Source organism: Pezoporus wallicus, unplaced genomic scaffold, assembly GCF_028554395.1.
Source record: "Pezoporus wallicus isolate ANWC-B61680 ecotype Strahan unplaced genomic scaffold, APGP_CSIRO_Pwel_v1 contig_8476, whole genome shotgun sequence".
NCBI classification, from domain to species: domain Eukaryota; kingdom Metazoa; phylum Chordata; class Aves; order Psittaciformes; family Psittacidae; genus Pezoporus; species Pezoporus wallicus.
Genome location: NW_026641139.1, coordinates 111,088 through 173,630, shown reverse-complemented (window position 1 = coordinate 173,630; position 62,543 = coordinate 111,088). Strand labels below are relative to the sequence as shown.

Below are 62,543 nucleotides of genomic sequence, written 5' to 3'. Positions count from 1 at the left end.
GGGGTACCTCTCCCAAGTGCCTTCAGTGGCAGTGTGGAAAGGTGCAGGCAGTTCTGTGGGATGGCACGGAAAAGCAGTCATTGCTGAGAGCAGTCATGGATCAACTCCACAGGATTCTGTAGGGAACCCAGGGCAGAGCTGAGCCATGCCACAGGGTCAGAGTGATTAAGCAAGGCTGAGGGATGAACCTCTACCTGCTGCTTTCCTCTTAAAAGGGATGGGAATAAAGAGCAAAAAGCCAAACCCTACTGGTAGATGGAGGAAGGATTTTCTCCCTCTACATCCTTTCACTTCCACATCTTTTCCTCTGTGCAGAATGGGATGCTCACACTGCTCCTGCAGAGATAGGAAAATGTGATACATCTAACACGATCCAGAGCAATTCCTGCTCCTACAGAGACTGGTCTTTTCCTTTCCTGAATACAGGGAAGGTGATACTTAGCATAGAGTTGTAGGGCCTTTCTTTGTTCTTACCTCCTCAGCTGTCTCTGAGATCACACAGATCCTCATTTTCTTAATTTCTAGAGGGTCCAGCCAGGCATTTGGAAATACACCCTTGAAGGTTTAAAATAAATGTATTGCAAATGAAGGTTCTGGCTGAGTATGTGCCAGTAGCTCCTTGTCATGCCTGTCATGCGGAATTATTATAAATACAGTGCTGGTAGCTAACAAAAATGATCATGAAATTAACCCTGGCACCTTCCTGGAGCTAAAGATGACACTTCTGGTTGATGCAGCATCTCTTCAAATAGCTGCAGGTTGCTGTTTTTCCCTATGGACTGCTTCTCTAGGTTCTGGAAAGAGCATCCTCCATCAAATATCCAGACAAAAGATGTCATGCTTGTCCTCTGTAAGAGCCCTTCACTGGCACAGTCTGCTTGAATGTTTAGTAAAGAACGGGAAGGGGGGGGGAGGACTTGCTGACATCATGTTGGAGAGCAGGAATGAGCCTGTGATATTAGAAAGGGAGGAACTTATGTGAATGCTTGCAGGGTGGAAAGGGAAAGGGAAGGATACATTGTGTGAAAGGCGTGAGAAAACATCTGCCGCTCTCGCTGTGAGCCAGTGCTGGATTTGCAGGCAGAGGACAAAAGCCTTGCTAACAAGGATTGAAGTCTGGTGCCTGGCTCTGGCTTAGGCTTCAAAAATTAAATGGTGAGAGAGAGCACATTTCCAAATGGAGATGAGAGCAGAGGGCACTGTCACTCTCTGTGAACAAATGACAGGAAAACAGATGCTGCAGGAGGAAGCTGATGTCTCAGCAGGATGACAGGCGACAGGCACAAGAACCATTCAGAGCCTGAAGAGGGCAGGAAAAAAATGCATTCACTGTGCGTGTGGGGGTAGGATCAAACACCATGGCAGGCTTCACCTCACCACAGCCAAGCTAAACCTGCACTCAACATCCAGGTTTCTCTCCACTTCTGGGGTGAGGCAAAGAACCATCATGTGACTGGGGTGGGAAAGGACCTCTGCAGGTCTCTGGTACAGCCTCCCACTCCAAGCAGAGTGTCGATCAGTTGCTTGGCACCTTGTCCCACCCACAGCTGATTGTTTCCCAGGATGGAGATCACTGACCTCTCTGGGACCCTTAGAGGGGACTCTTACCCCTCTCATGGGGCAATTTCTTTTCCTAACGTCTATTCAGAACTTTCTTCCTTGCCACTTGCATTTGTTGCCCTATCACTCTGGACCTCTGGGAAGTGGCTGGCTCTGTCTTATCCACACCCTCCTGTGAATTAGTTGAAGAAAACAAGAAAGTCTGCATTTAGCCCCCCCTTGAAGACTTAAACCCCAGTTTCTGTCTTCCTCTCTTGCTATGTCATGCGTTGAGCTCTCTTAACCATCTTGGTGGCTTTCACTGGACTCACTCCAGTATATCAGTGTCTTTCCTGTATTTGGGAATCTGAAACCAGGCAGTTTCAGGCCTGACACAGTGACCCACCTGTTCTAGACACCTTTCTCAAGATAGCTCTTGAGAGATAGGGCCCATGGTGAGGGATGGTAAAATAACGTGTAATTCATATGCTGGGACTTGAATTCATGTTTCCTTGAGCTGTGGGACTTTAAAGCCCTCCTCCTATCAGAAATGGAAGCAGGAGAATGCCACCTTGGGACTTCCCAACCTAGTGTCCTACCTTCCACACTTGGGCAGCCAGGTCACAGCAAAGGGTGTGAGCTGAGTGCATGCACACAGTGAGTATTCTTTTGTAGCTCAGAGACCTCTTGAACCAAAGGTAATATCTTTGTCCTGAGTAAACCTCAAGAAATTTTCCTTCCACAGATTTATTCTATGGGATTTCTTAACCCCTATTAGCACCAAGCAGCCACAGCAGTCTGTCGAAGCAGCTTAATGCCAAGATGAGGGAGGAAGTATCACCCTTTTACTGATTTTACCTCCTGCTAATTTCACTTGATGCCTCTATTCTTGTAATCCTTGACCCTCACAACTCAGTCATATGCACCTCAGGTGTTTCAGGCTGAAGAGTCCCAGCCTATGTAGTTATTCTTCCTGCAGCAGCCAGTCTGCACCTCTGCTCACCATTGCTGCCCTTCTGTGAGTTTTGGGTTTGGTTTTGTTGGGGTTTTTTTCAAGTCTACTGTATTCTGCTTGAGACAGATTGTACCCGAGTGGCACTAGTCCATGCAGAGCCCACTGCTGCCTATTGAAAATGAGTATTGTTGTTTCCTCTGTGGATCATGTTACATTCATTTTATGGAATTTCATCTGGTATTTTACTGCCTGGTGAAAGTGAGACCTTCAGGCAAGTCACTGGGACCACCTTCTTTCCCCCTAATTCCTAGGACCACAACCAAACATCTTATGAGGTCCATCTCCTTTGCATTTTCTAAGACCAAGTATCCTTCTCTGGTATCACAAATCCAGATATTTACATGCCTGATATTGTAATAACCTGCCTACAAAAAAGCAAATAAACTCCAATACCTACACCTGAGATGGCTGCTTCCAAAACACTGCTCAAATGCAAGAATATTCTGAGATTTGAGCTGAGAAAAACATTTCACTGGGGCTTGAATGGAAGAACTACGAGTCTGACCAGGCCTCTGTCGACCAACTGGAGAAATCCAGATTTGGTGTGCTTAGGATAACATCATAACTACTGTAAATACAAACCCCCAATTGTTGACCCAATATACACCGACTGTGACAGGTCTAACAGGATCCAAGAAAGTTTGTATGAAAATAAAATCCAGTTGGGGATCCTGGCTTTGGATTCAGTGGTGTCTGCATGCACTTCTCTACTAAATTGCATGGCTGCACACTTCTCAATTGCAGTGTGAGCAGACAGCTGATCTGCACCATCCGTCAATCCTGTGCTGTAGAGATGCTGTGCCTCCAACGATGTGCCCATGGCACACAATGCAACAGCCTGACAGGCAAGACAAAGGTGGCACAAGAAAAAACTCCCATTTTATTACACATTATGTTTTCACTTGGTGTTGAATCACTGCTGGTAACAGTTTGTGACATGTACCCACCTTTTATAGCCATCTTTTGTGCTGTCCTTTTCATGGAGACTGAAAAAATGACATCACGGTCCTTCTCCCAGGCAGCATGGGATAAAACCCCAGCCACCAAGGCGTGAGATGCTCCAGAGGCCAATGCAAGATGTGACTGTTGTGATTGCACAGAGTGGTGCCACTGCCCAGGGTGGGAGCCTGCTGCTTCAAGAAATCAGGCATTTTTTAGCTGGTCCAGGGATGTCTTCGAGGTGCAAGAAAACCCCAAGCTGCGGGGGGTGGGGGTGTTATTATAAATAAAATAAATAATACCGTTTCTCCTGAAAAGACAAGCTCGAGCTAGCAGCGATGGATGGAGGAAGGGGGGGGGGCAGCCCGGCGGCAGCCAGGCCTCAGCCGGGCAGGGCAGGCGGCCCCCGGCCCCTGGAGGCCGGGCTCCAGGGGCTGCGTCAGTCGCCACCGCCCCCGAGTGACAGCAGCATGTGCGGTGAGGCTATAAATGCCGGCGGGGACGGGGGGGGGGCAGTGGTCGGGTCGGGGCAGCCGCGGTCCGGCCGCTGCCATGGGATCTGCCCGTCGCGACCTCGGCGACCTCCACGGGCGGGGAATGGACGCCATAGAGGGGGCGGAGGAGGCCGAGAGCAAGGCCTGGGCCTCCCGCCCCGACCGGCGCAGCTACCTGCTGGGCATCCGGCCCCAGAACAGGTGAGGAGGCCGGGCCGGGGGGAAGAGGCTGGGGCGCGGCGGGTTTCCCTTGGCCCGGCCGCCGCCGAGGGTGCATGCTGTCACCAGGCCCGGGGCCTGCGGAAGACATGTGGAAGGCCAGGGAGCGGTGCGCGGGGACGAATTGGGCGGAGGGAGGTGGGAGGAGAGCAGGCTGGCAGCGGCCCAGCATGTAAGGCAACACCCGGCCCCGAGCAGGCCGAGACGCCGGCTGAGCTGTTGGCGGAACGGCTGTCATGGCCTTTCCCGGCCCGGAGATCTCCTCCAGGGTGGAAAAACCAAGTGAGGGCTCGAGCTGTCCGAAAGAGCTCGTTTGCTGTGGCCAGGAGAGGCCACGTTTCTGTGAGGGTGCAGGCGGGGCAGGTGCGCTGAGGCCATCACCTTGCTGTGAAATCACGGTGGACACGAGCTTGGGCCTCCCAAGTTAAACTTGGGTACAGGGTTCTGTGCTGACCTTCCTGCCTCTACTGTACTGAAACCGTGTGTGTTATCGACACCAGACACCAAGCAAGGGGCCTGCAGAGTGTGTGCCTTATCTTATTGTCAAAAAGGTATTTCTACAATGTAGATACAGGCCAAGCAGTGATGAGAACATCATTCCTAGGTCAGAAATGGCCTTAGGCACAGGGTCTGTGGTGGGAATAAGGCTTTGTTTGCACAGAAGGTATGATAAACATGTCAACTGAGACTGAGGTTAGCAAATACAAAAATGCAAGGCAATGAGCCAGGAAAGGCAAAGGTGTCAGTGATTGTGCTAGTCATTCAAAATAAATTACTTTGAATTCACTAGGAATGCTCTTCAGTCTGTAAGCTCTTGAAACAAGTGTGCCTCTTTCAACAATTTATGAATAATCCATTTCCAGTGTGTCAAGCATTGATGCCTCAAAAGAATCAGAGACTCATAAAAATAAATACAGGACCAAAAGAGATTAAAAAGTGCTATCTGGAAGTCAGATGTTAAAACTGAGGTAATGCCAAAGTTAAATTGCTTTAATTCGGTTCCCTTATGATTATATCGTAGCATGCAATCTAATTGCAGTCTGTCTGCATACCATGGCATCTTCAGTACCAGCAAATGCCCATACAGCATCCACAACCAGGCTGTGACCTTGGACCATACCAAAAGAAATCTGTAATCAAGTTTGATGGCTTCATTTTGCAGATTACAAGTAGAGAGAGTCTTCAGTAAATAAGATGTTGAGGTGTTTTGGTTGCCTGTAGCTTGATCTTCCACACCACTCCCTCTCCCCCCTTCCCCCAAGTATGTTCTAATTGCAGCTTTAATCAGTTTAATCAGGGTGATTCGTTCAAGCAATACTTCTAGTGTTCCCCACTGACTTATCACAGAGTGGTTTGGGTTGGAAGGGACCTTAAAGCTCATTGTTCCAACCCGCTGCCGCAGGCAGAGGACCCCTTCCACTAGAGCAGCTTGCTCCAAGCCCCTGGGTCCAACCTGGCCTTGAACACTGCCAGGGATGGGGCAGCCACAGCTTCTCTGGGCACCCTGACCCTAACTCTAACCCTCACCACCCTCACAGGGAAGAACTTTTGCCTAATGTATAATCTCAGTCTCCCCTCTGGCAGGTTAAAGCCATTCCTGTTTGTCCTGTCCTTGCAGGCCCTTGTCAAAAGTCCCTCTCCAGATTTCTTGTAGGCCAACTAATACCTAACTATTGGAAGACTATTACAAGGTCTCCCCTGAGCTTTCTTTTCTCTAAATCCCCAAACGGGATTTCATTAAGGCCACCGAGAAAGGCACAGAGGGATGTAGCACTTCTGTCTGGGTTGATACTGTGGTTTAGGCACAGTAAATCCAGCCTGTATCTGAAAAGCTCTGGCTCCTGAATGCCTTGAACTTGTCAGGCTAGTGCTGTGGGTGGGTGCTCCATGGGACCCCGATGCTTTTGCAGGTAAAAGGACACTGTGCTACGACACTTAGATTTCCAAATATTGTCCAGTCATTTTTTCAGCCCATTTCTGTACTTGTTCATCAAAGCCTGTAGCAAGTTAATTTCATTTTGCCTGTTAACTTAAGTGGCTGCCACTTCTGTTGTAAGAAGCACAGAGTAAATATTCACTAAATAGCAAAACTGACCCGTCCATGTGGTCACGACACCTTCCAGTTTCTCTAATGAATTAGGGAGGTGGAATTTAGAAGTCTCATTCCCTCCACAGCCCTGAGAGCACCTGAAAGACTTGAGCCAAAATGCATGGACGCTGTGTTGTTATCTATAATGCGGGGCAATGGCTTGAATGGAGTGAGGCTTTTTGTCCTGTAATGAAATAATGTATCATAACAATTCTGGAAAGCAAGCAAGTGGAATGATGTAGCAAGAAGTTTTTCAGAAAGCAATTATGAGTTTAATTAAATCCAGGAGCATCTGGAGAACTTGCCTCGGAGAACTTGAAAAGCAAGATGAGTGACATGCCTAAGAGCAGATAATATTCAGCAGTTCTCTAACACAGGACAGTATTTGAATTTGGTGGGTTTGGAGCAAACAAAAATATGGGACAAGTGATGCAGACACAGAATTGTGGTTGGAGGCTGCTATGGTGGTTAGAAAGTAAAAATGGATATTCTGATCCAAACCCAGTGTGGGGTTGTTTTTCAGTCTTCTCTGTTGCTGTCTTTATGTGTATTTGTAGAGTGTGCTTAAACAAAATATTTGCCTGCTCTCTTCACTGATTCTTAAAGCAGTGGCAAGTACAGTGTCATGATGGGGGTCCTTACAGGCATGGAAGTATCTTTATGAGAAGAAATTAAGGTTAGCAATTGCTGCTTCTGATGTGGCTCATGAATGTGTTTCATCTATGTGCTTGCATTCATGAACCACGTAGAGTAGACTGGATGATTTTACTTGGTCTCCCTAATCCTATAGGAGGAAAGGGGTGTTGTGTAAATTAAAGCATACTTATTTGGAAACCAGAACATGGTCTTTCTTGGTTTTAAGTTGTAGAATTTGTCAGAGGTGGTGCACCAGGGTCCAAAAGAATAGAGATGTTGAGAATGGCTATAGAGAGATAATCTGTTTATTACATGGAATATTCAGTATATTTACTTTTTGTACTCTTGGGAACTGGTCTTTAGGAAGAATTTTCTCTGTGAGCAGATAGTTCAGTGGCAAGAGATCACTGCCTTTCCTTCGCTGGTCTTTTAACATACCAGATAACAGACAATGTGAGGAGCAGCTTATGGTCATGGTGACTTGTCTTCTGCTTTGGCAGTTGACAAGGCTTTTTTATTTTGGGGTAGGTTTCTTTTTTTTTAAACTCTTATGTCTCAAAGCATTTGACTGTAATTACTTTACAAAGTGAAAGGAGAAGCTGTCAGTCCTCTCCAGGGTCTGCCTTGGCTGTATTCATGGGCCACAACTTCAAGCCATGTCTTCAGGTATCCTTAATGTACGAACTAGCTGAGTCTGAAATATGACTTGTGCAGAGAGATACGATTTTATGTAAAAACTTCATCTTGAGTCCTAGGCAAGCTCCTCTGTTGGAAGTGATCTGCCCCTCTTTTCTAATGCTGATGTCAGCTCCTTGGTCTCATTACAGCATTGGCTCCTTCTTAAATATCTTCCTACTGTCATAGCTTCATCGTATGCAGATATTTATAGAGTATAGTGGCTTTGCCTCTGATCTTTTCTTGGATGCTGTCTCTGGTTGTGGAAGCAGTTGAGCTCAGGAGAGTGCTGTGCCACCTGGCTTTTCTGGCTAGAAAACATCCTCAATCTTGTACCTCTTGCTTTGCACATAATATCAAATGAAGATGAAAGATATGTTACTATAATAAAGTGAGCTGAAAACTCAAGAGTGCTTATTTCCTGAAGAGCATGGAAGGAGCATAGCTTTCTTAGCTCAGAGGAGTTCCCTCTTCAGCAGTTAGGCATCTGTAACTTACTATGGGACCTTGCTATTCGTAATATCATAGAAAGATTTGGGTTGGAAAGGACCTTAAGGTCATCCAGTTCCAATCTCCCGCTGTTGCAGATTATCTTAAGTTTTACTGAATCTTTCTATATTTTGTGTTTGTGAAACAGTTATCTATAGGAACATCTTGATTTAAGAAGTTAGCTTTTATGTTAGCATGGGTTGCTGTGTTACTTGAAATCTGACGCTGTGTTGCTTGAAGTCCTTGCTCTCTGTAACGTTAGCCTTAGTCCTTACTCGCTAGACCATAACCAGAGCACCCAGGTCTGTTGTATATAGGATGAGTTATTTGACAAGCTGGCATGGTAGAAATCTAGCCATTCAACTTGGCAGCAAAACTTACTTTTAGGATGTCCTGAAGTAAACTGCCTTCATTATAATACTACAAAGCACACCCACAGATTGGGAAGACCCTCGCCCAAGTGAAGACCCTTCCCCCATGCAAGTGTTGTAGCGGAAGAGAATATTATAATTGTATGCAAATCACCATAACTGGGAGTGTTCTACCTTATTATTTTTGTGTATAAATGTAACTATGAAATTGTCATGGGGCGTGCTTGATTTGTGGAAATTCCACTCAGCACCAGCACTGCAATAAAGAAGTGCCTGCTTCTTAATGCTCCATTAGGATTAAGGAATTTATTCTCCTGACTTTCAGTGGCACTGCCATGGCAGGGATGCCTCACACTAGACCATATCACCCAAGACTCTGTCCATCCTGGCCTTTAGCACTGCGAGGGATGGAGTATTTATCACTTCTTTGGGCAGCCTGTGCCAGTTCCTCACCACCCTCACAGTAAAGAACTTCAGGACCCACAGATAGATTTCCACGGACTTGTGCACATTCAGGTGCCTAAGATGATCTCAAACCTGATTCCCTCCTGCAGAGGGCCTAAGGTCTTCATTCTCCCAGTCCCTGCATCTGTATTCCAAGACTTGGGTGGTGTGGTCAGGATACTTGCCAGTGAAGAATGAGGCAAAGAAGTCATTGAGAACTTCAGCCTTCTCCAAATCCAGGGTAGCCAGTTCTCCAGTTTTGTTCTGGAGAGGGCCCACATTATCCCTAGTCTGTCTTTTTTTGGTGACATACCTATAGAAGCCTTTCCTGTTGTCTCTGACATCCCTGGCCAGACTCACTTCTAACTGGGCCTTAGCTTTCTTGACCTGAACCCTAGCTTCCTGGACAATGTCCCTGTATTCTTCCCAGGCCTCCTGTCCCCGCTTCCACCTGAGCATGAGGTCAAGCATGGCACCTCTCCTTGTAGACTCCTCTTGTTACTTGCAAGAGGAAGTTGTCTTCCACGGAATCAAAGAACCTCCTGGATTGCTTGTGCCAGGCCATACCATCCCTCCAACAAATGCTGGGGTGGTTGAAGTCCCCCATGAGGAAAAGGGCCTGCAAGAGTGAGGCTGTTCCTATTTGTCTATAGAGAGCTTCACCCACAGAGTCCTGATCAGGTGGCCTGTAGCAGATCCCCTCAGTAATGTTTCCTTTGACCCTAACTCCCAGACTTGCTGTTGGGTATTTTGGCAACAAGTGTTCTAAATCCCTAATAAGAAACCTTTTGATGCTGTTGCATCTGGGGAAATTCAGTCCATTTATCGTGTTGAATGAAAGCGTCCCAAATTCTGAAAGGAGGGAACATCCAGTACCCACTGCAAAGGCAAAAGTAAAGGCATCAATAAATTCATCTGCAGTCTGTAGGATCTCTAGGACGGAGGCATCACTTTCCTCTCAGTGCAATTATCTGCACAGTAATGCTTGGGGCTCTTTGGCAGTTGTGCACATTGAATAATAATCCCAAACTTCACATTTTGGCCCCCATTAAAAAGCCTCCTATCCTTATCTTCTAGAAGGTCAAGCAGAACTGACTGTAGGCTGATGAGCTGATAACCTAAGCTGGAAGATGAGTGTGTGGAGCTGGACGAGCAATGGCCTTCAGGGCCAGTGTTAAAATACAGAATATATCACATGTGTAAACTTTGTTCTTCTCTGGAAACTTTGTAAATGGAGACATTTCCCAGGCCTGGATTGCCATCTGATTGCATGGACAGGAGAGCATGATTTTCTCTGAACTGGGCACCTCTTGTTCCACAGCAGAGGCCATTTCCAGGAGACAGCATGAAGACCTGCTCTATCCTCACTCTGTTTCAGCAAGAGGAGAAAGATCTTGGGTGAATGAGGGTGTTGTATGATACCAACTCAGTCTCGCACTTTACAGCGTCACCTGGTACAAGAAGAGGACGGCAGAACTGTTCTGAACAACTGTATTTTTACCTTGCTGCTTTTCTAGCCCACAGCTACAAAAATCTACGCACAATGAGTTACCAGGAAGATGTCCGCTTTCCTGGGCATCTCATTGCCTAGTATTTGCTTTGCTTTCTTTTATTCTTTCTCATTCCTTGATGTCTTTCAACTAGTTACCAGTTTAATTTGGACCATAAAGGCAGCAATAGTTCAGAATTAAAATACACAGGTCTGGGCCATCTTCAGGGTGTTACAGAGGCTGATACAGAAACACGTAACTTAATTTATTGTTTTCCACCTTCTCTGTTAATGCCATCTAGCTCTAAATTCTTACATGCAAGTCTGTGTTTATCTCTGCTCAAAGTAAATAACCTGCAGAAAAACTGCCATATTTCTCCAGCTCCAGCATCAATTCATTCCGTGACCTTGCCAAGCAAAGACTCAATACATCCGTTTTCCAGTCTGTAAAATAACAATGTGTCTTGTACAGCTCCATAGCACTCACAGCTGCTTTATCTCAGGATTGCTGGTAATTGCTGTCATGGTATATGAAACACAAACACACTTGTTCTGTGTGTGCATGAAGCACTTGATAAGAAGCGGGACACGTGGCAGGAAAGAAGCATAACCATATGTACATGAAGGCTTCATTGTTGGCTTTTTAATGTTGAAACTGTTTGCTATTGACATTGGAGAAGACATTTGGAGTGCTTTGTATTTGTCTCAAGTAGTATCAACCTTGGAGGCAGAGAAGTTCATATGAAATCTTATACTTGAAAATCTGCATGTGTAAAACATGCCCAGTGTCACTGGTGAGAATGCCAGCAAGAGGGAGAATCTGTAGGGGATTGCCAGGGCCATCCCTCTGTCCTGCTCCCAGGATGGAAGGGCTGCCAGTTCTCATTGGGCTTTTCTGAGGAGCTTTTGTGCAATGCTGATTCCATCAAAACCGAACTCACATGTCTCAGCTTTGCTGTTGTGACATGTTTTGCTGTTTACTTACTGCACTGGACAACATGTGTGGCTCAGTTTTTGTGCTGTGGAGGAACACTGAAATATATTAACGGCTGTTGCAGCTCAAGCTGCAAGTACAAGTCCCTGTACTTGTATGTGTGAGGGTGGAACCGCTGTGAAGCCTATTTCAGAGTCTCCTGAGCACTTGTCAACTTCCATATGAGAACATGAGTTGGAAGAAGAAAGATTTCTATAGGGAGAAAGAATATGGAAAGAGAAGAATTTCAAACAGTGATTGCATGACAGGGTTAGAAAAGGTGCCAGATTTAAGATCTGTGTTTTCCAAGCAGTTAACTTTTCAGTGCCAGGGGGGTGATGTACCAGCCTAGGCCATCAACCTGAGCAGTACTTTTAGTGATGAAAAAAAGTGGGTGGTGTTGATGGTTCAACCTCTTGCCAGTGCAGCAAGACTGAAATTTGGCATGTCCAACCCTAACTGTTCTATGATTCTATGTGCATGAAAAACGGGGAAGGCTGTCTTCACTTCCAAGCAAAATTCTGAGTCATTGAAGAGCTAAAACCTTTAAGAGGATGGCAAAATTCCAGAAGAGTTTGAAAGTATCTGATAAAACAAAATTTAAAGAACTGAGGCTGGTAGAAGGTACATAGTAGAAGGGTATAATTCTACGGTACAGTACTACAGTGGTTAATAACTAAACCTGTACTTTCAGGGGTAGCTGTGCTTCAGTTCATAAATGCAAGGTGCCAGAAGAGGCTTTCCTCCCACTGATGCTAGACATGCATATCTATCTGAGCTCCAGTAAAGAGAAACCAGTACCTTTAGACTTTGATTCACCCACTTTAGATATGTTCCTCAGGATAAGTGTTTGCTTTCATCCAGGAGCTAGAATGTCCCCAAGCTTGCTCAGGAGAGACATCCACTGCTGATGCTGCATTTCATGAGCAGAGTCCTGTATTGTGTGCACTACCAAGTCTCTGGGGAGCTGAGGACACAGTCCAATCCCAGAGTATCAGACTAGTCATGCTGGGACGTCTGTCATGCCTTGCATGGAAGCCCCATGTTTCCAATCATGTGGGCTTGGTTTGGAGTCTGGTGTAGTTATGCTGCTGCAGCTCTGTGTGGGTATGATGTGAATGTCATTAAAATGAAGGGAAACACCAGTTGCCTGCAAGACAGGGCTGTTCTGGCATTCAGAATTTGATCTTGCTCTCTCTGTGCTTAAATCTCTAGACTGGAAAGCAAATTTTACTTGGTTCCTTAGCATATTGAGGTTAAACTTTAGTTAATGCATGGATTTTACCTTTTTCTTTTAATAATATCAATGATCCTGAAGAGACCCTCAGACCATGTTACAGGATGTGCAGTGAATAAAACCCAGGTTGTGTGCTCAACACTGGGGATTAAAAAGAAGTATTGATGAAGCTCCCTGTTTGAGTACATTTATGAGCACGAAGGGTTCATGGCACAGGCACCCTTCATTCTGACTCTTGCTATTTGAGTGATTTTCTTTATGTCCAAGCCAAAACATCTTCCCATTTGTCTTATGCAAGAAAGCAAGATTAAACCCACTTCTGCCTACACTAGCATTCTTCAGCAGCTTTTTAGAATCTTCCCTGCTGGCTCCTCAGGCAATTCCCAAACCTTAATATTTCTGGAGGCTAGAAGGACATTTTTCTCTTGCACTCGTATGCAAAATGTTGATGGGTTCATTTACTGTTGAAAAGTGGTAGTTCAGATAATGGAAGCACGTGAGTTATGTTTCCAGCTAGACAGAGCTGCCTGGGGCATCCCAGAGCACATGGACCCAGCACATGGGTGCTGCTGGCCCAGGATCAGCTCTGATGGCTCTGCCTGAGAGGGTTGTGGGGATGACCCTAGGAGGTCAGGGCAGGCTGAGAACAGCTGGAGGTACAGTTTGAGCTCTCTAATCTGTTATGGTGTCTGGGGGTGATGAGGACAAAGTGATGTGCTGGTCAGTAAGATAATGCAAAGGCATGCCTTGCACTGTTGGAAAGGATATGGGGCTCAAAAGGATGCCCCAGATAGTGGGGTTCAGCTGGAAAGACAGAGGTCCTCTGATTTCTCCCATGGGCCAGCCCAGCTCATGCAAAATGGATCAGGTGGCTGATCCTCAGCCTGTTATGGTTAGTGTTTGATTTTTCTAGCTGGACAACACCTGATCTGTTCATCCTCTGACAGTTGTGAACAGCATTTGGCAAGTGAGAGGGATCAGGATCATGTGGCTGGGAGTGGAGAGGGTGAAGCCACTGGCAAAAGGGCAAGTGCCACCCATATTTCTTTGGTTAAAGCTGCTCCTGAGTGCTGTCTAAAACTTACTCAGTCTTTGCTCTCCTGATCTGAAGGAGAGGAGTCAGTGAGCTCTTCAGAATGCTGGTTTTTTTTTTCAATTATTTGTGTAAAGTGTCAGACCTTCAAGCTGAACTGCTTTTTTACTTATAAATCCCATTCAGGTTCTGCCTCCACAGGTGGAAGTGCCATATGGTTGGCAGGAGCACTTTTAAGAGACTATCTGTGGTAGTTATTAGGGTAAGACTTGAAGTCCTGCTGACTTCCATGCTATTGAGACAGGCACAGAACCCAGATGTGATCATTTGGGTAGGAGATCAGAAGAGGTGCACCTTTGTTGGTTCTTCATGCTGTCTTCTGTAACTTTATCATAAAGCACTAAAGTTTGGTTGTTCAGTGGTGGTCTTTAGTGCACAAGGCTGCAAGGCTCAGAAGGTTTGATCTGTCTGCATGTACCAATATAGGAGTCTGACTTCTTACATCCCAAAGGGGATGTCTATACTGCAGTCGCTTCTGAGGCTATAATGGTGAGATTGTTGCATAGGCATAACTAAGATATATCTTGGTGTGATTAAATCACTGATCTTACGTGCTGCTGACTACCTGGTAGGTAGTTTAGGCTTTTGACTGTCCCGTGGGTGACCTGAGGGTGCGTGGAACTGCCTCTGACTGCTGTGGGTCAATGCCAAGAAGTTATTTCCTACAGCCTGTAGAGGGCTGCTGACACAATGTGGCCTTTTGGCTAGGACATGAGTCCTTGAAGACACTTCTTTGGGAGAGCTGGTGGCCACTGGTAAGTAGCTCATCTGGGTGTCCCTTGTGTAGAACTTGGGTATTTGATTCCACTCACCCCCTCCCATGAGCTGGTTAATGTTATAACATGTTAGTATGTTCCTGCAAAGAAAGCAAAACCTGTAGATTCTTGTGAAGTCTACTTCTTTTATTTTAATTTTTTGCCAGACCTTAGTGACTTGGGTGGCAAGCTGGGAAGCGCTGTATAGTGACCATCGAGTTTTCAGTTTCTCCAAAGAGCTGTCCTTGGAAGCGCAGAGGGTGACCAGCTCAGGCCACCTGCTTTGCCAGCAGAGAAGTGGGCTTGCAACGGTCTGTACTCCTGCCTGCCGTTTAATCAAACATCTCCTGGGGTGGAGTTGCTGCTTTGAGCACAGTGCTACGGATGGTGCATGGAAGGCTCAGGTGCTGCTTCTTGGAAACCTACTTGTATAAATGTCTTACACTTATTCTCTGTGGTTAACGACTATTTCATTTTTACAGCCTTTGATTTCAATTGATAATGTGGCTTGCTCGTCCTGGCAGTCAGCCTGAGTGAGGCCGTTGTGCCTTCTTTTAATAGGAACTCTGACCTGTGCAAAACAACTCATCATTAATCATCTCTGTAACGGTTTGTTTATTTCAGCTCTTTTCCATGCTTCTCCTTCTAATGTTTTTTATGCTGTTTTTTGCTTAGCTTATCAAGCAGCAGATTCTCTCCCTCCAGTTTAGGAAGGTAAAACTCTACGTTGCATTAAACTGCTCTGACCAACACTGAATCTGGCTGCACATGATTAATCTATAATGCTTTGGTACCAACTAATTAGGAGAGAGCCTGAAAGTGATCTAACAGCCTTATACTGCATGATTGGATCCCTAATACTTGTTTGAACTTCAGACAGCAAAGTGAATGCTCATTGTAATTCCTGTGTTAAGGAGCAAGAAATATTTCTCTTTCTTAGTCAAAGGATGGATGCTCAGCTACTTCTTGATATTAAAGAGAGATTTCCATCCAGAGACATTAAAAATTAGATGAGCCTGCCCTGATACTTTAAAAGAAGCATTTTTCTTCTCCCCCCTGCCATCCTGTGCCTTGATGTGAAGATCCTCATTCATTTGGACTCTGCCCTGAAATGCACTTATACAGCTGTACTTTGCCTTTGGCAAAATAACACATTTGGAAATCAGTTGCTATTACTGACTTGCTGCAGAAGCAGGTAGAGGAATGACTGTGGAGGGAAAGGCCTCTCCAAAACACCCCTGTAGCTGTTTGACTGCTAACCAAAGAGTAAGGAAAATAAAATAATGATGGAAAGGAATACACTTCTTTAAATCTCCTTTTCCAGCACACTGCTTTTGTATGGAAATCCCTCTTTAATGTGAAAAGGCTACTGAATTGACAGTGTCCTCTGCTGAATTGCTGGTGTCCTCTTCCACAGGACAAAGGCTCCAGGGCTTTTCTGCAATAAAGATGCAGCTTCAGGAAGGCCTGGAGGAAGAGAGGCTGCTGCTTTGTATCAGATTTCTTGAATGCTCTGAATTACTGGTTTAGAAAGCAATATGAATTGGACAAGTCTCATTGCAGCTGGAGGGAGTCAGCTGAGAGCCCCAGAGTGCTGCAGTTTCCAAACCCCCTCTACCCTCTCCCCCTCCTGCGACTAATACAAGGGTTTCTTTGAAAGATTAAATAGACCTTCCAGGGCTTCTTGCCAAGTGTACATTGGGCAAATTTTCTCTTATTCATCTGCTCTGCCTGTGGAGCCCCCAGCTTCTTGTGATGCTGCTTTCCTAAAACATTCAGTAGCCTTTGCTGTGTTTCACCTGACTGTGAGATTTGCACTGAAGGGACGAGACTTATTCCTGGCACTGCCTGCTGATACCGATGGCATGGTACTGGGATTAAACTTGGTCACAAGTGTCACTATGTGTGTGTGCGCATCACTTTTTTTGAGATGCTGATCTGGTTGCTCTCCTGCTGGTGTATGAAATGTTCACTGATGCTTGGAAAGTTCCTTTATGTGGATCTAAAAGGCATTTACTGGCCTAGGGCTGGGGATCTGTATTGAAGGAGCCAGACCAGTAAACCCCACCAGTAACTGCTTTGGTACTGGATTGTCTGCCTTGCTCTTTGGAAATGGGAGGTTTTTTTCTCCTGGGGTTGGAGCATGGAAAAGTTTCTTTCATTTGAACAGCTGTTGGCTTAAACAGCCCTTTCTAGGCCTTGTAGCTGTGTGAAGAGTTGCTTGCCCCAGTCTCCTGGGGACCATTGATTTCCACAGGAGAGTCTGAGCTGTGGAATCTGTTTTTTACCCCATCCCACATGTGTTTGCATATAGACAGTGCTTATAACCCTCCTTCAGTAGATGATTCAAGTTTGCAACAACCCCAGCTGTCCTTGTCCTGTACCCTTGCCCAGCACAAAGTGCCTGGGAGTTTGGCAAGATTCCCGCTGCGTCCCAGCTGTTTGTTACTGAGGGATTCATCTCCCTGTGTCTCTTACAAACCTATCAGGAAGCCAGAGTGAAAATGATAGGACTGCAGCCTCCAGGTAAGTTTTTGGATGGATGAAACATGCTGTGGTTGTGGCACCTTCAGTCCCTGCTGCAGAGCCTGTCAGTGCACCTGACCTTGCAGGGTTCATGCTAAACATGGTGGGTTTTTTTTCTTCCTGAGCAAGTCTGCTTCCTCAGCAGGTAGAGCATGAGTAGCATCAGCACCAGCATTCTGCCTGCAAGCCGGGGGCTGCTTGTGAGGATGGGGTCTTCCTTATGGACCTATCACAATGCGCTATGAGCACATGCTCATGGTGAAGTTGTGTCAGGAATGATTTGGGGGTTTGTTCTATCTCTTGCATGTCTCTAGAACCTGATCAGTTGTTTAAGGAATGTCTTTCAGTGCTGAAAATGCTATAATGAGAGCTGCCAGCTACCAGTTCTCTTGCAACATTTGCTGTTTCTCCTAAGATCCTTGCACTTGAGACCTTGGGGTCCTCTCTCCTCGTGTAAACATGTAGTGTTTTAATTCCAGAGGGGAAAATGAAAGAAGCTCTTCCCTTCCAAGAGTCCCAGAGCACTATGCAAATGAAGACTCAACTTGGAATTATACAGTTTTCCTTTAAGAAAACTCAGATCTTCTGGGGCCTCTCTTGGTGATGCTCCAATGGGGTTGGCAGTGCTGTATGGTGATTTATCACAAAAATTGAATAGTGCTTAAATGACTGGAGAATATAACTTCCTTTTCTGAGCTTCATAGATTGCACTGTTTGGATAGTTACGGCTATTTGGGTGACCCAGCCTGAACTTCAAGATCAGTGCCTGAACTCATGGAGTATGTAGCGTGAGTGCCTACCTGCAGCCGAGTGAGGTTAAAGACGGAATGGATATCAGCTTCACATACAGTTCTTGGGCTCAGAAAGCTGCAAGCCAGGATCAAGGTCTCCTTCAGTGAGCTGTCCCTGAAGCAGGCAGCTTTTCTTAGTTCAGAATTTTCAAAGAGGGCTGCTGTGTTCGGGAGACATGTTCAGTTGACCCTTGGCTTGAAATTACATAGAAAGTCTTCACATATAAAGTAAAGTCCCAGTGAACAGAGTAACACTTGAAACACTGGTAGTGCAGTGCTTGGAATGTGAAGCTGACTTTGTTAGGGTCCTCCTTTGGGCCTGCTGCCTGATTCAGGAAGCGTTCAGGTGCAATGGAGACATATGGTTCTTGACATTCATCACCCTGACAGCCATAAGAGTGAAGACAAAGAGACACTTTAAATTAACAGTCATCTTAGGGGAGAAATAAAGGTCAATTACCCTGACACTGGACTGGACTTGTGAATAACCTGCTGTAGGGATGATGGGAGGAAAGGAAGGCATACATAACAAGAACATAGGCTTCTAAGATGAGTTAGAAACTGGACCCTGTGATTTTTCTAGTACTTTGATGTCTAAGAAATGCTTCTTGAATCTTCCAGGAGCACCTTCTGCGCAATCATTTCTCAGCTGACGGAGGAAACCCAGCCACTATTTGAAACCACTATCAAATCCCGTTCTGTGTCCGAGGACTCTGATGCTAAATTCACATGCATAGTGACAGGTAACAGTGTCTCCTGTGAATAACCTGGTCCATTTGCTGGACTTGCACTAGTTAAACTCTAAAACAAGGCAACACATTAAAAAGTTCACTGTTGCCAGAATGCAAGTAAAGATTCAGCAATTGCATGATGGTTTCAGCTTTAATTGAAGGGGGAGTGGGAAAACCATCTGAGATTTTAAAGAGGCAAAGGCATATCCTAACATCTCAAATGAGGCAAGTTACAGACCAGAAAATGGAATATGCTGGTTACTGCTTGAGCCAGCTACATTTTATTGTCCTAATCTCTGCTGCTTCTCTAATCCTGGACTCCATAACGCAGGAATTTTGACGCAGGCTGTCATACTGGAGCCAACTCTGGCTCTCTTCGCTGGCTGTAAGTGGTTAGAGTGCATTTGCATCAGTGGTAAACTAGTGCATCTGTCAATAGCTGAAATAAAAGCTGGTTTCTGCCCAATAAGCTAACATCTCACCTTGGGCAAGAAGGGGTTAGACCAGTAACAGGAGGAGGGGGAGGCTGAAAAAGAGGGCTGGTACTAAGGCATTATGGTGATGTGACATGGCAGACATTGGTGTAAAGGCAGGCAGCTCCTTTGCAGATGAACTTTTGTCTTTTAAATATAGAGACTCCAAACTGGTTTTTTTTTTGGTAGTCTGTACGAACTGTGTAGGATTATGACTCTGTGATCCTTCCTGATGTTGCTCAAGTCATTTTTTTCAATGGATTACTCAGTGGGAGACATTAAACAAGTCTGTAAGTTTTGGAAGGAGGAGGATGTCTCCAGTTAGCCTGTTAGCCACAAGGACCAAGATTTTCCCAAGATTTAGGAAATCTAGTTTGCCATTAAAAACATGCTCTAAATAAGCTGTGCACCAGGGAGAGCAGCCCGAGCCCCTCTGAGAGCTGCTGGCTTTGAATTCTTGGCTCTTCTGTTACAGATTCACTTGTTTTACAGGTCTGACTTTCTGTGCTTGCAGGGGTACAACTGTTATATTGTTAACCCCAGCAGACCACTTTCTGTTTCTAGAGCAAAAGTGGGCTGCAAGGGAGATGCCTCCAAACCATGCCCATTGGTGATGCATTAGAAGGGCTTTCCCAATTCAAGTTTTCTAAAAGCAAAAGCTTAACATACTGTGCTGTAACGTGGAACTCGCCATTCTGTAAGCCATGAGTGTCAGAGGTCAAAAAATGAGTGATGTTTAAATATATTAGGAAATCCTGAGTAACAGATAAAATTCTTCCATCTCCCCTTCCCTGAAGGTGTGGAAGCACTGCAGACCCAGATCATGACTGCTTACTGCAAGGACATGCAGTGGTATTGCTCTCCCTTTTAGGATTTCTTGCCTGTTTTAAAGTGTCTAGTCTTGACTTCTCTCACTGGCTTAAGCCTTCAACATCTGCACCTTGAGGGTAACAGTTCCTTTTAACAAACTTCATCTTTTCCAAAGTCCAGATAACACCATCAGCTCCACGTACGCTCTGTCAAGGTGAAGTGCATTTGTACATCTGAGCATTAGTTCACCGTGAGACTAGCTGGATGGAAATGCCCTGCGTGTGTGATGCCCATCATGTACAGATTCCTGGGGAAGAGATATTATAGTCAGCCCTACGAAGGAGGCCTTGTAGGTGCAATATCCATGTTCATTCCAGCATCTTACCTGGAAAACCTAGAGAAATTTCACTGTATATTGTGCAGGAGACATGCTGCCAAAGAATAACCTCCTCTGCTTGTACCAGAATCAAAGTATTGATGTCTAGAGACAGATCTGGTCCCTGTCCAGTCTGTAGCTCTTCCTGCAGTGCATCATTGCTCTTGGTAGGCAGGATGCTGTCTGCCAATTTTGGATGACCTGCTGGTGCTGTGTAGCACAACCTGGTGTATTATGTGAAGTTGAAAACTTTACCTGATACTAGTGTCATTTTCTACTCAAGTGAAGAAAAGTATCAGATAAGCGTCTTCAGCATATAGCCTATTGCAGTATTTTATAATCTGGTAAACTAGATTGGGGGATGTCTTTATGCACTTCAGTTAATAAATGTACAAACCTAGGAGTCTTCATGGAAATGTCCTTAAAAGCAGCCTGAATCATCTATGCCACATGGTCATCTCTTGCATGTGGCCCTGTGAACTATATCAGGAGCTCAAAATCTCTTTGGGAGTGAGAGGCAGGAGGTGCAAAGCGAACTCTGACTTCAAAGTCTGATCAGTAGGTCAGCTGTCTCCCCCTGCCATGATGTTTGCATTCAACTGGGAGACATTACTGGGGAAAAAAGAAGTGGTGGTTGCTTCCGTGACCAGTGACCAGAGTGGAACCAGCTCAGTTCCACTGCTGTGGCTGGAGTCCAGGGAAAGTTTGGTTCATAGATGAGCAAGAGGCAGACTGTCAGCTGCTCCTGTTTTGACTCTTAAGCCACAAATATGGGTACCTGACCTACAGTAACATTTTTCTTTTTCCTGCTTCTTGATCAATAATAAGAGTTACAGGGTGGTCCCACATCTGTCAATACCAGGGACTGTCCTGGGAAGGCAGCAAGGTGCAAGTATTTGAAGAGCCAGCCTCCAAAATGGACTGGGTGGTGCAGGCAAGAAAAAGAACAAGTCAGGAGAAGCAGACCTGATGCTCTTGGGTGGTTGCACAAACCCTCCTTTCCTCCACTTGTCTACTTCTGCCTGCTACTGCTGTCCCTAGTTTGTCTGATTTGATTGTTTTGGGTCAAATCTGGCATCAGTTATGACATGTTTTCTTTTTTTAGGCAAAATTAGTTCATCCTTTGTTCTCTGAGAGATGTGAAAAGGAGAATGAGAACATTTCCCTTTACTGTGCAGGTTCTTATAGAGCAGAGCATACTGTGCTTCTCTGCACCAAATATTTTCCTTGATGGGTCTGTCTGGACTTCAGGATCTCAAGGGTCATTACATATCCTTCCCACTAAGTGGATATTGGGCTCCTCTCTTCAGAGAGTGGTTCTTATTGGAGATGCTGCTACAGGGGGTTTACAACTTTTCAGTCATTTCTGTATAGCGTTGGCCAGGAAGAAGGGATATTGGCTGATGAAATCTGCAGGCTTGGATGAAGAGCCTGGGCTTATGACTGCTTGTTAGGGAATGAGGCAGGTTGAGAGAGGTGATGGCTGGATCTAGCCAAGACCTACAGCTGCCTCTCCAGCACCATTTCATAGAATCATAGAATGGTTTGGGTTGAAAGAGACCTTAAAGATCATCTAGTTCCAACCCCCTTCCTTAGGCAAGTTCAACCCCTCTGACGGGGCTACTTAAATCATCAGCTCAGGAGCATGGTCCTATTGCTGCCTTCATGGGTCACTGCTGTGCTGAAGACGTGTCCAGTCTGGTACCTTTACCATGCTATGCAGGTGCTCGGTCAGTGTGAGCGTCTGTACTGGGTTGAGTAGCACATCCCTGAGGGGATGCTAACAAAGCAACTTGACCGGAAGCAGTCTGGTTTTATTGTAGGGCTACGGAGCAGAAAGGGCTCTGCCCATGGATTGGGAAGAGAGTTGGGGTAACATGAGTAGTGAGTAGAAAGCTATGGGCTTAGTGGATGAGGATTTTAATAAGCATAAAAGTTCTCAATTTGTTGCATCTATGGTGGCCCTTATAGTGAACTATCTGAAGGATCGGAGTGAAAAGAAATGCAGGGGCTGCAAAAGAGGTGGATGGGTGGGTTTGGGGATGGGGTAGTGAGTATAAGAGCAGAGAGCAGGCTGGTGGGAGATGAGGGTGCCTGAGTTTGGGACAGCAGGGCAAGAGGGGGATGGAGAATCAGCACCATTTGCAGGCTGGTGGCATGGGGAACTACCACTCCTAGCACATATCTGTCCCTCCTGTTAGCATTACTGGAAACCTTCATGTCTTCAGGTGATGGGGAGGTTCAAATCCATAAAGCCAGAAAGGATGACATCTTACCATGACTTTTCCTCCCAAAATTGCCTGAAGCACCTCCCCCACTCCACATAGCTTGTGTAGAGCAGAAACAAAAACCCATGGAGATTATGTGTAAGTGTTCTAAACTCTTTCTACCTTCCCAAGTTTCAGAAAATGAACTCTTCCCCACCACTGCCCCCCAAAACTAAAATAAAATAAACCCCAAAGTTGCTTTAAACAGAGTTTTTGTGGGAGATTTTGGATAGCTATTGCAAGAGCTGTTTTGGATAAGGTCACCGAGGCTTTGATGACTTCTCAGACTTCAACAGCTTTGGGAGAAAGAATGTTTGATCTAAATCTGGCAGTCTTGGTGGGGAAAAAAAATCTCCCTGGGTCCTGCAGCAGCTGGAAGATACACTTCTGACAAACACTTCTGCTGGGCTCGATGTGCGGTGGACACCAACCCTGTTTACAGGCACCACTCTGTCTGCAGCTGCAGGGTACCCGCTGGTGGACACAGGAACCAGCTGCTCTCAAATCCTCCTCAGCACCAGTTGCAGAGAGTCTGTAGCAGGGACAGGTTCAGGAGGGGTGAATGTTCGATTTATGAATGGGTACTCTGTTTTGCAGAGTGCTTATGCTAAGGGTGGGCATCCAGCACCCTGCAGTGTGGCACTGCCCACCAGTGGAGCCCTCAGCTCAGCCACCCTGTCCCACTTGTGCCATCCCTGTTGTGGCACTTGGATGTGGATGTTGTGGTTGCAGGGGATGTGCTGGGAGTGATGCCTGCCCACCCTTAACCCCCAGACCAGGGGAATTTATTTGCTCAGCAGCCTGAAGATGGATGCCTGCAGTGTCGGCAGCAGCTCCCTTGTCAGTGGAGTGCAGGGCATGCAGGGGGTACCTTGTCCTTGCACAGACATCTCTCCATCCCCTGCTTGGTTCCAGCTGCAGCCTCTGGGGAGGGATGGCTGGTGTTTGAACAGGCAGCTGTGGCCACTGTTTATGTGTGGGAGGTGGAAGCCTTTCAGCATCCCTCTTCCACCCAGCACTTGCCTATAGCTCTGTTTCACCACAGACTGGAGCATGCAGCAAGAGCTAGTCCCTCCTTGCCTGCACTGGGCTGGTACGGTGGTAGCCCCCAGTAGGAAGCAGGTAGCCTCAAGTGCTGCAGGTCAAATGGAGTTTAGGCTTAACAGGAGGAAAAGCCTTTCATCGAGGCACTGTGCAGCTATAGAAACTGCAGCTCTTTCCAGCTGATGTCAGCTGCGAATGGGAATCAGCTGCAGAGGCCATGGGGGGACATCACAGAGCTTCTTGGAAATGATACGTTTCAGTTCCCAGAATGAAGTGCTGTGATTGCTCTTCGCAGGGTATTAGGAAAATCTACCTGCCAGCTGCCTGCATTACAAACCAGGGGCCTCCTGCAGGTCTTGCCTGCAGAACAGCCATTGGGAAGGGTAGAATTGCTCTGGGTAAAGTATGAGCTGTGTATGAAAATCGTTTTGTTCCTTATCCTTGAAGCAGGCAGAAACTGCCACAGGCTCATTCAGCCCAGAGTCCCGCCACCAAGTACAGTCAGTAGCTAATACTTATGGAAAATACAAGCAGCAGCGTCAATCCCTGGTGATCCCATCACTGGGGTCTGGGATACTCTCATGGCCTCTGCCAGTTAGCAGTTGAGAGCTCATCTGCTTCAGCCACAAGTACCATGTGGGTCTGCAGACCATGGTGGGACGGGGACTGAAGGGGAGGATGGAGAGCCTTGCAGGAAGGGCTTCAGGAGAAAGTTATGACTTGGCTTCCTGCAGAAGAGGAGGAACAAGGTGCTAACCAACAGAAAGCCAAAGCTGCTGATGGCAGCAGTGGAAAGGGAATGAGGCAGCAAAGGATGTGAGAGATGTGTGAACAGTGAGGATGGAGAGGGTGGATGCCAGAAGCAGCGCAGAGTAAGAGACCTCACTGAGGACAGGAAGATAATAGAGTAAAACCTAGTATGGGGGTTGTCTGGGCTATGGGGATGGTTGCTGTTCATGGAGGAGAGCAGCAAAGACTGGTCTCTAAGACTACTTTCTCAACCCTGTTTAGTTCCAGTGGGCTAAGTCCCTCAAAGGGCCAGAGGACACTGGAGAGCCCCAGCAAGTAAGGGATGGGTACAGGGAATGTATCAGAAAAGGAGATTGGGGCATGAGGAACTAAGCAATACTTGAGGAGGAGATTCTGAATCTGCCAAAACCAGGGTGGATTCCTGCTCATATGTCCTTGCTCCTGGTCTCTTGCTTCTGCTATGGGACCTTCATGGGAGCAGGTGTAAGCTGGGCTCAGGCATTGCTACAGGCTGACATCATCTCTGGCTGGTGCAGGTTCCTCACCCTGGAGATGAAAAGGATCCTCGTCAGCCCTGAAACCTGTGGGTTTTCAGCTGGGAAGTATCCAGGATAGGTAGGTATTGTCCTCTCCCTGCCTTCTCTCTCATCAAGTCGTCAAGTCTAGCTGCATTGCGTATTCCCAGAGAGTCCTTGCTGGCTCCATGCTGGGACTGTCTATGAGACCTGACCCCCTGCTGCATTTTGGGGGTATCAGGGGCTGGTGGGGACACCCTAGTGGAGGTGAGCAGTGTGGTGGACTCCTCTTTGGCAGCATGGAAAGCCAGCAGAGGCGTTTTCAGAAGATAGGTTTCAGATATCTATCTACCTTGGGGCTTTGAACAACTGTTGAGTGCATCAACTTAAGTGGAGGCATGATGTGATCATTGAAACTTTTATTCCATGCCCTTAAGGCCAGCTTGGCTGGGCTGGGAACCCCATGTAAAGTATTGGAGCCAGTGCTGGCCACTGGTTCAAGAGTTTTCCCTTGAAAACTGCTTTTACTCTGAGCTAGAGCTGCTGTCAGTGGGAAATGGGAGCTGTGGCTAGCACTGGTCCATGTGGGGCACTCATGCTGATCCACCGCTGCTGTTGGTGGCAGGGACCATGGCTGCATTCCCATCCTGCTAACCAGCCAGTCACACACCGCATGATGTCATTCTCCTCAAAAGGCAGGTGACATCTGCTGTCAAGTGACATTTGTAGGACACCAAGCTGGCTGTGATGCAATCAAGGTTGTTTCTGTTCAGTGGAAACTTTTGGATCAGCTTACAGGCTGTGACACTTAGCAAAATCCTGTGAACTCCATGGAGAGATGAATGCCTGTTTTCTGACCTTAGCCTTAGTCTCAGCAAAACAGGCCTCTTCATACAAGAGTGACAGTGTGCTTGCCTTTTCCTCCCAGCCAGGGTTACAAGAGACGATAGTGTGATCTGCTACCCTCTGTTCAGGAATGAAGTGCTGGGATTTTTTTCTCAAAAATAGACCTATTCCTAGGAGTGATAAAAGACTTGGATAAGCCCATCAGGTTTCCACTCACAATGCTTTTTCTGCTTTGTGATTTAAAGTATGCACTGAGCCTAGAATAACACATATCCTATTCCGATGGAGCGTTTAATGTTGCTGTTGATACCTTGTCCCCACGGAAGGAGGCTTGCTGGGCTACTGGGTGGAATGTTTTGCACCGACTGGTGTTCCATCCATCTCCTCCCCAGGGTACCCGCAGCCGGAGGTGACGTGGTATAAGGATGATGAAGAGATGGACCGCTATTGTGGCTTACCCAAGTATCAGATATTCCGTCATGGAAATCGCCACACCCTGCAGCTGTACAAGTGAGTAAGGAAGCTGGAGAGCGGTTGGATTTGGTGATGAGAACTCTGAGTGTGTTTTCAGTATTTGGAGGAGCAGGCTGTCAGCAGTGATCTCCCATCAGCAGCTGTTCTGGCCCCTCCTGCTCCCCATTGCGATGTTCCTGGCTGTACCTTCCCCTTCAGCTCTTCACTCTGATGACTCTCCAGTCTTATCAGTATGAGATCCATTACTGCATTCAGGGATAGCTGCCATAAGAAATTCCTCTCTATGGAGCCTTCCAGTGCTGGTAGCAGCATGCAGTATGGTTGTTCCAGACAAGAGCTGAACATTAGAGTTGAGTGAAGGGGATGCACTGTCTGCCTCCAGAATGATGGTCCAGGGGATCAGGTGGGACAAGGACAGAAACAGTTCACAGGAGTGTCCTGAGCAGTGGCAAAGAGGGGAAAAGGCTGCAGCCCTGTCCCAGGAGGGCCTTTCTTAGCTCTCACCATGAAGTCAGGGAAGGAAAGGGCTACTTTGGCACTGGACTGATGGAGCCAAGGGCCTCCTTAACTTAGCCCTGACTACCAGCTTATTTTAACTTTAAAAGAGGACTGCTTCTCTGGAAAGCCAGACACACTGTGTCCCCGGACAAGCAGAGACCGGTTGCACCGCAAGCTGGATTTGGGATGTCAGAAGTATTTTGCACTTCCAACGTCTGAAAGTGCAGAATATCAGTACTGATAGTTCTGTCATCCTCAGGCTTCTAGCCTGGGCTTTTCTGCTTCCCCAGGTGTGTTCCAGGTTTCTGTCAAAGCCTGGATCACCTCTTGTAGGATCAGGGATCTCCATGGGCCAGGCATCCCCAAGGGGTGACAGCAGGGATGGCATGCATGTGCTTGTGCTGGTGCCTGTGAAGTGGGATGGGAAGGATTTGGTAAGACAATAGGGTGGAGGAAGAACAGAAATGTCATATAGGCTGTAAATTGCTGAGAGGAGACCATCTTGCAGAAGAATGTGGGCATGAGCAGTTGGGAAGCCTGATGCTAGCTGTTCCTCCTCCATCACAGCCCTGTCTTATCAGAGTTACAGCCAGGGGGGAACTGGACACTGATTTAACATCCAACTTGCTTATCTGCCAGTGCTGAAAACAGGCAGAGCCCCAGGAGGGAGGACAGCCCCAGGCCTCCAGACCTACTGTTAGGCACCTCAAGGGCCACATCTTCATTTTCTCACCCTCCTGGAGCAAGAAGTGGGAGAACATGCATGCCTGTGTGTCTACCTGTAGTGCCTGGGGAGGGTGGGCAGGTCTCACACAGAGCTTTTGGTTTCCAGGTGCCAAGAAGAAGATGCAGGCATTTACCAGGCCTCAGCTAGAAATAACAAAGGCATTGTGTCCTGCTCTGGTGTGCTGGAAGTGGGAACCATGACGGAGTTCAAAATTCATCAGAAGTGGTTTGCCAAAATTAAGAGAAAAGCTGAAGAAAAGCTGCGAGAGATAGAACAGGGCAAGAAGCGAGGGAAGGAAAATGTGGAGGTGGAGAGGCTGCAGGGAATGAGCCCCGATCGGCTCCAGAGAAAGCGGAGGCTGGTCAGGGATATGAACCACCAGTCAGGAGCCTCTCTGTGGGAGAAAGAGGATGCAGCAAAAGTTCATGTTGCCGATTCTCAGTCCAGATTACACAAGGATATTGCTGAACCAAAGGAGCAGCCAGTGAAGGCGATGACGGGCTTTCCAAACAAACTGAGCGCACCATTGAAAGCAGAGGTGACCGCCAATGGAGATGCCTCTTTTGAAAGTGTGGAGGAGAATGGGAACAGCTTTCTTACATACGTCTATGAGACAGTGGAGGACCTCACGACTAAGCCAGTGGTGAAAGACTCTGCCGCTAAAAAGAAAAAGAAAGTGGAGGCTCCTCCAGCAACAAAGCAGGAAGTTTCCAAGCAAGAAGAAAGTGGGCGAGACAGGGCCAACCCCTCTCTAAATCCAAGGTTTGCCCCTCCTGTCCCCTTACGCAAGAACACACATTTGAGGGGGGCAAATGATCAAGAAGTGGAAAGCAGTCTAAAAATCAAAGAGCCTGGGAAAGCTGTGAGTCAGGATGCTAAAATCAATGGTGACATGCACTTCTCTTTGAAAGAGATGTATTTTGACAAGCAAGTGGAGCCGGCAGCAGGGAAGGAGGAGGCGGGAGCCAAGGAAGAGGCTGTGAGCAAGGTTGCCCTGCAGCCTGTGGCAATCATCAGACAGCCAGAGGATGCTCCATCGTCCTCACAGGTGGCAAAGGCAGGACCTGTGCTGTCCGACAGACAGAGAGGCCGGCACCAAGCACAGATGGCGGAGGGAAACAAAGCTGTCAGTCCAGAGGTAACTAGGGCAGAAAGCAGCCAACACAGAGGTTGCAACAAGACAATATTCGTGCTGCATTTTTGTTTTGTGGGAGGCTCTGTGTACCTCAAGGTCTCCATTGGCAAAAGCACCCAGAAAAAAGGGCTTCCTGGACTTCGTGTGCCCAGACAACAGGGCTTCCATCCCGTCTCTGAATAAATGTCAGATGAGGTGGTGAGGTGTACGTCAGGGCCCTGGTCTCCAGGCGGCCCGGGGCATGCTGTGAGCTCTCCTGTTTAATCGGCAGGCTGACCTCACACAAAATGTTTCCAAATCAGTTAAGCAGAGAGCACTGAATGGCTATTTATAGCTGGGGGTGGATGCCTTGTGCATATGACAAGCAGCAAGACTGATGACATCTGTTCAGTTTAGCAATTGAGTCTGAGCTTCGGCTGGTGTTTAATGAGCCCCATGCAGACGAACGTGGTGTGCCAGGCCTGCCATGTGAGCCATGCTGGGCAGGGCACTGCGTTCTGTTTATGCTGCAACACATATACAGTAGATCTGGGCTATTTTTTGGCTCTTCCCTGGTGGAAAAACTCTGTTGCAAGACTTATTGTGGTGATGCAGTTATGAGGCACAGCACCTGCTCCTGACCCTCACTGCATCTTTTAGTCAATTTCTATTTTAATCATTTAACCTGAAGCATTTTCCGTGAAAATACTAGGTTGGAAACTACCAGTCCTTTATATATATCTATCTCTAGATCCTTTTTCTATAATGACCCTTTTTGTGGTAAAAGGTTCTCCAAGTCCAATTTGCAGGTGCCATTATGGCTCAGCATTTGAGCTATGGTAGGTGCAGGCTTTCAGCACAGACCAAGGCTACCACAGGAGGCACTCCATGCGCAGCACATCTCCCTCGGTAGGTAATGCAAATACTATGGGGTATGGAAATACCCACAATACAGAAGGTGGGATTGCTGGGTGCTCTGCTAAAATAAAACCCCTTTCTTCCTCTTCTAATTTTCTTTAGCCATAGGTAGGAGCACTGCTTACTGGTAAGAAAACTACTGTGTTATACAGTGAACATCTGTGTCCCTTGCTACAAGGCAGCACCCTGAATCCATCTTTAATCTGACCCATCAGCATCACATAATGCTGCAGAAATTATTGCTGTGCATGTGAGCCCATGGCAAAACTATTTGTTTTCTCCCTCTGCTCATTTTTACACCCTTTGCTCTTAAGGAGGGATGAAAGTGTTGGTGTGTAGCAGCCAGACTTGGGCTATCATCCCTGAGCCTTTGACATGCATCAAGGTATTTTCCTCTTCAAAAAAAACACTTGCAGAGGGAAACTTATAACTTGTCAGCTGGTGTGCTTTTGAGTAGACAAAAGGGAATGCTTTTGATTTGAATTTGAATGCTTCAGCTAGTTGGTGATGCTGGGGAAAGTGTTCAAGCTTTTGTGTGACCAAATAAGCTATTTTAAAGCCCTTTAAAGCTGATTCCAGACATGTTTGAGGATAGTTTCACTCACCAGGACACCTTGCTTGTCTCTTTCTTTTTAATCTTTCCCTTAAACAAGACAGGGTCCTAACATGATCTTTTTCCTGGCCTTGTGACCTAGCTGGGCCTCATGCTCGGGACTTCTGTTTTGAACTGCAGTTGTCCATAGCCAAAGGGCTTTGCAAAATGCCAGACTGTAGCCAGGCTCTGAACAGCCTCACGCACAAGAGCAGGGAAGCTGGATTTGCACAATGACCACTCTTGCCTAACTTTTAAACTAATGATTTTATTATATTTCTTTTGTATGCCCCTGGTTTGAGTGTTTTCTGATCACTCAAGGACAGATGCTTTTCTGAAAAGCCCCCAGAAAGCTTTTCTGAATAAGCTTTAGTTCATGAGAAGCAAATATCCCCAAGTCCTCTTCAGCCAAAGAGATGTCCCCATTGCCCATCACCATTGAGCAGAACCACCTCCGTGCATCCCATCTGTGAAGCTGGTCCACCTCCAGCTCCACGGCACTGTGCTGTTCAGCCCCTTGAGCAGAGGGAACATTGCTGGCCCTGCAGTTAGATGGGCTGGGTCTGTTTCCTTCCCTTTCTGCACCCCAGAGGAGCATATACTGTGGTAAAATCCAGCAGGGTTTCACTGCATGAACCCTGTCTGTCTCTTTAAATAAAACCTTTTAAGCCTGAGCACTGGGGTGCTCTTGTGTTGTGACACTCAGCAGGATGAAGGCAAGGGACATGGCTCTAGGGGGACAGCGGGAGGGGCGTGTGGCATTTGGGAGTGCTGTGCAGCCCTGAAACCTTGGTTCTGCATTCCTTGTGTGTGGAGACAGAAACTACCTGGCCTTTGGCATTCTTTGGAGACTACCCAGGAACAGACTTGAATAATGAGTGCAGGAGTGGTCTCCCTAAAGCTGCTCCTCCCACCCCAGATGATATTCACATTGCCCTAACAGTTACTTGAGGAAGGGTTTGCTGAGACACCAGCATTAGCTTTCCTGTTTTTACCAAGCTTTCTAACGAAGCCAAAAGACCACTAAATAGAAGGGCAAGAGCTCCACAGCCTTCCTTTCCCATGGACCTAATCTTGGAGACTTAAACCTCAAGTCAGAGACCTCAGTGAGAAAATCCTTAGCAGCAGATTATCTAGGATGGATGAGAAACCTGTCATGTGCATGCCCTGATCCCATGCAATTGTCCTGATGTTGTTAGCTGAGCATCAGCTGGGCACAGCATTTATCAGTGGTATCACTGCCTCCCTGATCCTTATCCTACAAGAATAGATAGTGCCCCTTGGCTGGAGGATTTTGTCAGATTTCCTCGGGATAAAGCTCAGCTGTCACAGCTTGCTGAAACATCTACTGGTGTGAGCTGCAGTTGGAAACATTTGAGCTTCCCTACTGTCAAAGAAACAGGATGGTTGAATAGTGCAGATAACATCATGGTGTACAGTTTCGCTGTAAATCATTTGGGCAGCCTCATCTGGATAGCGTGTGATCTGCTGGTCACCCTTTCTCAGCATGGAGATTGCAGATACAGTATAGGGGGAACACTGAATCTTAAAAAAGAGCAAGGAAATTATAAAAGGTCTCTGCAACAGCTGGTGGAAACATGGCAGTTTTGCTCCTTGGGTAGGTGCTGTGTCAGAGGAGAGGGAATGATTCTCATCTAGAGAACTGTTCTATGATTCTATGATCTAAAACCCACTGAATGTTTTAGAGCTGCCAATTTCCTGCCTGTGTGTGCAAAACCAAGGCACTGAAAGGCAGAAGAGTTGTAACTGATTAAAAGACATTTTGTGCAGCATGACAGGGGACTGTGTGACCCACTACCACGAGATGATGGTAAAACCAAGAGACCCTGGATGAGTGAGTATCAGTGGTACCAGGTTAATACTTGTAATTCAAGCAGAAAGTTGGGCAGTGCCATCTGGTCCAGCTGGACCACAAGCACCACTGAGCAGACGCAGGCAGTAAAATAGTACTAATTTTCTATTTTCTTTTTTTTTTTATTAGGTTGCAGCAGGTGTGGGACAGTCTGCTTGTGATCTGAACCAACCAGTGTCTGCTCCAACCGTAGAGGCTGGTCAGCAAGCCAATAAGTTAGAGGAGCTCAGGAAAGAGATACCTTTCTGCCAGGAGACCAGGGTATTGGGGAAAAGGACAAATCCTCGGCTGAGGCCACAGGAACCACCAAAGCCACCAGCACCTTCCCCAGACCACGTGCAGCCCAGAAAGGAGCAACCTGCCTCTAGGAAACAGACAGAAGAACATTCCCATGCTCTTGAGGGCAGAGAGATCCAACCAGCACTGTTAAATCAAGAGGACAAAAGCCAAGGTGAGGAAAAGCCATTACTAAAGAAGCTGAGTCCTCCAGAGCACAAAGAAAACACTCCTCTTGAGCAAATCACATGTCAGACAGCAGTCAAGGATGGGAAGAGCAAAGAGGCAGGAGTGGAGCTATCTGGGAGCCATCACAGTGCAAAGGCAGAAGGGAGAGGTGCAGCAGAGCCATCTCCTGGGGCTGTGCACCCAGAGGCGGAAGGGGCACCTTTAGGACATCTGGAGACTGAATGTCCAGCTCCTGATTCAGTTCAACTTGCCACGGAAGAGCCACTCCCCGCTCCTGCAGCGGGAACATCGGTGGCTCAGGAGGCACTGCTTGCAGTTCACAGTGCCCCAGGGATGAAGGGCACAGCACGAGAGGTTCAGTCTGGAGCACAGCTGCTGCCTCCTGTGAACAGAGAAACAGAAATCAGAAAGGCAGATGGATCTGCCCCACAAGAGAAGTTTTCAGCCAGCATGTTAGGGGAGGATAGTGCCAAATCAGTGCCTGTAAGACCTCAGGGGAAGGAAGGAGGAGATCTAACAGCAACAGGTCCACACCAGGAGCTGGCAGCACCTGCAGGCACTTTTGACGGAGGTGCTGAGGTTCAGCCACAAGTACCACTGGTCCTGCCTCACCCTGAGACACAGCAGGAGATGTCTTTGGAGGAAAAGATGCAGCACAAAAACCTTGTTTCCTCCTTGAAGAACTATCTGCTGCTGCTTTTAAAAATGTCAGATAGCAGTAAGGATGCCAGGAAGGAAGACACTGACCTCAGTGACAAGGAGCAGCCTGATGCAGAGGAGCTCATGCTCCCAGAAATAGGCATTGCAGGCCTGAGCCCTCGCACCTCAAGGAGAGTTTTGGAAAAGGTACAAAACAATCAACTCTTCCAAACAGCAGAGAACTTGCCTCTGACCCCCAGGACATCCAGGCGGATCACGGGCATGATTAACGAGGAATTCATTACCAGCAAGGAGATGCTGGCTTGCAGGCCTGTGCCACCAAAGAGACGTACCCGGGTCGCTGCCGAGGGAGAGGGGCTGCCCCAGCTCTCTGTGCCCTCCATTGTGGTGGGCAGCATCCCAGCCCCAGGAGTAGGGCAGCCTCCTAGTGAGATTTCAAATTTGCCTGCAGCAAGCCCTGAAAAAGAGAGCGCTGGTGACCCTCTGGCAGTTCTACCTTGTGCCACGCCAGAGGAGCTGGCTTCCGGAGCCCGGCGCAAAATATACCTGCCAAAAACCAGGCAGGTTGGGCAGGAAGAGGAGTCAACCCCAGAGAGCCCAGGTCACATGAGAAGTCCAAACGTTTCACCACGGCAATCCAGGAAGAACACGGCCCTGTTGCCATCACCTGCCCTGGCTCTGTGCCCTCCTGCAGAGCAATGCTCACCAGCCCTCACAAGAAAGATGGCCACGTTGGAGGTTCCTAAGCTGTATGAGGAGCCCACAGGTGACAGCAGTAGTGACCATGAGGTCCCTGAAGATGCTAAGCCAGAAGCACAGTCAGTAGAGTCCAAGAAAGCAAACAATCCCTTTAAAGGTAAGGGAAGAGGTAATCCCCATGGAGCATGTTTTCTCCATGTTCCCTACAAAGGAAGGCTGGCCAGCTGAGCCAGTGATAGTCAGCTGTGGCCACAAGAAGTCTGAGCATTTGCAGGGTTTTCAGCATCACCCTTTGGCAAGTGAAAGCCAAATTCTTCCACAAGGCTTCTTCCCTAGTGCAGGGAGGGCAGAAGAATGCAAGAGGCTGTAGCACTGAGACGGGCTGTCTCCACAGCCTGAGCTTCCCTAGCCAAAGGAATCATATAATACTCTTGTTCTTGGTCTCTGTGTTCTCGCTATGCCTCATGCTGGTTGGGGGTCCAGTGGGCATTAGCGGGGTGTGCACTCTTTTCCACCTCCATGGTGAATGCTAATTTGATTCCTTCTGGCATTGAATTAGAAAAGTCATAATCCTGATCTTGAAGTTCTTGCAAGAGCCAGTTGATACCCTCACAGGAATCAGTACTCTTGCAAAGGTAAGGGTAACCTTGATAAGTCCCTACTTCAGTAGATAAATGTTTCCTCCAACACTGCAGTGTTTTTCTGCTTTGCCTCCAGCCATGAGACCTTCCCTGAGAAGGCGATGTTATACTAGGCTGTGCTGACATATCCGTGATATCCAACACCAAAGTCCTAGGCAGCAGCACTGGGGTAGGCTGCCCTGCCCCTGGAGCTGCAGCCAGCAGCGTGTGTCTCACCACCAATCTTTGCACCCTGTCCTTAGCTCCACAGGTGATTCGTAAGATCAGGGCAGAACAATTTTCCGATGCATCAGGAAACCTGAAACTTTGGTGCCAGTTCTTCAATATTTTGAGTGATTCTAAGCTGATGTGGTACAAGGATGAGATCCCTGTAGCAGAAGCACAAAGGAGGTAATCCACAAGCTCCGCTTCGTTGTAGTCCTTGTGCGTAGCCCTGGGTTCGTATGTTAAATCCAGCTCCTTGCATTTACTGGGGTGAAGGTGCCCCTTCTATTGAGGCTGCATAGGAAGCTCATTGCATGGTATGGTATATTGCAAACTTTATTCTCACTTCCCAGGGAGGGAGGGATTGCCCAGATGGGAAATTGCTGCCAAATTTGTCCTATTGATGCTCCATCTGGAGCCTGGTTTAAGGGCTGATGCTTTGAGTAGCAGAGCCCTGGGGAGGGCAGGGGCTGAACCTGAACCTTGGGGAGGGCAGGGAAAGTGCTGTGCCCATCTCAGAATTTGAGAGCTGGGTGTGAGCTGCAAAACTGGAACCCCATGTGATACATGTGAGGGTGGCAGCTGTGCTGGAGGGTCTGCACACTGCATCCAAGGCGCAGGGGCTTCCATGCAGCCGCCACTAACAAGCACCAACAGGGAAAAAGCAGCTCTGGCTGTGCCCCCTCTATTCCAGGGCACTGTCCTTGGACAGGGAGAACATGTTTGGGCAGCTGGGTGGCTTGGTGTATCCTGGATGCTCCTTAGGGCACATTATGGAGAGCAACTTGTTCTCAAGGCCAAGGGAGCTTGATAGAGTAGGATCAGATTTACCTGATGCCTTTGAGCATCCCTTGAGCTCCCTTTATAATAAGCAGGCAGGAAGAGGTGCTTCTGAGGCATAAACAGTCTCCTACAGCAGATATCTGAGCTGGGGCAGATGGACCTGGAGTAGCCATTGTCTTTTAGCTGACCAGAGCAGAGCCTGCTCAGCTGGCGGGTCTCAGGTCCTCCCTCTTCCCTTTGCAGCCTGTCATCCCTTTGCTGGTTCATGCTGGCCATGTGGGGCAGAAACAGACCTTTGGTTCTTTTGGAGACTCATCTGCGTAGTGTGCCACCTTGGCTAGATGAGTTGCCAGCCCAAAGCCTGGTGCTGCAGGCTGGAGAAGAACACAGAGCTCATGCTTTGCTGGTCTTGGAGAGGGGCAGACTTCAGGATGGGGAGTGGTGTCTGCCTTCACTCATGAAGAGCTGACAATGAAGCTGAACACCTCTGTAGCTGTTTGACTTCCATCCATACATCCATCCAGATGTGAGTCTCTTAGCCCAATCAGATCCCTGAGCAGCACTCAGGGGAAAGTACCTTTATCTGTCTATAGCCCAATCCTGACCAGATTTTGCAAGGCTTGCCTGGAAGACGAGCATCTCTGCAAGTATAAACTGCAGAGCAGGACTCTTGGTACCATAAGGTGCCAGGAGAGGAGCTGGGATGCCCTTGGGCTGGCTTCCTTTGTAGCCCTCTTCTAGCCCTCTAAGGGCAGCACAGTGCCCATTCTCAGTGCCTGTCACATGGCTCCCATGTGCCCACATGTGTCACACAGGGCTGAGGCCATGCTCTGGTTTCTTCTAGTGCTGGTGATGAGAGCCAGGCAGCCTTGGCTGTTGTGCAGGCATCCCAGAAGGACTGCGGGGTCTACCGATGCGTGATCAGCAACGAGTATGGCACTGACTCCACTGATTTCCTGCTCAGCGGAGAAGGTGAGGAGCCCCTAGCAGCCTGGCATCTCTCCCAGCTTCTCCAGATGTGCCATGGGGCAGTGTAGTGAACCATGCAGAGCTTGGTGCCAGATTTGCGGAGCGGGGGGAACCTTGCACACCCCATAACACCACCTCTGTGAGGTGCCTCTGCCTTCATGTGCTAATACATGAGCAATTCATATCATCTTCCTTGCTGTCCCTTGGTGTGGAAGCACATGGGGCAGGGTGGGATCCTGGTAGGACCTTAACACCTCTCTGCTTTCTGTCCCATGTAGTGCTGTCAGGATTTATCTTGCGGGAAGAGATCGAAGGTAAGAGCCTCGTGCTGACAAGCTGCAACTGCTGCCCCTTGCACAGCAGCAAGACAGCCCCTTGCCCCCAGCTCTGTGATGGGGGCAGGTTGTGTCCACGTTGTCCTCCTTCACCAGCTCTTCCCTCTGCCAGTTGGTGAGGAGATTGAGATGACGCCCATGGTGTTCGCGAAGGGTCTGGCTGATGCAGGCTACTGGGGAGATAAGCTCTTTGGGCGCGTGGTAAGCGAAGACGTGGAAGTGGGTGCCGGTTTCCTGCACAAAGCCTGCCGGGCAAGAGCTATCTACGGCCTGGAGCCCATCTTTGAGTCTGGCTGCACCTGTGTAATAAAAGTGCACAATTTCATTGTCTTTGGGACCAAGAATGAGAACAGTCTGATAGAGAAGAACTACGATATCACCATCCAGGTGGGCAACCTTGTGGGCCAGCCTCCACCTGTCTCCCCCACACCTTCCCTGTCTGTGCCACAGTCCCCAGGTCTGTGCCCACTTTCTTTATTGCCATCCCCCTTTTGAGTGCTCCGGAGGGGTTGAGCTGCATTCCAGCAGACTGGCAATGTCCTTGTTATTCTTGGCTTCAGCTCTTCTCTCTGAACAACACAGAACTGCTCAGAGCTTTCCCTGTCACTTGTCCTTTGACCACCAGGGCAGGGAAGCAGCTGGCAGTGCTCCCAGGGGATGCCTGGCCAGGCAGGGTGTCCTGGGATTTGTTGAGGCAAGACAGGACAGGTCCCTGACTCTTCTGTTTGCATCTCCAGGAATGTAAAATCCAGAACTCTAGCCGCGAGTACTGCAAGATCTTTGCCGCTGAGGCACGAGCTGTCCCTGATTTTGGAGCAGTGCCCGAGTAAGTCCTGCAGCTTCATTGGCCTCACATCCTGGCAGAGCACCCTGGGGGATGGTGAGAGGGTTACTTGTGGATGCTGGGGATATCCCAAAGGGCAGTGTGCTCTTCTCCCACCCTCAGACAGAAGGGGCATTGGGGAAGCGCAAAAGCGAAGGGTTGTAGACCAGTGTGAATCTCCACTTGCTGCAGTGAGAGTGTGTCTGATGCTAAACCTGCCTTTGTGCTCCCATGCAGGATAATTCCTCTGTACCTGATATACCGACCGGCCAACAACATCCCTTATGCCACAATGGAGGAGGACCTTGGTGCGCCCTGCGAGCAGTACTGTGTCACTGAGAGAGATGGCAGCTTGGTGGCACGAGGCACTTCAGAGATTGTACTCAAATGCTGCACCTTCCAGCACTGGGTCTATCAGTGGACAAATGGAAACATCCTTGTGACTGACATGGAAGGTAAAGGCATCTGCCATCTGATTTTTGTGACCCCTCACTACCTTCTGACCTGTGAAAGGAGGGGGAAAAGCCCTAGCCTTGCCTTCTGCCTTTTTCCCCATGTGCCATGGAGCCCAGCTCCCAGGACAGTGACCTGCTCTTGCTGCCAGTGCCTGTTCTTCTCAGGGAGACACTGGTTCTCCTCCCTTTCATTGCAGGAGTGGGCTGGAAGATGACCAATGTGCGGATTGCTACCAACCTGAAAGGGTGAGTGTCCCCCCCAGGCTGTCCCCAGCTCTCGCTGCTCATGTGGCAAAGGGCCACGGTGATGAGCACAGCCAGGCTCCATCCTCGGCTCTCTGCTCCAGTGGGACATCTCCTGGTGTGAAGCAGAGGCTGAGGATTACTGTATTTGCAGGTACCAGGGGCTGAAGGAAAGTTGCTTCCCCTCTCTGCTGGAGCAATTCACAACCGCTCACCAGTGTAACCATTACTGCAGCATCCTCGGCCTGAAGACGCTGGAGCCAGCCAAGCCCAAAGGCTCCAAGAGCCCCTCCGTGGGTAGGAAATCTGTGCAGTCCAGTCCCCAGCTCCAGAAGAAGGGGCTGGCAAGTCCCCAGGGTACACGCAAGGCCTCTGTGAGCCCCAAGAGTTCTCGAAGAGCAGCAGAAACAGGGGAGACCCTAGCAGCCTCCAAACCTGGGTCAGGAGAGAGCAGCAGGTCTAGCTGCCTACAGTAGCCAGCACCGCTGTAGCTGGGACCTCCTGCTCTGGATCCCCATCCAAACAGCCAGGAGGCAGCATGTGGCCAGGTTGGGAAGGGGCGACCCTGGCAGTGGCCACCACTCTTCTCCCTTTGGCTCCCACCCTGGCCCGCAGCACTTGCATTGTGTGGTGTGTGGTAGTGGGAGTCATGGGGAGAATGTGAGCCTTGGGCAGTGTGGACCCCTTCCCAATACCTCTTTACAAGAGCTGCTGCTGGTGGTGGAGCTCCTCCATGCTCAGGCTCACATTCCTCTCCCGACTCTGTTTCCTCGCCTTAAGGCAGGGGCTGTTACACCTGCTCCCTTGGGCTTTGCAAGCGCTATGCCCCCTGCCTGGCTCCCCTGAGCAAACTGGGAGCCTGGGCTGCTCTCCCGGCTCCCAGCACCTCATATGCCTGTTTCTGTCCTCCATAAAGCAACCGGGCCAAGCCCTCCCAGTGCTCTATGTGAAGGATGTGAAGCCCAGCAGCACACTGTGATTGCCAAGGTTATGCTGTGGAGGGGTTTAGTATGACCTGTAGGGCTCCTGCTGGCATTGTGTGGGGCTCTGGGGTCCAGGCCTGTGACAGGGCACTGGCATCAGTACTGGCAGGTCACAGGGATGGGATTTTGAACCCCTGCACCCTGGGGTCAGCCTTCCACCCCCTTGCTGGGCGGATGCTGGGGGCAGCAGTGCTGCTACAGGTGCTGCCCAGCACCACAGTAATGTTGCTCTACCTCACACGGGGCACCCAGGAGAGGGGTGAAGGGGCACCTCCCATCCATGCCAGGTATATGTGGATATCCAGCCTATAGGACTCACCCCTCCTTGCCCACCTGCCATATGCAGACCCCATACACCCTGCTCAGCTCCATTGCACAACCTGGTCATGCTCACTTGGCATCACCCCCGCTTGGCACATGCCTTCTTCCAGTGGCAGCTAGCAGCACTTGTTCCAGGTCCCACTGCCCTGCATCAGGAGGCAGTGATGGACAAGCAGTGGTGCTCATGCTGGAAAGTAAAGCACCCTGCATCACATCAAGCCTCCCTTGCGCCCATCAGCTCACTCAGGTGTGCAGCAGCCACCAGAGCGTGGCAATGGACAGCAAGGCTTGCAAAGAGCCCCAGAGCTGCGTGCTTCATCATGCTGAAGAGCATCACCTTCCATGGAGCTTTAGAAGAGGGTGCTGGGTGCCAGTACTGCCACCCTGCAAAGTGATGTCCAGAAGGGTGGCTCTGTGCACCAGAAGGGACCGGGCTGGGAGTGTGGCATGCTCTGGGGTCCTGGTGCTTTGCTGTGGGGTCATTGTAAAATAATGATGTACATAGCAAGGCTGCATTGGCGAATGGGTGCAATAAAGTGAGGACTGGCCTGTTCCCTGCTGCTGTGGTCCCTGTGGAAAAGATGCACCCAAACACAGCAGGATGGGGTAGCTTTGTGCTCGAGGGAGGAAAATGTCTTCAAGTAATGGTTTTTACTTTCATCCACACCCTACAGGAGAGAAGAGGGTGGCTGGGCCAGACCTGAAAGCTGAGGTGGAACATGGCAGAGGCTCAGCTTCTGACAGCTGCAGGAAAAGCTGGCTGTGGTAGTTGCAGCCTGCAGCCTGAGCAAAGCACCTCATGCTGTGTGGGACAGCCATGGTCCGGGGCCAGAGTGGGGTTGAGGGCAAGTACGTGGGGATTTCCGTGATTTATTTGCAAGCAGTTCCCTTATGTCTGCGGGCTAGCACCTAAGGGTGCTGGTTGCAGGGTGCATGCAGCTGTCAATCATCACTGGAGCAGGGGAGACCAAATTTGCAGGTTTGTGATGGGGCACTTCTTAGGCTTGGGGCCAGACTTTGCAGATGCTGGTGTTTCCAGGCCGTGTTTGCGTATTTCTAGGCTGTCCCCTCGCAGGTAGTGTGGTTGTAGTGCCCACAGCACTGTGTCAGGCACCGCATGCCCTCTGTCTGGCCAGCCCAGGCTCCCGTGAAGGAGACCGTCCCACTGTCGAGCACCAAGCTGGAAAGAGAGAAGCATGGTCAGGATGAGGTGCTGGCCACTGCCTGTGTCTCTGGGCAGGACCGTATGGCTCTGGGGCCCTTCACACCCACCTGGCAAAGAGCTGCTTGCAGCAGGTATACATGGCGTAGCTGGTAGAGCTGAAGTTGGCAGTGCTGAGGAAGGTCACGCAGTCACCCACCTCTGTTGGCACATGAAGGAGGCCTGGGGGACAAAGTCTCCTGGTTGTGGCTCTTGAGGGACCATGCATGCACATACCACACCCTGACCCTGCTCCCCAGTCCCATACCCTCACCCTACGCTTGCTTGCAGATCCTGTACCTGGGACTCTGCATGCACTCTCCCACCTCACCCCAAGACTGTTGCAGCAGTGATCCCAGGGAACCCCTTGCAGTGCCCCAGAAGCTGTCCTTGAAATATCCCTAGCCCAAATGAGGCTGAAGGGCCCCAGCACAGCTGCTGTGCAGCCCCTGCAAAGGGTTTGGAGGCCCTGGCAGAGCCATCAGGAGGACATGCATACCTGCACCTGCATTTATAGGTCTTTGCCTGTCCCCAGTTCATTCTGGCCCACTGGCAATAGGCAGGGACTTACCTGCCAGGCAGGCATTGAGCATGGAGACACATGTGCCAGTGAGTAGGGCTCGCAGCACAATGGATGCCAAATCACCCTTGCGCTGGGGAACCATGGAGGCTGCAGGGACAAAGCAGAGACTGGGGTGAGTTAAGTCCTTGCTCTGGCTCCACCCCAGGCTGGGAAAAGATAGGGATGTGTCCTAGGTCCCTAGCTGGCTCTATCACATACCACCCTGCCCACCTCAACCGCTGGTGTCTGGGTGGCATGGCAGTCACAGCCAGCACCCAGCACACTCTGCACTGAGCCCACTCTGCACCCATGAGTGATCAACCAGAGCACTCGATGCTCTCAACACTGGAGTCTCTGCTCTTTGCCGCATGGCTGGGTGGCACCTGAGCTTGTGGGACATGCACATGCTTTTGCCCATGGGTGCAGTGCAAAATCATCCCTAATAACCTCATGCAAATCCTGTTTCTTATATCTGTGCTGGCAGATACTGAACATGGAGGGTTGAGGGCAGCAAATTCTTTCTGCCCCAGTTGAGTCCTTGGTCCCAGGATTGCCCTGCATCATTGCTAGGCACCCAGGATGTGGGCCACACTCACCCAGACCTCCCAGCATGATCCCAATGGAGCTGAGGTTGGCAAATCCACAGAGTGCAAAGGTGGTGATGTTCTCGGCTCGCTCCTGGAGGGCACAGCAGGAGGGAACAGTCATCTCTGCCCAGGAGCAGCCCCAGAGCTGTCATAGTTCCCAACCCAGACAGACATAATGGAGATAAGTCCCCCATCCCAGTCCTTTCTCCTTCAGCTAATTTTGGGAGCAAGAATGCAGATGTTAGGCAGCCTGCCCCTGGGAGAGGCTGGGCTAGGGGAACAGGAGGCCCTCTGGAACCATGATCTGCCCCACCAAGGAGAAGGATAAATGGGAAAGAGTTTCACTGACTCCTTAGGATGACCCCATACCCAGCAGATAGTGAACATCCACATCGAGTTGGCCGTAAGTGCCCTTCCACCCCAACAGCCATCCTCCTGCCTGACCAGCCATGTCCCATGCCCCATTTCATCTGGTTCCACCCTGCCCTGTGCCTGGCAGGATGGGAGATGCCCCTCACAGATATCCACTGCTTCCGGCTCCCATCCCACTCCTCCAGACCCGACAGACGTTTTTTCTTGTATGTGGCCAGCTGCTGGTATGCCACAAACTCATTCAGGAAGATCTTCATCCCCAAGAGCTCAGCCACCAGCGGAGAGTCTGCCCAGTCTGCCCCCATAAGAAAGGCCACAGGCATGAGGACGTAGGAGCAGATAACCTGGGAAAAGGATCCCAGAAGGGAACAACTCAGAGCTGACGACCTGCACAGCCCCAGGCTTGGGGCAGACACCCGCTGCCAGCATTTGCAAAACACCCAACAAGGGTCTCAGCAGCCTACTGAGGCAAAGGTAGGGATGGGTGGGGGATGTAGGATCTGGTAGCCCAGATGACGGGGCTGCATCTTGGGGATACCTGGAAGGAGAGCCCTTCGATGTCTACCATCTCGCCAAACCAGCGCAGAGCAGCATTGATGAACTCCAGCACCGCCAAGAAAGCAATGAGGTTGGCTGCAATGTTGGCTATGAGCCCTACGGAGGCTGCAGCCCCATTGCTTGCAGCTTCCAGGATGTTCTGCTCTTCTCTGTATGGGAAAAAAACACCAACCAATTGACTCTTGTGGCCAAGCATTCCCTGTGCAAAGTCAGCTCCCAGTCTGTGGATGTCAGCACACCACAGGCTCTCCCAACCTCAGGCCACCTGGAATGTCCACTTGTCCCCCCCATTTGCCCCCATGGCTTCCCCACACAGTGCAGCCCCACTCCACCATCCTCACACTCACCCCTTGGCAAGGCGGATGCTTGCTTTGCCCTTGAACTTGGACTCTTCCACTTCAGGGTAGACGAGTTTGGACATGGCAAGGGCGCAGGGTGCAGCCATCACGGAAGCTGCTATCAGTGATGCCGCATCTATCTACAATGTGCAGACTGTGGGCTTAGGCAACTCCATGTGAGGCTGTGCCCCAAGACATGCCACCCCAGGGAACCCCCACATTGCTGGCATCAGCAGTTTGGGCTTCTCTGGGAAAATTGTCTGTTTCCCATGTAAGCTGGTCATGGCATGTATGGCAGCTCACCTGGATGGAGGCATTGGAGGAACTGAAGTGATCTTGGCCTTGAAGGTGTAAATTCTCCTGCTGTTTGACCTAACCATAATCATCCTTGCCCCTTCCTCATCCCTTTCTATCATGTGCAACATTGTGAACTTCTCCCTCCTGACAAAGGGCCACGTTCACAGTTTCACACCTCCCCTGCCTGCCAAATGGCAATGTCTCATTTCTCTGACCTTTTATCCTTGAATACCCATTTAAGTAGACTAATTAATGTTTAAATAGCAGGATCTCAGGCAGCAGATCGAGGGCAAGGTTTATTCCTCGCTATAGAGCACCGATGACCAAAAGAAGTGTAACCAGCAGGTCAAAGGAGGTGATCCTGCCCCTCTGCTCTCATGAGACCCAACTTGGAACACTGTGTGCAGTTCTGGTGTCCTCAGCATAAGAAGGACATGGAGATGCTTGCTGTGTAGCAAGTCTGGAGGAGGACACAAGGATGATCAGGGGCTGGAGCACCTCCCATATGAAGACAGGCTGAGAATCACAGAATCACAAAATCATTAGTGCTGGAAGGGCCTTCTAGAGATCAACCGGTCCAACCCCCTGCCAAGGCAGGGCCACACAGACCAGGTCACACAGGAACATGTTCAGGTGAATTTGGGGTATCTCCAGAAACAGAGACTCCACAACCCCCCTGGGCAGCCTGTGCCAGGGCTCTGTCACCTGCAATGGAAAGAAGTTCTTCCTTGTGTTGAGGTGAAAGTTGTTGTGTTTTAGTTCATGGCCACTGCTCCTCATCCTGTCACTGGGCACCCCTGGAAAGAGTCAGGCACCATCCTCCTGGCACCTACATTTGAGACATTGATCTGCATTGATGAGTTCACCTCTCAGCCTGTTCTTCTCTAGACAGGCCCAGCTCCTGCAGTATCTCCTCATAAGAGAGATGCTCCAGACCCCTGAGCACCCTTGTGGCCTCCACTGGACCCTCTTCAGTTGCTCCTTGTCTTTCTTGTCCTGAGGAGCCCAGCAGTGGACACAGTACTCCAGATGTGGCCTCACCACGGTCGAGTAGAGGGAGAGGAATAACCTCCCTTGACTGCTGCCACACTTCTGATGCACCCCAGGATACTCTTGTCCCTCATGGCTCAAGGGCACACTGCTTCTCATGGTCAACTTATCATCTACCAACACTCCCAGGGCCTTCTCAGCTGAACTGCTCTAGTAGGTCAGCCCCAGCCTCTGATGGTACTTGGGGTTCTTCTTCCTCAGGTACAGGACCATGCACTTGCCCTTGCTGAACCTCAACAGGTTTCTCTCCACCCAATTCTCCAGCGTATGGAGGTACTGCTGAATGGCAGCATGCCTTCAGGTGTATCAGCCACTCCCCTAGCTTTGTATCATCAGCAAACTTGCTGAGGGTGCACTCCAGCCCTTCATCCAGGACACTGACAAACAAGTTGAACAAGACCAGACCCAGTATTGCTCCCTGGGGACCACCACTCACTACAGGCCTCCAACTGAATTCTACTCCACTGATCACAACCCTTTGAACACTGCCATTCAGACACAATCAACCTCACTGTCCATTCATCTAACCCACATTTCCTAAGCTTACCTACGAGAATACCATGGGATACAGTGTCAAAAGCCTTGCTGAAAGGTAGATGACATACACTGCTCTCCCCTCATCGACCCATTTTGTTACGTCATCACAGAAGGTTATTAGATTGGTTAGGCAAGATTTACCCTTGGTGAATCCATGCTGACTACTCCTGGTGACCTGTTCTACATGCTTGGTGATGACTGCAGAATGACCCGTTCCATCACATTTGCAGGGATGGAGGTAAGGCTGACTGGCTGGTAGTTTCCTGGCTCCTCCCTCTTGCCCTTTCTGTAGATGGGAGTGACATTGGCCTTGCTCCAATCATTGGGCACCTCTCCCATTCTCCATGATTTTTCAAAGATGATGGGTGCAGCTCCCTCAACACCCACGGGTGCATCCCATCAGGGCCCATGGATTTATAGGTGTTAAGTCTGTCCCACCTATCCCTAGCCCAACTCTCTACAATCAGGGGGAAGTCTTCCTTTCTCTGGCCTTCTTCTGAAAGTTGGGGCTGTTCAGCCTGGAAATGAGCAGCTGTGTGGAGACCTCAGAGCAGCATTTCAGTATCTGAAGGGGGCTTACAAGAATGCTGGAGAGGGACTCTTCATTAAAGGCTGTAGCAATAGGACAAGGGGTGACGGGTTTAAGCTGAAACAGGGGAAGTTCTTTACTGTGAGGACAGTGAGGCCCTGGCACAGGTTGCCCAAAGAAGTGGTAAATGCCCCATCCCTGGCAGTGTTCAAAGCCAGGTTGGACAGAGCCTTGGGCAGCATGGTCTAGTGTGAGGTGTCCCTGCCCATGGCAGGGAGCTTGGAACTACGTGATCTTAAGAAGCTTGGAACTACGTGATCTTAAGATCCTTTCCAACCCTAACCTTTCTATGATTCTATGAGGCCACATCTGGACACCGTTTCCATGGCTGAGACGCTGATGAACTGGAGAGGGCATCCCTGGAGGGGTCAGGGCACAGGACCACCAAGGCCATGCTGGGGGAGTGAGGCCTGTTCACCTGGGAGAAAAGAGGGCTGGGGGGTTGTAGTAGCTGTTCCCAACTACTTAAAAGGGGGGATGGTGGGAAGATGCTGCTCAGAGATGCCCATGGAAAGAGTGAGAATCGATGTCACAGTTTCAGTGGGAAATTCCAGTTGCATATATGGAAAAAGTATTCTCCACAAACGAGGCTCCTGTGAATCCTCACTTCAGGGAGGTGAGGGGGGACCTCCTTCCATGGGATGTTCACCACCAACCTGGACAAGGTTCTGGGCTACCCTGTGGGCTTTGCCATCACGTAATTTGGATATGAGGGTGGATCAGAGATCCCCATAGGGTCCTTCCAAGCTAAATTTTCCCATGATTCAGTAAGATTTCCCCTGCTCACTGTGCAAGGACACGCAATGAGGGTCCCACAGCAGTGCCTCCTACCTGGCAGGGCTCAGGGTTCTGGACAGACCAACGGAGGTGAGGCTGGACATGGAGGCACCCTGCCCTCATCCTGCTTACGGAAAGGAACCATGGGGCACCTTCTGGGGGTCTTCTCTCACCCACAAGTCCAGGGCAGTTCTTGTGTGTCAGGACCCCATGGCAGGGAGCATGGGGCACACATCTGCTTATGCACTCACCCCAAGGGATATGTAGGCACCCATCACACTGCCTGCAATTGTAGAAAAGCCACCAGTCATCACAGTGTGGATTTCTGAATGGGTCATATCTGCAAGGTATGGGCGGATGAGCAGCGGGGCTTCGGTCTGCAAGAGAGAAAGCCCTGTTGTCCTTGAGACAGGGACATGCAGGGCTATAGGTCTCCTGGAAAGGGAGGAGAAGACCCTTCTTCCAGGGCAGGCTCAGCTGCAAGGGCTGAGGAGCTGGATCTCCTGCCCAGGACCTTACCTGTCCCACAAAAATGTTCCCTGCCACACTCAGGGTCTCAGTGGAAGTGGTGCCCATTGAGACCTGAAGGATCCAGGAGATCTGGGGAAAGACAAGGCTGCTGTGTTTCCAAAGACTCCTGGCACCCTGCCACCCACCCCATGAAGCAGGGCCCTCAGGCTGCACACAGGTGGTCTTGGGAAGCGTCCACAGACCAGGCAGCAACATCAGCTCCAAGGATGGACCTTCTCAGGAGGACATGCAAGAAAGGCAGGGGTTGTGTCTATTCTTTTAGGCAGAACAAATCACCCCAGATTAGCACTATGCCAATTTTCCTGGAACATCCCTCAAGGTGGTCACAGTAGTCAGAGAACCCACCAGGTTCTTCTTTCCACTACCATCCCAGAGCCAGGTGAGAGGTCCTACCTTGACAATGAGCCACTGCATGATGCCAAGGTAGTAGAGGATGGACATCACACAACTGAAGAAAACAACAATGGGCAGAGTCTGTAGGCAAGACACCAGGGGCATAGGGTTAAAGGAGAGCTGAGCAACACATCTAAGTACACTTGGGGACCAAGCCCTTTTGACCCATGAAATGGGCATGGCAAGGTACTGCATAGCCAGCCCTCACTATTGGGATGCCACAACTTTGGACTGGCAGCTGGGACAGGGGACCAGTGCAAACCCGTTATGGCACTGAGGAGGTCCATCAATGTTTACAAAGCTGGGGGAGACCCACGCTTGAGCTGGTTGAGCACTGCAGTAAACATGGCTGTGTTCAGCTCCATGCTCTTCAGGATCCAGCAAGGCAGCCAGACCAGGAGAGAACCAGGCTCGGCCTCTCTCTCCCTATAGCCCATACTCCAAGCTGACCTGAAAGGCGAAGACTTCTTCAATAAGTGTGCTCCCAAAGACAAAGCTGGAGCCAGCTGTGGTGTAGCCTAGGAAGAACTGCAGTAGAGAAGTTACATGGGAGGAGGGAGATCTCCATTAGCTCTCTCCATGACATCTCACATCTACCTAGCAGGAGTCTGTCCCCCCAGCCCCATAGCTCAATTCACCACCACACCAGATAATGACCTGCTGAAACCTAAGCTGTGGACACTGGTGGGCTGCCTCCAAGTGCTGGGGCACAGCGGCAGCCTGCATAGGAAACTGCACCAAAGGATCCTGGCTGCTGCAGAGAACCAGGAAATAGCTGATTTTTCTCAAGTCCCAAGCAAAAATGCTTCTAAGTGTGCAGTCCCTGCAGCTTCCCCACCCCATGCCACCCTCTGCTCTTCTTGCAGGTCCTTGCATCCCAAGGGGGGGCTACATGGAGGGCACAAGCATGGGGTGGTGTGAGCACATGCAGTACCTGGATTTGGTCACCCAGCCACTGGAAAGCTTGGATGCCTGGGGTTGTTCGGAGGATGAAAAGTCCAAATATGAACTGCAAGCCAAGACCCCAAGAAACAGCTCTCCAGGACACCTGGGGACCAAGAGCAGAACAGGGACTGAGACATTAGTGAAGCCTACAGACTCCCCTTTCTTAGCTTCCTGCCCCTTTGACAGCTGCATATGGCAAACACCTGCATGAATGTCATGGGGATACTAATAAAGAAATTGGAACAGTAATCCACAAACAGAGTTTGGGTTTAGAAGAAGATGAGTTGGTGGGACTCAGAAACTGGCTGGTGGACTATAATCTGCCAGGCTTACCCAGGAGGGGAAAGGCACAGAGACCTTCTGATGGTTTGACAGCTAGTACAGACCTGCTGGATCAAAACTTCCTGTTCATTAATCCTTTGGAGGCAACAGATGCCCAAAAAACATTGAAGCAGGTTGGTTTGGAAACCACTGGGACTTCAATCACTTCTGCCCAAGTCACCTGGAGCTCTGGCCCACCCTCCACCCACAGACATCTGAAATTCAGGCATGAGCCTAGTGCTGGGTCTGCATCTGACCCAGGTATGAGAGACATGATGGAAAACGCGATAGAGGCACCATGAGGGAGCACAGTGATGAGCAGTGGGAAAAGAGCAGTGGGTGGCTTTGGGGCTGGTTCCATCCACCCAGCTTAGCTCCCATGCTGATCCAGATCTGCCCAGGAGCCCTGCTGGATTCTGCTTCCTCCAGGGAGCTCCAGTGATGGGCCATAAGGGGATGCCAGTGGGAGAGAAGCACATTTTTCCCAGTACTGGGAGGCCACATGCTGTGAGAGCACCAATGGGCAAGAAACATCTGAAGCACATACTGCGCTGTGGTGCTTGGAGCAGGCAAACAGGAACAGCACCAGGAAGCAGAAGCCGGCCAGTGAGATGAGTTGCTCTGGATTTCTGGCAGTGTCCAAAGCCAGCCATATGATCAGGCCTCCCAGGAGAGCCACCCATAGCAGCCTGCAAAGGAAATTCCCAGACCATCACAGAGAGGATGTCCCCATGGGAAGAGAAGCTCATGAAGGGCAGAAGCTAATTGTGTGGGAGGAGCCACTGTGAGGTCCATGCATCTGAAGAAACCTGGGGCTCAGACACAAACAGGGGCTATGAACAGCCATCATGCTGCTGAGGTAGAGTAGCAGGATGTTTCTGCCATGTTTTTTAAGTGGTTCCCAGGCTTGGCCATTCCTCATCATTCATGAGGTGCTCGCACAGGACTAGGGCATCTGTCCAGAGCCCCCAGCTGCTGGTTGTGTTGTCAGGGCAGCCATGGGAGAGGGGACCTGGTACTGGGAGGGATCTGGCCCTGCCTTTTCCTGACTCACCATTTCAGCCATAGGCAGGACTTTCTGAAGCATTTCCAAATAGGGCTGAGGAGCAGCAGCACCTTTGCCCCACAGTGCTTCTTGAAGAGGCTCCAGCAGATGAAGAAGACAACCACAGCAGTCATCACAACCAACGGAAGGGCTCGCTGGAAGTTGAACCAGCAGGCCGCGATAAAGTAGCACAGGTAGGCTGGAGAAGGCACATAGGAGGTCAGAAATATCAGGCCCATAAGATCATGGATTCATAACACTAACCAGGGCCAACAATGGGGTTAGTTTCCCTGAGGCTCCCATCTGTGCAGAAGGAGGACTTAGGGAGCACCAACCCAGCAGACGGGCTCACTGGTGACAGCACCTCAGCTGTCTAGGGGCACATGGAGCAACCAGAACAGGCATTGCAAACCCTTTGGGTAGGTGGGTAAAGGGAAGGCGGATAGTGAGGAGCAGGTAGCCCTCCTGGACAGGAGTGGTGACTGAGGAGGGGGCAGGCCATGGGGTGAGAGCAGATACAACCTCCACATGGGCGGCCATGCCCAGTTCTTGGAGGCTGGGGACATGGCCAGCCAAAGGGATGTGGAGATGGGGTCTCAGCACTGGGAAGTCCTCACCTACTCCAAGGAACGCCAGGACGACCCTTCTCAACACCTTGGCATAAGCCTTGCAGAAGCGCTTTGCCTTGCAAGCTGGCTGCACAGCCTTCCTGGGGAGAGTCACATGCCAGAGACTTGAGAGGCACAGGAGATGGAACCTGAAGGTGAACCCAGTCCAACTCAACAGAGCCAGGTCATAACTAGAGGGTGCTTGTGGCAGCAGCATGGTTGATAGGTGTGCCATGGCCTCCAGCAACTTTACTGCCTGCTCCCAGGAGGAGGGAGCTGGCTGCCTGTGGCAAGGGAGACCCCACCACACACACAACACCCTGGGCACAATGAGTGAAGGTTTCTGCTGGGTGGCTGCACTGCTGACTGCACCCTACAAAGCCATATGGAGTCATCAGGCACTATCCCTGCTATGTGGTCAATACCACCCTGCTCTGCTCTGTGATCAGGGGAATCACTGGCCCAAGGACTGCAGACTTGCTATGACCACTGGAAACACCCTACACAGATGCATCTCCAGGGGTTATCCTACCTGCAGTAGGAGGAGAATCTCCCTTTCCCTTCTCCTCTCCTCTCCTCTTTGGTTCCACCACATGGACCGTCACATCCCTCACACAGTCTGCCCTCCCCCTGGAAAACATCATTAGCTGGAGCACCCTGAGCAGCTCCTGTACCACACGTAGGGGAAAGGAGGACTTACCACGGAGCTGAAAGCTGGGTTATCTGAGCCCTTCCCAAGGCTGTCCAGGGTTATCCGGTTTTCTTCCATCTCCAGAAGTGCAGCAGCTTCAATGCATTAGAGAAACAGCACTGCAGGGGAACAATGCTGGCTAGGAAGAGAAAGACAGGATCACCTCTGGAAGCATGCATGTCCAACACTGATTTCGAGTTCCAGGTCCCCAGGAGAAAAACACCCTTTGCAGTAGAGATTTAAGAGTAGTTTTTGTACCAGCACATCAAGGGACCATCCCATAGGATCCTCAAGCTGTGGGGAGGAAATACTGACTCCCTTGTTCTCCTCTCTTGGAAGGTTTGCTCTTCCATGTCTCCAAGGAATTACAGGAGAGGACGTTGCAGCAGGAAGAGCTGGTACTGCTCCTCCAAGATGGTGGTAGTGGCTACCAGCCTTTATGAGCAACCCTTCCAGTGAGATTCTGCAAAAAATAAATCTGGCTGCATCCCTCACTGGGTGCAACTGAGTAACATCATAGAACCCCAGACTGGTCTGGGTTGGAAGGCACCTTAAAGCTCACCCAGCCCCAACCCCTGCCACAGGCAGGGACACCTTCCACCAGAGCAGCTTGCTCCAAGCCCCTGTGTCCAACTTGGCCTTGAACACTGCCAGGGATGGGGCAGCCACAGCTTCTCTGGGCACCCTGTGCCAGCGCCTCAGCACCCTCACAGGGAAGAGCTTCTTCCTTATATCTAACCTAAATCTCCTGTTTCAGTTTGAACTCATCACCCCTTGTTCTGTTGCTACAGTTCCTGATGAAGAGTCCCTCTCCAGCATCCTTGTAGCCCCCTTCAGATACTGGAAGGCTGCTCTGAGGTCTCCACGCAGCTTCTCTTCTCCAGGCTGAACAGCCCCAACTTTCTCAGCCTATCCTCATACAGGAGGTGCTCCAGCCTCTGATCATCCTCATGGCCTCCTCTGGACTTGCTGCAACAGCTCCACGTCCTTCTTATGTTGAGGACACCAGAATTCCACCAGGGCACATGTCCTCACTTCCACCTTCTGTAAGCTCCTTTTTTCCTTCTGAGTTTGACCTCCTGCCCTCTAGGGCTTTATCCCATGGAACCTTACTGAGCAGGTTCCTGACGAGGCCAAAGTCTGCTCTCTTGAAGTTCAGGGCAGTGAGGTTGCTGCGCGCCCTTCTCACTGCTCTGAGGATCTCAAATGGAATAAGGAAGAAGGAGAAGGAGAAGGAAGGCTAGGACAAGGGTAAGGAAGGATAAGGATGAAGATAAGGAATGATAAGGATAAGGAAGAAGGTCTTTTCATGTTCGTAACTAATACAGTGCAGCAGGAATGGGGAGCAGTAAGTGGTAGTTTGCATGGGGACTGGTCCTTGAGGAGAATTATACAGGGAGAACTAGCCCAGCACAGGCAGAAGAACCAGTGTCATGCCAGAGCAGGAACTCTGGGAGCACACCACCTGGGCTCCCTCCAGGTTCCTCTACCTGAAGAAAGATGAGGGAAGAGCAAACAAGTTGCAGAGAAGGTAGCGATCGACTGTAGAATCATTTGTGTGTGAGGGCAGAGGGAGTAAGGAGTTGTCCTTGCTTTGGAGGAGAGCCATAGAGGTCTGCATGGAGAAGATGGAGAAGGCAGCGTCATCGCCTGCTTCCTCCAGTGTGAAAATTAGGGTTCACTGAAGGGACTGTCCCAGCCCTGAATGCAACGAATGGAGGTGAGTTTTGGAGAACATCCCCCTCAGCTTGGGACCTCACAACAGCTCAAGGTAGCGGTTGGTTCCATGGGGAGCACTGAGGCATGCTGGCCCCCAGCACGTTCCCCAGCTGCTAATAAGTCTGATGGCTCCTCAGCAGCAGGGCAGGATCCAAGGCCATGGTAGGAACCCAGGACCCCAGACCAGAGCCTCCAGCACCCCCAGTGTCCCCCAGGGCTCAGGGACCCCTCACCAGGAGCCTGGCAGGGAACAAGAGGACCCCTCTTCCCAGGCCCACCATTTCAGGAACACCTAGAGATCCCTCTGGGCTTAGTGACCCTGCTGGCACCCCCAGTGCTCAGTGACTCCCCCAGGAACCCCAAGGCTCCTGGCTCTCTCCATTCCTCCCAGGCTCAGTGCCCTACATGCTGATGCCACCACTGTGACCCCCCAATGGCACTTCCTCCCCTCCCCAGTGGCTCAGCTGGCTTCTGTTCTGGTGAAGCCTCTTAACGCTGCCATCCACTTAAGGAGTGGGGCCACATGAACAGGCAGGCAATCAGTGGGGCAGCAGGCGGGTGCCCCCTATGCCCCCACGTCTTGCATCCTTACCCCCACAGCCTTGTCATGCCATGTGGTCACATGCCCTTCTGCCCTCCCCGCTGCCTCCCTGCACCCCATGCCCTCACACCGCCTGTGTCCTCCTGCCCCATGCCCTCCTGCACCCCATGGCCTAACGGCTGCCCCGAGCCCCATGGCTACTGCCACCCCAGCACCCGCCGCGCTCCTGTGCTCACCCGCCAGCCGCACTGGCCACACAGCGTCTGTCCCCACGCCCGGTTACCGATTAACAGCTCGGTCCAAAGAGCTGGGCTGGGCATTCTGGGGCTGGGGCTGCCCCAGCTCCTCCCAGGTCCTACACCCGGGTGCCCACAAGTGCCTGGGAGGGACCCCAGCGGGGTGACCTTGCCTCCCAGAAGAGTCTGCGCTGGGTACTTTCACCCCCACGTATCCAGCCTTTACTCCACTGAGAAATGCTTCCCTGGAAAAGAGTCAGGCACAGGCAGACTCCAAAGTGGTATCCCCCAGCCCTGCACAGCAGGGAACGGAAAACAGGTGGAATCATTGCCTGCTGGCGTGCGCTGGAAACAGTTTTTCCACGCGGGACAGGGGGAGGCGAATCCCCACGTGCGGGCACCCGGGGTTTCCCTGCCCGGGGAGCGGTGAGGTGATACGGGGCCAGCAGGATTCGGTTCAGAGGACGCTGGTCTGGCTTCGGTGTATAGCAAGGGTGCTCAGGGTTGCCCGCGCCCGTCACCGCACTGGTGACACGCAGCAGCCCCCGAAGCACATCTAGTATCACCCACATGTACACGGGCCACGTGCTGCGCACCATCAGCAGTAAAAGCCGCCTGGGCAAATAGTTAACCCACAGCCCCGGTAGCGCGCCGTGATCGTATAGTGGTTAGTACTCTGCGTTGTGGCCGCAGCAACCTCGGTTCGAATCCGAGTCACGGCATCGCCCCAGCGGTACCACGGCAAGGGGGCTTCTGCTTTTTCCTTCTGCTCCCCGACGACCGGATTCATCATTTTCTTTTTCCACGTCGTGCCAATATTTCACTGTTTAGGTTTTTTTGGGTTCCTGGCGGGGCGCTGTGCTGTGCTGCCCAGCCCGGGGCTTTGTAAGGCGGTGGGTGGAGAGGTAACGGCGCACGGGAAGCTAAAAGAATATATAAAACTAATACAGATGAAGCCAAGGGGCGGAATGGCAAAACACGAGCCCTTCTGCCGTGGTACCGCTGGGGCGATGCCGTGACTCGGATTCGAACCGAGGTTGCTGCGGCCACAACGCAGAGTACTAACCACTATACGATCACGGCGCGCTACCGAGGCTCCCGCCAGCTTCACTGCAGAAACAGCCCTTAGCGCTGAGGGCGCGGAGCACGTGACCGGAGGGGGGTAGGGTGGCCGGCGCCCCGCCGCTGTCTCCGGCCTCGCCCCGGCCCGTTCAGCCCTTCGCGAGCTCAGGCTTGCTGCGCCCTAGCACGGCCCGTGAGGATGGCGCTCCCCACGCCCCTCACCCTGGCCTGGCCCCACCTCTAAGCCCATCTCACCTCCTTCGCTGGTCCCAGCCCCAAACCCAATCCTGTGTCTCATCCTGACCCCCACCTTACCTTGGTTTTAACCCTCCCTGACCCCACTCCTAACCCTGACTCCCCTCCTCTGGCCTTGGCTCAACTGCAGACTGTGATTCTGACCATGTCCCTGCTTCCAGCCATACCCTTCAGCTCTTGCCCTGACCCTTCCCTCAACCTGTGTGTTACCCCAACTCTCACCATGCCCGAACCCCAGGTGTATTCCCACCTCTCACCACTCTGCGTGTTTCTCAGGGAATAATTTCTCTTTGCTGCGGCATTTACTTGTGAGGGTGCTGAGGCACTGGCACAGGGTGCCCAGAGAAGCTGTGGCTGCCCCATCCCTGGCAGTGTTCAAGGCCAGGTTGGACACCAGCTTGAAGCAAGCTGCTCTAGTGGAAGGTGTCCCTGCCCGTGGCAGGGGTTGGAACTGGGTGAGCTTTAAGGTGCCTTCCAACCCAAACCAGTCTGGGATTCTATGATTAACAACTGGGCACGCCAGGGCAGTATCTACAGATGAAGTAGAAAATGAGGGGCTAATGATGAAGTTGACTTTGTGACCCAAAACAGTGGCAGGTATCAGTCTATGCAGTGGCTCCTGTTTCTTCCTGGTGAAACACACATTAATAGTAAATGACTGTTTGCTGTCACTTCTGTTGCTGATTTTTACAGTGCTCTAGGTATTGAAGGGGCTGTTATTTTTCGCAGCTATGCAAAGAATTCACAACAGCTGGGATCAAAAGCATTTATTTGTTTCAAGTATTTTTAGAGCAATCAGGGCACTTCAAGGCACTGGGATGGCCCAGGTGACTCACACACCTCTGTGGTGCCGCACGGGAAAAGGTAGTCACAGAACCCTTTGCTCCTGCTGCACAGAGAGCTCGTCACTTGGCATCATCTACAGGCACCTCTGGAGTTTTGTTTGCATGTGAGAGTGTGCTGGAAGAAGTGGAAGTCTGCAACCATGCTGCCCAAGCTGGGCAGGTCTATGTCCCTGCAGCATATCTGTCCCTTTTTATCTGCTGCAGCTGGTGAATCCTAAATCTTACGAGTCTTCCTAAGACTCGGGACAAGCCAGTGGAAGTCCCTGTACACTTTGATTACTCCATGAAGTAATTACCCTTGCCATCTTGATCATCTCCTCTTGCTTGTATCCAACCCAAAAGAGTTCAGAGTGGTGGAGGAAGACAGAACGGCCTTTTGTGTTCCCCTTTCTCTATGCCCACCTTGTTCTTCCCTCAGCCTCTTTACTGATGACTTGCCCTCATCACTGATGTGCAGGCTGGTCCCTCAGCAATGGTGGGAACCTTTGCAGCGGGAGATGCTCTCCACAAACCAAACCTGGCTGATCAGGAGGTGGTGAAGGAGAGGCTCTTTGATGGTATCTGCATGATCTGGGCATCCACATGGGTTTTTGTTACTGCCCTCCCATCCCAGTGCTGTTCTTCTCCCTCTGTTTTCTGCCCTCCAAGGATCCCAGTCTGTCTCTCCCATAGTGCTGCAGGGACACTGCTCTTACTCATCTATGTCCCGACACCATCTGTGTCCTCATGATGGAACTAAAGTGGGTGCAGTGCCACTGTTACCAGATACACGTCTCCTCCTATATCCAGAGAGTTTAACACCATCACCAGCACCTTGGCTGCACTGTGGAGAGAGATCTGACCACCCAGACATCTGCAGGACAGGGGCTGCTGAGCCACAGAGGTGGAGTCATTACAGTCTCTGAATCTCAAGGTATAACCTTGTGGAGGTACAGGTCCTTGTGCTGCCTTGTGCCTGGTTGAGGTGATTTCCTCCACACTGGGCTGGTGGTGTCGCAGTGCCACTGAGCTACGCTGTATCACCTGTTAAAGGATGAGCACAGCTCCATGCTGGCCTGCTCTCACACATAGTCTTGCACAACTGCTGCAGATGTGGGTCAGCACAGCTCTGGTGGGGAAGAAGCACCCAAGGGAGAAGGTGGGATGGTTTGGAGATGTGGACCACCACTGGCAGGATGTGCTGCCCATGCCTGGTGGGGATGGAGAACCTACAGAGACACATGCAGTGACCAGAGGATTCCTCCTTGGGCACTTGCATGGACAGGCAGAATGGAACCCCTAAGGCTGGTGTCCACAATGGTCTTGATCCCGGTTCCTGACCTGGCCTGGTGCAGAGCTCACATTTGCATGGTGTGTGCTGGGTGCTGCTCACATGGTATGCATGGTGCAGGGAGAAGGCAGTGGGGCTCGTGCTTGGGATGCTCAGCAGACTTTTCTGCAGGCCAAATAACAATGATCTCAACTGCTGAACGGGCATGACTGAGATAAATGCTGCAGCGATAAAGAGGAGTTGGCCAAACATGGAAGTGAGCTGGGAGGTGGTGAGTGGACATGGAGATAAGCAGCGGAGGCCTGGCTGGTGCAGAAGAGGAGGAATGAAGCTGACGCCACCCATCACTTTTGGTGGTGGCCCCATCCCAGCACAGCTTCTTACCTAAGGGCTGTCTTCCCCAGGAGGACTTGGATATGACCACTCCTAATGAAATCATGCCAGGTTGTCAGGGCCCCAACAGTCCACTGCGGTATGATTTTGTTCACAGCTGCTGCCAGTCTGACCGACAGGGTCAGGACCTGCCAAGACATGTTCACTCAGTGTGTAGGAAAAGAGATGAGCCTGGGGGGGCTTTGGGGGATCCTCTGCCTGCTAGCTGACCGGATGTCCTAAGGCTCTGCTCAGCATCTGGGTGGGATGGCTGCTCCAGGCAGGTCCCTTGGCTTTTCCCACCCTCCTCTGTCCCTCAGAAGAGGCTTTTCTTCAAGCCCTCTGATGCCTGTGGGTTGCACTCAGTGGGATTTTAAAGATGCCTGCAATGTTGAAATGCCTGTGCAGCCAGAGAGAGAGAGTGCTGCTGGGCCCAGATGTTGTCATTCTGTGGTACAAACATAAATCTTCCGGCTGGCACAGGAACAAGAGTAATTCATCACTGCATGGCTGTCTCAGGTGTTGTGCCACTTGAGTGGCCTCTCCAGCTGTTCCCTCACTGGGGCAGTCCCTGGCCACCTCTCCTGGTCTCAGTGAGGCAGATGGAAAGCAGAATGACCCCCATGGCCTCCTCTTTTGGTCTCACATCCCGAAAACAGCTTCAGGAGTGGCACTGGTGCACAGAAAGGCAGGATAGATACCCATCTTGCAAGGTGCACAAGGTGCTCTGTGTTTTACTGGTGATAGGAAACACTGCACTGACTCAAGCCAGCACTGTCATCTCTGAATATTCTGAGGCCATAAATTCAGCTTACAATTTGCTCTGCTGCTGAAAGCCTCCCTTCCTTCCTAAGCAAATCAGAGTGACTTCATTCCATCTAGCACAGTATCCCATGTTCCCATACCCACAGGCACTGACAGGGCAGTGCAGAATGCTGGAGCAAGATGATGCCAAGGAAGTGTCCTGGGGCTGGGATAATTTTGGAGGTGAAAGTTTAGGTGGGATTTGGGAGTGAAGGGTAGCACATCTGAGCTGGAAGACAGCTGCAAGCAATCTGGCATGGCTCTCTCCCCACCATTCACCTCCCCATCCTCTTCTAGCTCATGAGACCTGCACCAAGGCCTGAAGGAGAACAACTCAAGTATTTCTTGACATGAATGTTCATACGTGATCCTCTGGAAAGACTTTATGAACCCATAACAGTGCATGAGATGGTCCTGGTTCTTCTAAAGCCCAAGCTTCAAAGGACATTTTCCAGTCTGCAAGTGTTATGTGGGGCAGGCAAAAAGGCCAAAACAGACTGATTTTCTGCTTGGTTATGTTTTGGGATCCCCTTGCCCAGCTCCAATGTTTAGAGATCAAGGAAAATGGTCCCCAAAATATATGGAGAGGGATTCACCAAAGCTGTCCTGTCTGACCTCCAGGGAGCACAAAGCCTGGAGCAGCCTCTTCAGCCCTTTCCTTTCTGGTCCAGGACCCAGCTGAAGATGGGATAAAAGTGATAAAAGTGTTCCAGGAGAGAGTCAGCCACCCTGCAGCCTCACATAAATGCTGCCACATGTTTGTGTGAGTCCTGCTTCATTCCAGCTGCCAGCACAAGCTCTCCCTCTGCCTTTGCACCATGACTGAGAGTCTCCTCCCGCAGCAGGGATTTATAGCCTGCGCACAGCCACCTCTTAACCCAGCTTTGTGATGCTGAGCAGGCAGAAAACAAGCAGCCTGCCTGGCCCTCACCTTTCCGTGTCTGGCACTCCTGTCTGAATTCACCTTAATTTTCAGCCTTCCAGCCCTTTCAAAGACGTGGGGCTGGGTTGGTGGCAAAACCAACCAATTGTTTCCATCTGCATGGGGGGAATGGCCCCTGTTTTGCTCTTGTCCCATACCCATCTTCCTGATGGTTGATGACAGGCCTATTAAAAGATATAAAGAGGATGCCAGGGGCAGTTCACACTCCTAGGCAATGTAAAGCTAGTGAGTGTCTGGACAAGGACTCAGCTGTGTGAACATGGCCATTGCAGCTGGATTAATCAAACCCACCATTAACAGTCTCCTGGGGTGCACAGGTCCCCTGCCATCCCCAGAGCACAGGCCTTCAACTGTCACGTCGCTCTGATTGAGCTGCAAATGTTCCAGCTCCTTAGTTTGCTCTGCCTCAAATCGATGAATGCAGGCAGCTCCAATCAATTTCACTTTACCATTTGCTATAGAGTTCAGATCCGTGCTCTCCCAGCTGGTCCCACTTTCTTTTTTTGTTCAAAGGAGAAATTCAGGCATCTTATCCTACTTGGACACTGTTGTGCCCTTGCAGGGTCAAGCTCCCTGGTAGGGGCAAATAATACCCCCATGGATGGAGATGTTTCTCCATGCCCTCCCCATCAGAGGGACAGCAATGAAGGGGCTGAATCTGTGCTATGGCTGGAGCCCTGAAAGCATCAACCTGGCTGGGCAGAGTGTGGAAGCAGGTGGCCATGAGGTTTGCATGGTATAATACAGCTGTTGCCACCAAGCCAGCATCTGTCATGAGGTTTCCCTGCCTGATTTTGCTGGGGCAATACTGAGGGCAGGTGTAAAGAGTCTTCCTTCAGCTTGGCTGCCCTGTCCCCACAGGCACCGAGTATGGCTCCAGGTCTCCAGGGCTTGAGCCCACGCAAAACTTTATGGAAAAATACCAAAACAAAAGAACAAACAAAACCCCAACCAAACAAAAAAACCTCAAAAGCAATCAATCAATCAATCAATCAATCAATCAATCAAACAAACAAACAAACAAAAAGCCACAAAACCCAAACCAAACAAAAAAAAACCCACAACACACCAGCAAAGATTTTACATAGTGGCTCTTTGGAAATTTCCCTTAAACTCATACCTGCATTTGTCAGTGAAAGATGTGTTTCTCACTCTCTGGTGTCAGTCCTGAAGTAATTTTTTTCTCCTATCTGTCACCCAGCTCTCTTGCTGGCTTGTTTCCTGGGTTTGTGGAAATTAAGCTCCCCACGGCTTTCCACACCTCGTTATGTGTTAATGAAATAACAGATCACACCAGAGAGCAGTTATGATGCTCAGGGTCACGGATGTGCAGAGAAGGCTGTCAGCGCTGAGAGCAGAGGAAGAAGAGGTGCTCGGCATGGGTGAGGCAATGACCAATGTGTCTGGCTTCAAGCTGGCAGATGTCTGTCAGCAAGTTGTCATTTCTTCTTTTGGTCAATTAGCGTGGTTTCAGTCATATTACCAACTGCATCATGATTTCTTTTGACAGAAAAGTTGGGGAACTGCAGAAAGTGTCTGCAAGAATTTGCTCCATGTGGTAAATATACATGCTTCAGGCATATCCCTCATATCTGGACAGGCAGGGTCCAAATGGCCTGAACACACCTACAAACCCCGGGTCTGCATTGTGTGTGTGAATTTTGACGCAGAAATGTCCTAGTTTGTGATGCTTGGGAGGAGCGACGTGTCACATCATATATGGGACCTGGTGTGGGCCATGTTCTTCCAGGTTCCTCCTCACTTTTCCCCAATTTACCACCTGTCTTTGGCACTTGCTACCTCTGTGCAACATATTGCAGCAGGCTGGGGTGAGAGGAGGCTGCAGAGCATCTTGTTCAGAGCATCTCTTCAATGCTAGCCCTCTCCATAGCGCCTGGCAGCAAGCTGGGATGGGTGGGCATGCCATTTCCTTCCAGCCTGATAGGAGCTGGGATATCTGGAAGGGATGACTGAAGCTTGCAGGGTCCTAAGTATTATGGAGCAACCAGTATGGAATGTATTTGGTGTGCAGATGAGGGGCTGCTGGAAGAACAATGATTCCAGCCTGGGAATGTCTTGCCAAACGAAAACATGCTGACTGCATGATGTATCTGGGAGCAGTATCCCCTTCCACATGGACAGCTGCTGTGGTGAGAATGGTCTGTTTCACCCACTGCCCAGTCTTTGGTCGTCTCCTTGTACCTATCTGTAGCAACATTTCCCTCAACACAATTCCTGCCTCTAAATACTTGCAAGGCTCTTCCTGCCTTTCTGTATTTAGCAGTGCATGATGGATTCCTTTCTGTGGATTTGTTCAGTCTTGTTCCTAAACCATGCAGCACCTGCAGCGGCCCATGGCAGGAGGGCTGCTCTGCACTGAGTCACCTCCTCATGTTTACCCCAAATCTACCAGTCTCTCTCTAACCTCCCCCTGCCACACAGATCTCTGTCCTGTGACCCCAGTTGTTTCATTTCCATGCCAAAGAGCTCTGATCCATCATGCACACCATGTGCAGAAGCCTTTGACCATCCTGTCATCCTTCTCTGCTCATTTTCTGGATCTGCTGTATTCTTGGGTTATGGGGCCCAGGACCACACACAGGCCAGGACTGACCTGGGAACAGTGGCACCCCTGCTGTTGCCTCTACCTTTTCCTACTCCCTCCTATCAGTTTTTAGAGAGAACCTCTGCAGGTTTGACCTTCGCTGAGTGCCAAGGAGATGTTTTCATGGACTGTCAGAGCTCCACGTCTCAGAGCCCATCACTTTAGACATGAGGCAGGGTTTGGCTTCTGCATATGCGTCACTTCCCTGACACCAGCTGTTGTTTCAGATCCTGAAAGGCCTGAAACGTGTAGTGTTCATCCAAAGAATCCAGAATAATTCAGTATTATTAGCAGATTTTGTCACTTCTCTACTGACCTCATTCATCAAAGGATCTGCTTGGTGTAATACAGGTGACCTCTCTCAGCTGGAATTCACTTTAAGAGAACTGTGTCACCTCTTCTCCAGTATGTCATATTTATCCATCTATCCTCTAATGATGCCAGTTTCCTACTCCTTATGCCAATTTTTGTTCATTTGCAGAGAACAGATGTGTTATTTATCAGTCTGAGACTCCCTGGCTGCCTCCACGGAAGCATTTTTGGTGCTACAGTTGCCACTTTCCAGTCCTCACGTCCCCTGGTGTAGCCAGACCTCGGGTGAGGTTGGGGTGTCACCCAGCAGTTGTGACATCCTCCCAGTCCCTGCTGTGCTGCATAACAGAACTTAAGCAGGGTGCTCACAAGGAGGGATGGGCCTGGAGTCACCACAGACATTTCTAAGCTCCTGGAGCTGTGGAAGAAGTACCTGGTGATCCATGGCGCTGCAGGTTTCCCTGAAAGCCATGGGAGATGCTGGTGTCAACATCTCCCATGCTTGCAGCCAACCCAGTGCCTGACTCAAGTGACACATTGGCAAGTGTCAAATGCTAAGTTCAGCCCCAACATCACTTGCAGGTGAATCATCTTTCAGCACCTCCTCAAGAGCATACAGGAGCAGAGACCTTCTCCTCTGAGTCACAAAAATCTGCTGCCGGGGGGGATGCTAGGCTGTGTCCACACCACCCAGGGTTAAACAGGAGAGGAAGGTTTACCAAGACAACATAGTCTGAGCCCTCCTAGGCCCAGGAAAGGACCTGTGTCCTGCTCTTGGCACGGCTGCCAAACAGGTCTCCTGTCCCCAGCTGTG

At 50.1% G+C, this 62,543-nt stretch overlaps 2 protein-coding genes and 2 non-coding genes across 11 annotated transcripts; 2 read left to right on the top strand and 2 right to left on the bottom strand.

The window, feature by feature from the left end:
* Positions 1-4,045: 4,045 nt before the first annotated feature.
* On the top strand, positions 4,046-38,992 carry ALPK3 (alpha kinase 3). Of its 3 annotated transcripts, XM_057422099.1 has the most exons (14): positions 4,046-4,188; positions 15,133-15,171; positions 18,396-18,517; positions 25,979-26,096; positions 27,391-28,423; positions 31,912-33,763; positions 34,490-34,637; positions 36,079-36,206; positions 36,482-36,517; positions 36,651-36,925; positions 37,276-37,364; positions 37,599-37,816; positions 38,014-38,062; positions 38,214-38,992. In XM_057422099.1, the coding sequence occupies exons 1-14, from the start codon at positions 4,046-4,048 to the stop codon at positions 38,533-38,535; spliced, it is 4,572 nt and encodes a 1,523-aa protein (XP_057278082.1). In that variant the 3' UTR covers positions 38,536-38,992. The 3 variants fall into 3 exon arrangements, with proteins under 3 accessions (XP_057278082.1, XP_057278083.1, XP_057278084.1); XM_057422100.1 differs by lacking the exon at positions 15,133-15,171; XM_057422101.1 differs by lacking the exons at positions 4,046-4,188; positions 15,133-15,171 and adding an exon at positions 24,762-24,840 and having other exon boundaries at positions 18,442-18,517.
* A 980-nt stretch (positions 38,993-39,972) lies between these two features.
* Positions 39,973-53,355, bottom strand: LOC130606094 (sodium/nucleoside cotransporter 1-like). Of its 6 annotated transcripts, none has more exons than XM_057422093.1 (18): positions 53,262-53,355; positions 50,775-50,904; positions 50,607-50,704; positions 50,084-50,223; positions 49,476-49,665; positions 48,969-49,110; positions 48,090-48,203; positions 47,606-47,683; positions 47,156-47,236; positions 46,751-46,831; positions 46,483-46,608; positions 42,991-43,121; positions 42,624-42,792; positions 42,232-42,429; positions 41,723-41,804; positions 41,136-41,234; positions 40,636-40,747; positions 39,973-40,543 (listed from the first exon to the last, which is right to left on the bottom strand). In XM_057422093.1, the coding sequence occupies exons 2-18, from the start codon at positions 50,841-50,843 to the stop codon at positions 40,420-40,422; spliced, it is 2,034 nt and encodes a 677-aa protein (XP_057278076.1). In that variant the 5' UTR covers positions 50,844-50,904; positions 53,262-53,355; the 3' UTR covers positions 39,973-40,419. The 6 variants fall into 6 exon arrangements, with proteins under 6 accessions (XP_057278076.1, XP_057278078.1, XP_057278077.1 ...); XM_057422095.1 differs by having other exon boundaries at positions 50,084-50,175; XM_057422094.1 differs by having other exon boundaries at positions 50,778-50,904.
* Positions 53,356-53,911: 556 nt separating this feature from the next.
* TRNAH-GUG (transfer RNA histidin (anticodon GUG)) lies at positions 53,912-53,983 on the top strand. Its single transcript has one exon. It is a non-coding gene; the product is annotated as a tRNA-His (tRNA).
* A 289-nt stretch (positions 53,984-54,272) lies between these two features.
* TRNAH-GUG (transfer RNA histidin (anticodon GUG)) lies at positions 54,273-54,344 on the bottom strand. Its single transcript has one exon. It is a non-coding gene; the product is annotated as a tRNA-His (tRNA).
* Between the last annotated feature and the right edge of the window lie 8,199 nt (positions 54,345-62,543).

What these genes read in the sequence shown, in the direction of transcription:
- ALPK3 (XM_057422099.1), top strand. Translation starts at nt 4,046, where the DNA reads ATGGGATCTGCCCGTCGCGACCTCGGCGACCTCCACGGGCGGGGAATG. An exon ending in ACAAAGCTGTCAGTCCAGAG is followed by an intron (nt 28,424 to 31,911) that starts GTAACTAGGGCA and finishes TTTTTTTATTAG; the next exon opens with GTTGCAGCAGGTGTGGGACA. An exon ending in CCTTGTGACTGACATGGAAG is followed by an intron (nt 37,817 to 38,013) that starts GTAAAGGCATCT and finishes CTTTCATTGCAG; the next exon opens with GAGTGGGCTGGAAGATGACC.
- LOC130606094 (XM_057422093.1), bottom strand. Translation starts at nt 50,843, where the DNA reads ATGGAAGAAAACCGGATAACCCTGGACAGCCTTGGGAAGGGCTCAGAT. An exon ending in TGCAGTGGCTCATTGTCAAG is followed by an intron (nt 46,832 to 47,155) that starts GTAGGACCTCTC and finishes GTCTTTCCCCAG; the next exon opens with ATCTCCTGGATCCTTCAGGT. An exon ending in GTGCCTACATATCCCTTGGG is followed by an intron (nt 43,122 to 46,482) that starts GTGAGTGCATAA and finishes TGCACATTGTAG; the next exon opens with ATAGATGCGGCATCACTGAT.